The following is a 68,164-nucleotide window of genomic DNA, read 5'->3' as shown; positions in this document are numbered from 1 at the left end:
AATGTAGCCTAATTGTTAAAGCGTTCGCTCGTCACGCCGAAGATACAGGTTCGATTCCCTACATGGGTACAATGCATGAAGCTCATTTCTGGTGTCCCCCGCTGTGATATTGCTGGAATATTGCTAAAAGCGGCGTAAAACCATACTCACTCACTCACTCTTATTACAGGGTGACTATCGTCATTATAAATACATATAAGCCTCACACCCCGTAGCCGTCTTGGTGTCATCTGTTTAAAATAATGGATAAAGCCAAGAAAACCCGGTTACATTGTGATGCCATTTCCTCAGAGACTAGTGTTGTGTTTCACTGTAAGAACATTTGACACTTTAATTTCAACCTTGATGATCAGTTTTGCCAAGTTTCATCTTTTTGATATGTCTCAAAGTATGTTTACAGTGTTTGGACAAATAAGGTTTCTCATATATCTATCAGTGATGACGTTTCTTTTGCGGTTCAGTATATATATCTTATATCATTTAGAGGGACCCACTAATAACGAATCTACAGGAACTGAGAGTGCATGGAGAACGGCAAAACCTTCCACAGGAATGTATCAAACGTCTCACTGTAGGCAAGCTTCATGGCCAAAATATCCTAACCTATTTCCAGGATATACATATGAACAGACGTATAGCATAAACAATAGTGGTGAAATACATCAATGAGATAATTAAAATAGTTTACTGAGTAATGTGTGGTTAATAATATATTATCTACATGTGTATATTACTTTAAAAAGTCAGTCGTGATGTTGTTGAACGAGAAAGCGAGTGACTTTAACATGACGAGTATTCTAGCATACAAATGTGGGAGGGTATCCCTAACGCAGGCCACCATGCAGTTTGCTACTCGTCGTTGGGATCAGTTTCTTCTTACATCTAGATGTGCCATTCAAAGACGTGACACATGTAGTCTAATGGCCGAAGACCCCACTGAGCAAAATTATCGTAGCTGTATGGATCCGCCTATTCTAGGTTTGATTCACCCTTATCAGTATCATAATATATACCCGAATTTGAAAACGAAGATGTGCATAGACGACACAATATATGCTGGTTACATAAACCGCTATCAAAAGTATTTACATTCCATGTGGTATTCATACAACTAAGGGGCGGCGGGTAGCCTAGTGAGTAAAGCGTTCGCTCATCCCAAGTTCGATTTCTCAAATGGGTACAATGTGTGAAACCAATTTCTGGTGCTCCCCGCCCAGATATTTGCTTGACTATTGCTAAAAGCGGCGGAAACCATACTCACCCACTCACTCACTCAATCATATAACCAAACTAGCAGCAACATTCCAGTACTATACAATGCCTTAACTTAACTAATCTCTGAAAATCTTCCTGTTCACCATTGTACATATCATGCCATCTATAATCCGCTTCTGATGAAAATATCAAATTGCGTTATTTTAAGGTAAAAGCAATAAGTAAGAAGTAACTGCAATATTCTCCATCAGGAATGTCTATCCAATTATGTCTGATACCGCGAGTCATGTTGTGGAAGGTACCTTTTACTTCTAGCTAAGCTTTTCAATCAAGCGCCATTGTTTTCAGGCCGATACCGTATTGCAGGAGTGCTGCTGTGGAGCTCAGGCTACAAACAAACGAATACCTATTCGATTTTTTTGTGAGTGCTACGCCCTACATGGGGGCATTACATGCTTAACGTTTTCGCAAACAGCTGGTGTCTTTGATAATTCCATAACTATTTTACCTTTTACGTCCTACGGAATCTGTTTCCGCAGATAGTCGCAACTCGGTTGACATTTTGTAGTACAACGTCCGTCGTTTTGTCGACCTTGTGCATTGCTCTCTAAGTGCATTTTCCTGATACATATTGAGGTTGGCTATTCATGGTTCATTTCATTATAGCTTTCTATCTGTTTTGTAAATGCAGTGCATATCATATCTCAGTAATATGAAATCATTATGTAAGTAAACACCCAACTCGCCAGCAAACCTTTGACATGCAACTCATTCAGGAATCGTGTCATTAAAATGATTATTATTTTGAGTCTTCAACAAATACTCCTCACGAGTCTTCAACAAATACTCCTCACTCAGACCCTATTTAGCATCGAGAATTTTCGTCACGTTGAGTTGATGTTGCTGAGTTGGTAAATTGATTTTAAATGGTAGTGCTTTGTGTGTATGTTTTTTTCTAACCCCAATGCCCATGTACATTGCTCAAAAGTTCAAACAAAGAAATATTGACTGGAATGTAAGTGAAGGCGTTGGAACGGTGTGCATACCGTCATGTTCTCTATTTGATCAGTGAGGTTTGTGAACACAGTTTTCTATTATCATTATTTTCATTTGAATCAATAATAATGAGCAACATTTGGACCTCATAGAGGCTTGTCCTCCGAATATCTTTATTCCCGCTGCTACTACTGTCTATTCCGATTACTGTCACTTCCACAACGTTCAGAGTTCACGTTGCATGTAACATTTTACAGATGATCATGGCATTCTAAAAACATGAATTATACATTGAGGTCATTACTAACCAATATCGTGTGATCTCTAATCTCATTGTTGTTGATTGTATTGACTTTCTGTGGATGAGATCTTCTCTTAGAAATTAAAATATCGAAATTCCAATTCAAATGAAATTGAACAATCCCCGCGTCACAGTATCTCAGTAAACTAACAATGTAATAAATGCTTGAGACTTAGATTTCTAAAATATATCTAATTCTAGTACAGGGCTTCGCGGCAAATCAGTATCGTATCGGTTCAGTTGAAGAGAATCCTGTGACGCATTAAATGTTGGGAAACGTTGGTTTTTAACCTTGTTTTAAACTTTTACATCATCTAAGCGCCATAAGAGACAATGTGTATAAGAACAAATGGATAAAATAAATATCAATATTTGTTGAGTGTTATCATTCTGCACAAGAGATACAAGCATTTCAGAAGAGGAGAGGTTAGCGGGGTCCACACTCTGTAATAGCGTGTAGCGGAGACAGGTATACACGACAGTAAGTTAATAAGTGAACCTCGTTTACTATTCTATTACAGAAGAAACATGACGTTTATCTAGTGGTGAAGTGGGTTTTGTGTGGCGACTAGTTTCAACTGATACAGGTAACGTTCTGCATCTCAATATTCTCAGTTTAGATAGCAGGTTGGGTCTTTATATTGGTCTTAATAAAAAAGATTCTGGTAATACGTCTTTTTAAATGTTCTATAGGTTCTATTTATTTCCATTTGGCAAATTCTTGTCATTCCACAGTTTAGAGAACCAAGTTTCATTTTCAAGAATACACAGCCTTTTTTCGGATTCCATGTATATAGCTGATGAGTGCATATCTATCTGTGATAGATCTTTATCAACTTTAATGGCTAGAGCTAATTCTGCCCACCCAAGATTTTCTTCTTATTTTTGCCCAATTATAAACTGATTTCAATAATGTCCTGTTTTGTTTCATGAGCTTGGAATAAAACCTGAAAATTTCCATCTGTTTAGTCACAGAATTTTCCAGCTCATTTCCCCTCTGACTGTACAGCTGGAGGTATTATGCGACACTCCTAGAAAGAATATGCCGATGCTCATGATATTAATCACTGAATTGTCTGGTCCAGACACGATTATTTACAGACCGCCGTCATATAGCTGTAATATTGCTTAGTGCGGCGTAAAACAACAAACCAACAAACCAGTCTTTCGAGAAGTTTCTTCTATCACGTTTCTGCACAATTTCATTTAGTCTTCTTGTTTGTGTTATGTAGTTGATGACGGCGTTTATATATCTTGTGATATTAATCACCTGAGACGCTGCGTCATACAACTTGAACCCTAGGGTTTGATTCCAACATTGCTTTGTATCACAATAGCACTGATGGGCTATTTACAGACTGGTTTACTGGACTCTATTATCCAACCTCAGGAATTCGTTGTAAGCACTGTCTATTTCATTTAAGGTTTCCACATATTGTTCCATCTTGTAAATTGTGTTAATAAAGTTGTTTTGATTCCATTATCACACAGTAATTCTTGTGGGAAGTTATCTAGGTTAAAGCCATTCTTAGATGGTCTCAGTCCACCAATATTGTAAGGTTTCTCGTCACTGTGAAAAAATCCGGATAGACACATCTATATTTTAGAAATAATTGTCCAGGTATAGTTGAGGGCACTACAATATCATGTATGTTGATAGCTTCATCAATTGCCTGCACACTAATTTATTTTAAAACAGGGAAAAATCGTTGTATCTATAACGTCCATTCAACATGCATAGTACCAACAATTTCATACAATCTCTTTCATGTATGTCATTGTTGTTACTGTTAATTCTCCACCTACCATATACATTCTGAACCATGTTCATTATCCAGCCTTGCTTGACCACAGTATAAGAATCTTTACCAAAACGTCGCCATTACAGTATAATACAAAAGTTGTTATCCATGAATTGTGTCTTCTTTGTCAATATGGTTTTCTTACAAACAATAAGGTTTTCTACTGAGGAATAGTAAGCATGTCAATTCATGTTGTTTTTTGCAGTTATACTGGTAGGGGGTCGTTCCCAACATAACACTCTCAATATGCTACACGTCTCCATGGACCAATACAAGCTGGATGAATTGATAAAACAAAGTTCGTAAATTGTAAATTGCTTGTTTTAAAATTTGGTGTGATGCTGTGTTCAACTGACATTATTGAAGGCTCTGTCCAGGAGGTTAAAGTAGCGTAAACTGATTGTCCCCCTGTGTGACACGTAATCCTATCATAATCAATGTAACTATCATGAACCAGTGTTTTTAAGCCAACTCATTGCTAAGTATTTTTTAATATTGGCTAGTATTATGCACAGCCACCTGTAGCTAAAGTGATGACGTAAATCCTGCTGGGGTATCATGCAGGAAGCAGAGGTACTGTAAGTCCCTAGATCCCCAGCGAGGTGGCCCAGCTTTCGTAACTGGTGGCCTGTAGGCCGTGTTTTAAAACTGAATACTGATTTGTTCAAATATGCTTCATAAATTGTCTGTAAATATTACTTTGCATAAATGACTAAATTGTGAATATAGTAATTTGGTCTCGCAAGAAACGCAAAAGATATTTTAGTTGTATAATTTACATATCACATAAAAAATCAACAGATGGTAATCGATTGTTCAAAATTTGCACATTGACCCAGGTCATTCTCATTGGCCAAGGTTCCATATGGCACAATGGAAACAGTACATTTTCAGTGTGAAGGTAATCTGTGCCCAATATATTGTATGGCCACCATTAGAGGTCCCAAACTGACTGGAATCGTCATTTCATGGACGCAATTGTGGCCTGGGAAACGTTCACCAACTCCTCCTGAGGTGCTTCCGCCAAGATTCTGTGGTTGTTGCTGACGTGTTTGGAGTCGTCGACTCAATGACATAAATGTTCGATTGGGTATTCAGATTGGAGACCTGGAGGATCATGACAGGACCTGGATGTTGTGATCCCTGAAAAAGGCTGTTGTCAGTCTTGCCGTGTGAGGTCGGGCGTTGACTTGTTTGAAAATGACTTTCGCTTGTTGCATAATTGGAAGGACGTGTGGCCGCAGAATCTCATTCGATTAACGTTGTGCCGTTAAATTCCCTCGAACTTGCACCATGTCTGTTCTACCAGTGTATGAGATGGTTGCCCACATCATTACACTACCAACGCCAAGTCTGTCCACTTCCTGTATGCAGTTTCGGGCATAATATTCCCCACGACGCCTGTAAACACGACATCTCCCACGACTGCGAAGCATAAAACGTTACTCAATCGCAGTTGTGGCCATACTCTGTGACCTTCGTACCATTGACGTCGCAGCCGACGATGCATATCCGCCAAAATTACCCCTCGAACTGGTCGTCTAGCGCCAATACCTTCAGCGAGTAAACGGTTCTTCACTGTCTGGGCTGATATCCTGCGCAATCCTGGTATTGCAATAGTTGTTGATGTGGCCGTGGTGGTTCTTTCACGTTTGTGTCGTAGCCGAATGTATCTGTCTTCTGATCTAGTAATGAAACGTGATCGACCGATTCTGGGAAGGTGACGTGATGTCCCGTGTGTCTCGATGACGGTTCCACAGTTCTACGTGGAAAAACCTGGCTCCTGGCGAAGATGATTCGCCTGTGTGCAGTCCGCCGATTGTAGTGTTGCGTTGGGCTTCCATCAGTCGTGGCATGTTTTCGCTGTTCACTTGTTTTAAGATTGTGAGGGCATGCAAATGAAAACCCAACGATTTTTATAGACCGACAAGTGATGTTGCACGTGCATGTCATGTTGTTGTTCGGTGCGAGGCTCGCACGTGGTGGTGTTTTTGTGATTTTCCCATCTTGTCAACACATTTCTGCAGTACCTCATTTTTTCCAATCCATGCAGAAATGACGAATTCATTTTCGATGTTAATTTTGTATGGATATAGGCAACACTGTCAGATATTTACGTTTTTACTATTGTTGCGTTTCTTTTTTGCGGAGTACAGTATTTGATTTTTTGTCAGATTCTTAAATTTGGTGAGAGAAAGGTCTATTTCAGGCCTGATTAATAGCCAAGGAGGAGTAGATAGGAACCTGTATGAAGATGTTATATCATCTATATTACGGGACTTCATCCGAATCCCAAGTGGCGGTACAAGCTTGGATTTGTTTTGAAACAGTTCCTCATTAAGAGAATGAAAGACGCACTTATAGCCTTGATTGGATGGTTTTGCACATAATTTAATTCCATGCTGAAGGGATAATTCTAAGTTATTTTTAGAAGCTCCGTAATACACGTTGTGTTCGTTTTGCGTTTCGTTTTTTACAGAGTATGGTTTAGTATGTACCTGCGTGGAATGTATAAATGACTGACACGTCTTTAAAATAGTGCGGCTTGGCAGGCCCAGTCGTCTAAATACTTTCCATAACCATAAGAATTCTCTACTAAAAGTCAACTGTACTCTGCCGACAATAGCATTATTATGATATGAAATCGGACATAATAAAATATCACGTGATAAACCCATACTCAGTGTGTATGCCGACTCCTGCAGTATTTGACTATGGATATGGAAATGAGTATTGTCGCTTATGCTCTTACTTTATGAACTCACTTTAATCAATATAAACATAAACTCCTCGGCAGCAAAGCAGATACCTCTATTGTAAGGACCCTGTGTCCATACTTTCTGTACATAATGTCAAATCAATCCTTCTTTCAAAAACTCAAACCTCTTAAATGAGTAAATAGTCAACTTAAAACGACCCACGAGTAAATATCCGCAGAACCATCGATCGGTGGGTGCGCATGATTCTTGAAATGCAAGATCTCTCATGTGATTTACACAAAATATGGGAGTGTGTAGACGTTTCTGGTATTTCGTCTCAACTCTTATTCTGATTCTGTTTCAGAAAGGTAAGTACAATGTTCATTTGTGACTTAAATAGTTCCTTATATATTTCGATGTATAACCTGACGTATCCGCAAACGTTGACTTGTTGCCATATCTAGTTTCAAGTGTGTCTAAAGATATTTATGTTCTTATGAATCTGGAATATTTGAGTTGTTTATGTTAGTAAACCTTTTTAACGTCATCAACACAGGACAGCTGAAAAAAGTCAACAACAAAAATATGTTGAAGAAAGTCAAGTGTACAGTTGAATTATTTTCGAATTGTGATTTACATATTATGATTACCTACCGCTATAATTGTTTGCTAACCACAGCTAATAAATATGCAGTCAAACCTAGTGTCGAAATCGTTGGGACCTAGAAACAAATGTTTGAGTTATCCGGGGTTCGAGATATCCAGGAAAGTGAATTTGTGAAAATCAAACATCATGTTATGAGAAATTATTGCATGTAATCTTGTGGTTGAAACATATTTTTATTCAAGAGGAATATGGATTAGTAAACAAGCCGTAATGAAATTGCTAAAGTATAACTAAATCATAAGCAAGCAGATTTAAATATATCTGAACTATTTATATGGACAGATTTTAGGATATTGGAAATAACAGTGCAAGTTTCGTTGGCATTACCACTAAGAACTGAATTTATATCAAACCCTTTAATATAAAAAAACAGTCGACTTTTCAATTCATTATATTTTTGATACATGAAAAAGACCGATTATCGTTAATTGAAATGTGTCGTTCATAGTCATGAGCCTTCAAGTTGCTTCATCCCAGTCGTAGTCGGGAGTGCATTAATTGTCTGAATCTTGTTTATTTATACCAGTCGTTTAAATGCCTCTATATTTTTCGAACCGCCTCCGTGGTCTAGTGGCAGAGCGTCCGCCCGGAGAACGGAAAGTCCGGGGTTCGATCCCCGGCCACTTCATACCAAAATAGTTTAAAGATGGTACTCGTTGTTACCCTGTCTGGCGCTTGGCATTAAGGAGCTAAAACAAGGACTGGTCGGCTCGGAGTCAGTATACTGTGTCTGAGTGGGGTATTCATGTTAAACTTGTTTGTTTGTTGTTTAACGCAGCACTCAGTAATATTCCAGATATATGACTGCGGTCTGTGAATAATGGAATGTGGACCAGACAACCCAGTGATTGACATCATGAACATCGATCGTTTGGGAAACGATGACATGCATCAACCAAGCCCCGAAGATAGTTTATTATCAGACTTCGTTACGAGTTCATTAGTATGTAACTTCCAGCTACAATCTTGCTGTAAGCATAATCCTAAAAGATTATGAGTATCGACTTCAGCAACATCAACACCTTTCATTTTTTATTACCGGTGCACCACATCGATTTACCTTACGCTAGAATATTACGGCGTCAGACTTCTCTGAAATTTACTTGCCATTTTTCGACACAATGCGAGATTTTATCTGTCAACAAATATTGTATGAGGAGTGGTATCTGGATCATCTACAATAAAATATGCAGAGGTGTCGTCTTCAAAGAGACGAAGGTTTCAGTCGACACCATCGATATTATCACTTATGTAAACTGTAAGGGCCCTAAGACGGATCCTTTGGGATCATGTTTTGGATCTGAAGTATGACCATCAACAACCACTTTCTGTACCCTATTTTCAAGACAAAACCATGCAAGTTAACCTAAATAGTATCCCTTATACCATACTTTATCAAAGGCTTAACTGATGTGTCATAAGACAGCTTCGACCCCCTGTTTTCTATTGCGTAAGAAATGGATTACTTTGCTTTGTGCGTGGATAAGCAAGTGTAATCTCCAGGCATGAAGCCAGATTGCAAGTTCGTTAATACGTCAATATCCCCGAAGAAATTGAATAATTGTTCAATTGCACCTTTTTCAAAAAAGCAATTTGTATGTGCTACTGGTCTATAATTTTAAAATTCGTTTACACTGCCCTTTTTGTGTATTGTAATCACTGAAGTGTCTTTCCAGATATTAGAATATATTTTTGCTCGTGACAAATTAAATAAGAGTTACAAGAGAAGAGGACAGGTGGTTGCAATTAATCTGATAAATCTGTTACTGACGTAAGAATATCTTTAATGATTACGGTATACTTTAATATATGTTGGGTTATTTCAGAACGTTTTAAGGCATGCTAGAAGGGTAGGTGTATCTCCTGCGCATATTCTTCCATAATGTACTTGCTTTCACAGATAATTTACAAATCTAGAATTTGAAATTCAGCGAGTGATGATGTTTTAAGCTCAACATGCAATGCACAGTCAATACCTCACGGGTTGTTTATCACTATGTTGCTCCATTACCCATCACAGAGCTGGCATATTGCAGAGTGTGGCGTTAAACAACAAACAAAAACAAAACATCAGCCCTGAATACATGACGGCCAATATGCGGTGAAGACGCGTGTCTATTTTAAGTCAAGTAATAAAATGAGGCTATAAATATTTCATGGAAATATAAAACGTCAACGCCGGGGTATCATACAGTCTCGATTATCTGGTAAAGCAGATACCGTCAGGTGTAAAAGGCAAAATAGTGGTGAAAATTTTGTGAAAGGATCACTGAAAGTCAGTGATGACACCAGGTGTTCGCGAAATGGGTAAGCATGTTTTGCCCTACCGGTAGCATCCGCCACCCACACAATTTGCATGAAAAGGTACGTGTTTGTTTGTTGCCTGGTGCAGTATTCCTGCAAAACGACGGCGGCCTGGAAACAATCGAGTGAGTGAGTGAGTGAGTGAGTATGATTTTACGCCGCTTTTAGCAATATTCCAGCAATATCACGGCCGGGGACACCAGAAATGGGCTTTACACATTGTACCCATGTGTCGAATCAAACCCGGGTCTTCGGCGTAACGAGCGACCACTTTATCCACCAGGCTACCCCACCGCTCTGGAAACAATCGAACCTAGATCAGACAATCAAGTGACGGTTCAGACAATCCAGTGGGGCGATAGCGCAGGTACTGATTGTTTGAAACTACAAACGACATGTCAAGTTTGAATTACGTCTACTGTAAATCACGGACAAACGTGTTGTGCTCCATTTCAAAGTATTGTGTAGAGCAGAATGTTTGATCACAGCACATTCTGGGTTTCATCTTGCTGGACCAAGCCCTTACATGATTCATTGGTTAAATATAGCGACCTCTCCGCAAAGCAGCCATGTTTTTTCACGGGTGACGGAGGACCGTAGTATGCACATCCCCGTGAAAGATTCACGATGCATACGAGATACTAAGAATTGCATATTCCAAGATGGAATATTTTTGTACTTGTGACAGGAGATTAAAAAATAACTTTGAGAATGTATGTGTTGTGCAAAATGAGTTAATTTCTCGATTCTGGCTGTTGAGGACTAAAAGTTGAAAGTTTAAATTAAATAATATAAAACAGCAGAAACGACATGAGACTTTCCAAAAGGAGACTCATGGTCCTGTTCCATTCGTCGGAATAATTATTTGTAACACTTGTGTCTTTGTCACTTCAACGAAGTTTGTAGGCTTCTTTTAGAACCGCCTCTGGTGGTTCGATGCCCTGCCCGCGTCATTCCAAAATTAGTATCAAGATGCTACTTGTTGTTACCCAGCCTGGCGCTCGGCATTAAGGGGATAGCCAAGGACTGGCCGGTTTGGAGACAGTATAATGTGTCAGAGTGGGTGTCCGTGTTAAACTGCGGCTTAGAATATCAGTGGATGAGCACCCACGTAACCCCGGACCAGTACAAACAAACACACACACACACACACACACACACACGCACGCACGCACGCACGCACACACACACACACACACACACACACACACACGCACACACACACACACACACACACATACATGCACGTAACAGCGTGAGTCAAATAATCTTGAATGCGAAGATTAACCCGTTTCACCTCACCTTGTCTTTTTCAGGTTTTTGTGAATCATTCGAAAATGCAGGAATATGTTATTGGATATCAACCGAGGCAAAGCCATTTGAGAACGCAAAGCAATCATGCGCTGACATGGGAGGGATGCTGGTCCAACTGCACTCCGCAGACAGATTTCAATTCGTGACACGAAAAGTGGTGGATAGAGGTGTTTTTTGGGTTGGTCTGACTCGCACTGATCAAGGTGAGACATGGTTTTCGGGCTATATGTCTTCATTTTAAGGGGACTTTACCGATGATTGGTCACCCAATATGATTCTACATTGACTTTTGTCCTCAAACAGTATGGCTATTAGAGCACACAGGGGTATCTACTATTTCATTACTCAATATACTTGGTACTTGGACAAACCTAAAAATATAATCGGTGCAAACAGAAAAACGAACCCACGATCATAGGTTTCTGGCGTGCCCAAGTGACGCAACTCTGCACGGCGAATCGCGGCGCCTTAGACGAATGGGCCAACCGAGCCCCGTTGCCGCTAATTATTTGAGAACACTTAAAAATTAATAATCCTCGGCCATCCGAAAATTTAGTCGTTTTGATTTTAAAACGTTTTTGAGAGCGTTGCCAAACGAAAATATTTTTAATTTTGTAGCCCATGTGGGAAAGGAAAATTCCTAGTGCATACTGCGGCTTTTTATTGGGAAACCATCCAAACGCAAGGGCATACCGCATTGATGCGAAATAACAATAAATGTGTTTAAAGTCAGATACGCTTGTGTAATTCGCTACTTACTATATACTATATTATTTCGGCTGGTATACACATATATTAATACCCACAGGTTTTGTATGGAACAATACCAAAGAGCCACTAGAAGAGCATTGGATACCAGGCGAACCAAATTATACTGGATCTTGCACAAGACTCGTCCAAGTTTACGGTGGAAAGGATTACAGGAAACAATACCTGGCTGATTATGACTGTACATCTGATTTCAATTACATCTGCCAAAAGAAGTATACTTTCGGTAAGACGATTTGTGTATAAGTGAGTGAGTATGCTTTGACGCCGCTTTTACAAAGATTCTAGCAACATCACGGGAGACCAGAAATGAGCTCCAGACATTGGACCCATGTGGAGAATTGTACTCCGGCCTTAGGCGTCATAAACGAAAGCGTTAACCATACTAGGCTTCTCATCGTTGGTTGGTTGGTTGGTTTGTTGTTTAACGCCGCACTCAGCAATATTCCAGCTATATGACGGCGCTCTGTAAAAAATCGAGTCTGGACCAGACAATCCAGTGAATAATATCATGAGCATCGATCCACGCAATTGGGATCAATGACATGCATCAACCAAGTCAAGCGAGCCTGACCACCCGATCTCGTTAGTCGCATTTAAGACAAGCATAGTCTCCTTTTACGGCAAGCATGGGTTGCTGAAGACCTATTCTACCCAGGAATCTTCACGGGTCTTTCCCATCGCCCTATAGGTTTAATGATAACGGACTGTCTATATTAAGAGTATAATAAGGTGAGATTACTTATGGACAATTTTTTGTCGCTTTCATTGTTTCACTCGTGAAGGGATTTGAATCCGCTAAATGTCAGGTTCCAATCTCTATTTAGTGCTTAAAGAAATGACTGAATAACTGGTGGAGATAGATACATAATTCAGTCGATGCAGACATGTAACAGGCCCGTGATATTGTATTTGGAAACCTCTGACGGTAGAATAGTAGTTATGGGTGAATATGCGTTTTATGTTTTGATACTTACAGGTAATTTAAATTTCCCTTTCTTCTGCTAGGGGAATACAACATTGGAAAAGGCACATCCCAAAATGCTATCAACTTTGGGCACTGTCCAGTGAACTCACATCCAGATGTTGGGAGTCTTTCTTGCGCGAGGGAGTGTACTGTCCTACCGACATGTGTGAGTTTCAGCTACAACAGGACTTTGTCGAGGTGTACGTTGTTTCAGATGTCGTTCAACTGCAACGTTGATGTTTCAAATACATTAGTCAGTGCTGTACAAAGACAGTGTAGCTGGACATAAATAACTCTTTATATATCTACATGTACAGTACATAGTCATTAACGTAGCAGGTGTACATCTGTACGTGCGAGTATTGTGGTTGTGGCCCCAATTATGTGTCCTTAGTGTAATACATAGAACAATCGAAGTATTGTGAACATTCCTTTGTATATACCATTTCTAAAGTGATTTCAAAACAATCAACAAAACAGACTTCAGCTGTCTGCAATTATATATAGTTTTACTAGATATGGATCCCTACTTTATGATTGTAAATGTTTGCCCAATGTAACTGGCTCGAGTGTTGTGTTTCTGTTTCCCGTGTCTCTCTGTCCGAGCTGATACATATGTCTCGACCTTCCTCGTTGTAACGCGTTTGTCTTGACACATAGAACTTTAAATAAACATTATCTATGAATTTCGTTCAACCTAACGTAAGATACCAGATTCGTACTGATATTTTTCTACGTTTGTGAGCACCATGCCCGCGCTCCTGGGTTTCACCAAAGCGGTAAACGTTTGAGATCTGAATCACTTTGTACGTTCCTCTCACATCAATCGGATACGCCGTGACATAACTGAACGTCTGTTCAAAGCGTCTCTAAATCAAACGTATCCATTGAAGTAAGAAAATGCGCCATTAAACAATCTCTTATTGTTACATTTTTTTAATTTTAATTTTCGGTGATTGGGCGATTGATTGTTCCTATTAGTAGTATTGAACGTCTATCGTTGTTAGCAAATGAATTTGAACTTGGTGTCAATGGTATGAGCAACAGCAAACCATCCAATGGACGATGCCACACTAAACACTCTCTAGTTATATTGAAAGACAAGTAACCATTCGTTTTTATTTATATATCATTATATTTATTGCTAAAATCCCTTAAAACAAATCCATCATCAATACAATTTCAAATCTTGTTTCTACGATATTTGAAGATATACAGCGTGTGTTTTAAATAATACATACGATCCAATGTTTCACAAAATTTCTACTATTTTGCTGCACTAGGCACATGCATTTACATGTTCTTTTTTGACATGATTTGTTCAAAGGATAGGCTTATGTGTTCCTTCTTTCACTGACTGTAAATTCATGTACTGGCATACACAAAGTATAATCAAAATAGTCGGAATCGTACAATCGACTTTGCATTTAGCATATATATTTCGTGTGGCTTTTTTTCAATTTTCGATCTTTGTAAAGCTTTAACATTTTAATCCTGAAGTACAAATTAATTCATCAATAACTTCTTTGATAGGCATTCAGAAGTTGGAGTACTAATTAGGATAATTTAATTAAGAGCGTAAGAATTTATGGATGAACAACTTCTTTATAACAGTTAAGAGCGTCACAAGCTCTTAATTGTAATAAAAAAAAGTTGTTCATCCATAAATTCTTATCCTGACTTATTCATCAATGTTGAGTTTGTTGTACGAACAGATGTTTTCACACATTTATGTTTTCAAAGAGTTCAGTTCAGTCAATAATATGGTTATTATTGATAACACACAACACATAGCGCATTATAAGTCATTTACAATGTAATTTCGTACATAATGATTCAAACATTTTTTTGCGATGTCAAAATATTCAGAACACATTTTTCATTATGTAATCTGCAAATCATCTCTTTCTCATTGTACATGTGCTGACACACAAGACGTATGCCCATTTACATAGATGACAGTCTGTTCATGTCTGCCGTTTGTGTCCTGTCATATTTATTCATAAAAGAAATATACGATTTGAAAGTTGTGAATGTTTAGGTGCATTACAACAGAAAAAAAGATTTATAACAAGACATGTAGGGATTCATGTACCATTACAGTACTTTAGTATCATAACTAGGTGCTTAATATTAACATATGTGCTGATCTGTAGATTAACATACATGGGTACAGTCGGCCCTGACAATGTTGAGAATATGTTGAAGTTGTTGTCCGCCTGACTGTTCTAAACTCTATACTCTAATCGAATTTGAGAACACTCAATGGGTAAGGTACATATTTGTCTTGTTGTGAATATATGATGCACGATTTAATGTTGACCCACTCCTTCAAAAATGCCTCCGTTCTGATAAACATACCCAGGCTTCAGAATAATAAATATCAGATATTCCAAATGATTTTAGGAAAGAGCATCATTGTTTCTGTTATTTAGAAGCATATGTAAATAATATTTTAGTACAATAAATACACTGAATAATTAATACTTTTCCACTTCGTTGTTTATTAGCTTCAAAGAAAAGCTCTCATCGTCGACTTGTCACAATACTGTGCTTTATCGTTCTACAAAGACCCATTCGATTTATTATAAGAGCAAACACTCAAACAGGAACAAATACGTCTTCGATCTATAAATCTCACAATGATATTTGATCAAAGGAAGGTCCTTTTGTTTGAATCAGACAACGCAAATCCATATATACACGTCTTCATTCTGGTAAAAATGTCAAGCATGTTCGAAAATTAACCATTGTGACGACGTCACGCTATTGCTGTTGAAGTTGCTTTTGAGCCAGAAATTCATTAGCCATTCTGAAGATTTAAAATGTAAGCATATATAGGTCTATGCAAAATACAAGACATGCTATATGTCGTCTTTTTCTTCATAGTGTTATCTTTGTCAACATATATATATATATATATATATATATATATATATATGTTGACAAAGATAACACTATGAAGAAAAAGACATGATGACTTTACGTTCAGTCATATCAATCAATATTTCTAATTATGGAACATTCCGTTTACAGATCATAGTTACATTGGTAGATTAAGAAAATAAAGATACGAAATAATTAACAAATAATAAAAAACGCCTGACTTTAAATTGGATAGGTGCCCGGCAACGCTACAAAATATTATTACTATGGTCTGTGGAACAGCGTGCACTCAGCTCCCTGGGGTGTACACGTCAAGCTGCCTATGAGGCGCCAGAAGTATAAAAGTAACATCATCATCTCAGCCTACCGGGTACCCATTCGCTGCTGGGTGAACAGAGGCATACTTCGAACAGATTCACTTGGCTAAGGCGACACCACATGTAACAGTGTAGGGCAGGTATTAAATGAAGTACTTGTTTACAAATTGTTACTCGTCTATCGAGTAACTGTGACACATACTGTCATGATATATGACAAAATAAGAAAAAGTGCCAAGGCACTGCTGCTCAGTACTTGAACGTTCAAAGTCAGCTGAATGTGAAAGCTGAAATGTGAAAGCTGTCATCTAGAGCAATGAAATAGGTTGAGTGGGTTATCTCGGGGTTTGTTCTTGTCTGAACTGAGAGCTATAAGTCCACAGTGCAAGAGTTACCTCAGTTCGTGTTATGTGGTAAGTGACAATTTATATTTATATGAATTTGATTTTGAACTGTATTGTGTCAGAGAGCGATATGTTACCGTTGTAGTAAATTTAACAGTAAGAAGAACGTGATGTTAACAAATCGAAAGACGTCATTTAACTACCAGGGGGCACGGGTGGCCCAGTCGTCTAAGGCGCTGCGATTCGCTCTGCAGAGTTGCGTCCCTTGGACACGCCAGAAACCTATGATTGTGGGTTCGAATCCCGGTTCGCCCCGATTATGTTCTAGGTTTGTCAGCACCATACCCGTGCTCGTGGGTTTCACCGAAGTGGTAAACGTCTGAGACCTGCATCACTTCGGGCTTTCCTCCCACATTAAGCCGACACGCCGTGATATAACTGGAATACTGTTAAAAGCGGCGTTAAACCCAACTCACTCACTCACTCATTTAAATACCAAATTACCAATTAACTATCCCACTAAATTGTTGACTGCCAGGGTCTTTCACTGTATGAGAAGATTAAGCGCTAGTATTTTCCATAATTGAAAATATTTTTTTTCCAATATTAAATAAACTCCATTCCTACAGGTCCTACATATCTTCATAAAGTATCAGTTCTGTTGACGTATGTTTTATGAGGAGAACGATATCAAAGTACGAAGAGGATTATGTGTGTTGTCGTAAGTCATAAAATAATCAGAGAGTAAGGTGTGCACATTTAAGATATTATGGTGTGAACGCCGGAGTGTAGTAAATCTCGATCGCTAGGCGAAAGAAATTCCGTTGAGGCAAAAATTATATGAAAGGATCGCTGATCATCTGGGATAACACCAGAGTTTCGCGAAAAGTGTGAGCATGTCCTGTCCCACTGATAACTCCCATCACTCACACAATGTGTATAAAAAAGTAAGCGTTTGTTTTTTGCTTGACGCTGCACAGCAGTATCCCTGCCATACAAGGGCCTGTCATAAGAAGTAAGAAATAAGAATTAATAAGAATACTAAAAAAAACAAATAGGTCAAACGTTTTGCCACTCCCCGAGTCCAGTTTCCACCCTTGCTTTATAATAGTCGGAATTGTACAATCGACTCTGCTTTATGTAGATATTTCTATTGGATATGGAAAGGGGTTTGTCGCTTTATTTACGTCGCTTTTAGCTATATTCGACAAATATCATGGCGGAGGACACCAGCTATAGGCTTCCTTATTGTACACATTGAAGGTAATCGAACCCCCACCGCCCCAATTTGATATGGTGACATTTACTTCAGCATTTGAAAATACATGCAATGTCATAGATTCCTGTTTCTAGTGTGTACAGTAAAGACGTATACACACATCGATGTATCCTCTGTGCATACTGTAGTTCTGGAGCTTACTACCTAAAAGTAAAGTAGGTCATGAGTCATTGGTACTTACATTGCATGGCAACACCACGGAGACGACATCAGGTTGATGGTGTAAACAAACGTGAATGGACAGGTGATGGTGTGTGAAGTATATAGATAAGTCGATTTCCATAATCATAAGAAATAGCAGAGTCCAATGTGTGATTCTGACATCATCCTAAGCATGTGTTTACGAATCACTATTTCCATATATTTCCAATAAACATCAATTCGGAATTACATCGGACATTATTTATGTCACTGATGCGTCAAATTTTGAATTGTCCTCCAAAGGTGCACATAACACTTTTTGAAAGCAGCCCTGGAGTAATGAAGGTTGTAACTCATATCAGTCAGCTGATTCTCAACTGACTGAGTCGCCTGACGCTCGATTGTACATCAAAAGTTTTGTCATGTAGACACCAGAAAGCTGCTGGGATATTGCTCGACATATAGTGAGTGAGTGGGTATGGTTTTACGCCGCTTTTAGCAATATTCCATCCATATCACGGCGGGGGACACCAGAAATGGGCATTACACATTGTACCCATGTCGAGAATCGAACCCGGGTCTTCGGCGTGACGAGCGGACGCTTTAACCACTAGGCTACCCGACCGCCCCTGCTCGACATATTGTAAAAGGTGACTTTTGAAACCTATGAAGTCATGCAGTCTTGATGATAGTCACTCTGGATCTTTTATGCATATATCTAAAATATGAAACAGATTTGTTTTAATTTCAGTTGGGTAAATCAGTTGAAGGGAATTACCTATTTGACCAATATTGGACCTTATCAGATTTTATCATCCAAAACTGGCTCCCACAGGAGATATGGCTTGGATGAGATCAAGCAATATCTACACTGTAGATATCGCTTCAATGAAATTACATCACAATGCTTTGCAGACCATTGTAACGTCACTGGTTACCGTGACGTCACAATCAAATGACATCACTGATGGCTCTGCTACTGAAGCTGTTAGCATTCCTTTTTACACTGAAGACACTGCTAATTACTGTCTACAAATTGAAAAAGTTGGAAGAATGATGTTGGATGATAAATAAAATCTTTCCCTCGTGTCTTTTGATATCAAATATATCAACACTCATTGATAAAAGTGGCAAAAATCCTCGGCAAGCCTCGGAATTTTTCCACTTTTATCAACTCGTGTTGATATATTTGATATCAAAAGACACTCGGGTGAGATTTTCTATATCAATAAACTTGAAGTACCTTTCTTGGCCAATTCACAATTCAAGAAATTTAAATTGATATGCACAAAGAAACAGATCATCAAGGAGAACACACTTGGTGCACATGTGCATGGGGATGGTGACTGTTATAAATGTCCTGTCCCCCATGAATACACATGCGTAGATCACGTTTCACGAAATAATTCACATAATATATTTCAGTTGCCGTTGCCGTTTTGTCAAAATGATTTTGATATTCCCCACCAATCTGTTGACTAACTACAAAAAAGTATGAAGGCAGACTTCCACTCTTTATTTGCATAACTTATTGAGACGTTTCAGTACAGCTACATATACCTTTATCAACAAAACAGAACATGAAATACAGACATTGTAGAAGATAGATTGTGAGGAATAGTCATGTCTTCAGTCAGTGAGTGAGTTTGGTTTAACGCCGCTTTTGACAGTATTCCAGTTATATCACGGCGTGTCAGCTTAATATTGGAGGAAAGCCCGAAGTGATGCAGGTCTCAGACGTTTACCACTTCGGTGAAACCCACGAACACGGGTATGGTGAAACCTAGAAACATAATCGGGACGAACCGGGATTCGAACCCACAATAATAGGTTTCTGGCGTGCCCAAGGGACGCAACTCTGCACAGCGAATCGCGGCGCCTTAGACGACTGGGCCACCCAGGTATAACTGTTTGACAAACAGCACAGTACAATAGTCCAATGATGAGCTGTATAATTTACTCATCCTGTTGAACATAGTATGACGTCATTGTGCAATCGAAATATTGTGACGTCACAGTAAGACGCATAATGTTGTGTGGGGTGTGCGTAGCACTCATACAGAGATACAGTAATATACGGTTATGACGAACACAAAGGGGCAATTAAGTTTAGTTCGTTATAACCGTAGTTCGTTATAAGCTTGAATACAGCAAATGGACGGGTACAACAGCTCGTTACATCAGTCAGTTCATTATAAGCATGTATACACGTAGTTTACTGTATAGAAATACATGTAAGTATTATTGAGGCAGGATTACGTACAATAATCGTAAATAAAATAATTCAATCATTTGAGGTCACTTAAGTTTGGTTGAAAATAATAATAAAATAGTTTTCTGTCATCTTTCCCAATGCATCATTTTCACATTGAGAAACCAGGAATACCAAAAAAATGTGGTACTTTATGCCCGGCACATTGATCGATGTGTTGAATGAGTGGGATGCTGTTATGGATCAGATCGGATCGGATGGAAGACGGGACATCCTGAACACCATAGAAGACGTTTTACAAATACCACTGAACACAAGAGAAGATGAGTTCATAACACTATAATGTGACACACAATATTTTCACGAAACAACCAATTGAGACATTAATGAATATACTTAAACATAGCTTACAATCTATTCAAAAATGCAAACTTTTATGGAGCAATGACATATTCACTTGGTCATTTCATCATTATGGGTCATAACAATAGGTTATTTAATATAACTTTCGATGCGGTCCGAAACAGCGCCTAAAGAAATAACAGAGATTAAGCTATTTCAGCATGTTGAATTATCTTTGCGCTGCGCCAGGATTTTATTGGAATGTACATTTTAGTGGTGGAATTTGATCTATTGGTGTTTTCTTTTCTGGAGCTTCCATTACTAAAATCTGAGTCCTGAAAGCTGAGGTTGATGAAAGGGGCATTTGAGGCTCCTCTTGAGAGTAGGGTGGTGGTAAGGAAGCTACGGACACACGATGATGGAACATCTTGTAGAACGATCCTGCTGTAGATGGTCTAGATGAACTGAAAGTAGACATATAGCCTGATAATATATCCGTAAGTTACTAGACAGAAAGTTTATTAAAGTTCTCATATGTCTATTAAAGACATGTATATTTATTTTACAATTAATGATGAAGAAACGTATTTTGAAGAACAACCTTCATATAAGACCATGCCTAAACATCGGATTTCGCTGTCAAATCTTTACACTCACGTAACCATTGGGACCATTGCTTCACAAACTCTTATTGGTCTTTCCTCTGATACAAAGGTCTAACTGAAATACTGTAAAATACAGTTGCTCGACTAACGTCTTTACTCCTCGTTATGTTACCTTACATCGTTCAGCTCCTGCATGTCTACATGTGTTAATGTACCTACATATACTACACATTTGAAGACAAGAGATCTGTACGAGGATTAGAAAATGTGTTTATTTGGTTGTTGTTTAAGGCCACACCAGACAATATTCCAGACGGCGCTCTGTGAATAATCGAGTCTGGACAAGACTTGTTCTCTACCCGGATCATCACGGGTCAGGATTACAAGAGATGCACAGAACTTTATATAAGTATAGCTAAATAAACATAATGAAAATGACAAGATGAAATAATACACACCAAATATGTTTCTTACCTTTTCTGAATTTTGCAATAGCCCTTCTTTTTCACCACAATGATAACAGCAACTGCGATAAAGCATGCCCCACCGAGACACGACAAGCCAATAGCAATGATCTTCCATTGGGGTTCTATAAACAAAAACAAATAGTGCACAGGTACAAGGTTTGTAAGAATCATCGGCCCAGTGGCGAACAACTTTAACCGTTCACTTGATTTGGCTGTGCACTAATGTGTCATGGGGATGTAGGAACTAAACTGCGACTATCGCCCCAACAAATATATTTAGAACAGGACGTAAAAAACAGATGTACAAACGTACAACTGTTACGGGAACTAGTGTGACATGCAGCAGTGAGAATTTCTGCGCCACGGAGGTGATTAGTTCAAAACATCCCTATCTACATTTTTCAAGAAATTAAATCAAATTATTTGATGCTGAATTATTGTATGTATCAAACAAAAATACTTTAACCTAAGCATGAAGTAATGTTAGTCACGATGTTATGCAGTGACCTCACTACGTATGGGGTTGTAATTTTTTAATTAATTATGGGTCGGTTATAACTTATTACCATCAATAAATTACTGATAACATCTAAAATCTTATTCACAAATCAAAATCAAAGCCGAAGGGCAATTTAAAGTCCGAGTTCAGAAAATGAGTTCTGATAAAACATTAATATAATTGGAGTAAACGGCACCACATTTGTTCCAAGTATGTGTGAGGTATTCTTTAGATATTAGTGGTACCTAATGACATGATGATGGACATGGCTTTTCCTATGTGTTGCAACGTAAGATGAGTGTCATTGAACTATTGCGAGGAATCCCCAAGACCAGGAGGAAGTGATGGAAAGTTACTTGAAGTTCGTGATGACCCCAAATAGACAAAAGAACCAGATGAGACAAGACCTCCAGAGAAAGAACACAAACGTATATTTCACCTCGTTTCATTAGCACGCCCATCTGGTGGATGAAGTCAACAAATATTGTCCTTCAACCATTGAAGGCGATTCCGATGCCCATAAGGATGTTGTATTACTTGAAATGCGCGAAAACCGTTGAAGGCACCAAGACAAATGAAATGAACAGCTGGTGAGATAAAGACACGCGAGAAAGAATACACACATTCAGCTCACCTCGTGCAATTGGCGCCCATCCGGTGAATGATTATGACAAGTGGAAGCTTAAGCGATTGGTCGTTTTGTGATGACTTTTAGTTTTATTAAGATTAGAGTAAGTCTCCAAATTATTAAGATCAAATGTCATGACCATCTCATAAGCCTTCAGCTACATAATCCTGAAGAACCCAAAAGGTACTTCGGTACAGCTTTCTAGTCACACGGACAAAGACGAAACTAATTTTGGTGCGAGGAAAATTGACTTCTCTCAAAGTTGAATACACAAAGAATTATCGAATCACGTTTAATAATACACAATCGTCGATGTGAATCTGATGAGACCAAAATGAATACAAATATCTCTGATGAATATGTTTTATTTGGATTTCCATGTTTCCATACAAACATAACTGCCTTTGTATTCTGCTTCCATGTGATCAAATGCAAAGAAAGCCTCAAAAAGATCTGGAAGTGAAACATGAAAAGTACGAAAACAACAGGGGGAAGGGTATTTCAAAAATGGCTAAACAGTGATGATCATATATAGTTTAGATATGACATGTTATGGGCACTTTTCAATCTTGTTGCTGCTATTTTCCATACCTTCCATATACTTTACTAGTTGTACCCAAGAACAAGGTCACGATAATGATTACTGTTACAGAGATGACAGGAAAAGTAGAAAAATAGCCATTTTTGTTAATTAATTGAGATTAATATAGGGTTTAGCAGCACGGTGTTTGTCTCAATTTTATTTTGAAATACACCATCAGAATATGGACCATTATAATTCTTCAATCAGTCTTTACCTGAATTCGTTTACTCATATATATCAATATTACAGATTTCGTAGTTTGTTAAAGCAATAACATCGCTATTCATATTACAATATATATGTAAATATAAAACGTCAACGCCTAGAAAATAAACAATTATCTCGATAATCTGCCGACTCAAATTCCATTAAACGCATATAAATTGATATAAACGCGTTAGGTTCAAACCGAATGTACTACAACATGAAATCAAAATTGTAAATTTTTTCTATACAAGATTTTTATATGACTTATCTCCCAGAAGCCAAGCAAATTCAAATTATTGTTAGCAGCTTTTAATTTGAACCTTCTTTCTTGCAACTTACCATGATCACGTTCAGAGTCCGCCTCCTCATCTGAAACTGTTTCGAAATTAAAATAATTACTGCTGATGGTTTAAATGGTATACATATAATGAAAAATCGATATTGATATTCGTTGCATTTATCTATGAAAATGGTTTGATAATTTAACATAATCCGATCCAAGTTATAGATACATGATTTGTGTTACACTCATCAAAACATGAATTTTGAAATAGAGGATCGATGATTACATTAATTTTATGACTGATTTATGTCAAGATGACAAGTAGTAGAATAATAGATTATATTAACAGTTTCGGTTAAATTGGTGTTTTCTGAGCCACATGTGATGATAAAATAGATGAGTGAGGGAGTGAGTGTAACGCTGCTTTAAACAATATTTCAGTTATATCATGTTGGAGGAAAGTTAGAGGTGATGCTGGTCGAGCACTGCGAAGGATCATAATGCAAGCGAACCTGAGCGAATAATCATCAGAACCTGACAAGCCTAGGGGAATCAATTTAGAATATAGCAAAACGGTGCAAGCACCAATAACTGGACTCTGTTTTTTATATATCTAATACTTATACACCTGATGAAATCACTTGTTTATTTAAGAATTGACTTTCACTTTGTGTGAGTTCATTGGAGTATGAACCTTCATAGAGTGAGGGCCAAACTGTATGAACGTCGGAGCATACATATATGTCCATTGTGCTCATTCACTATTTACTTAATATCTGCAAAAGTTCAAAATATATAAAAATATTAGAATTATGAAAATGTTTACGCAAAGCATTTGATATTAGCATGTAGATGAGGGGCATGAGATGGATAGCACATGCAGGCTTTGTTAACGTTGAGACATGTGTTCATACAGCATCACAGTCATTCGTTCCTTCAGTCACTCCACCATACATGGGAGATACAAGCAATGATATGATGGGTACATTTACACACAGAAGCTGAGATGCTGGGAAACGTCGCTGTATTATGATGATGAATTACAACGTGAAAACAGGAATATATGGAATATAACCCTATCCACACACATGGAATCCTGGAATTATGTAATAGTTCGAATGACATAATTCCCACTGATTTTTCATCAACTACGGAAGTTGTTTCAACACACTTGCCCAATTACTGAAGCAGTGCACATGGTAAATCTCATTCATACCCTTAATTTTCAAATGGTAATGATGCTATGATGTTTAATATTTACTCCGTAAGGACTCGTTTTGAAATCCATATATGGTGTCATCGTCGTGATATCGCTATGATATTGCCACAATTTTGTTACCATAGATAAAGCATGATTCACCAGTAACTATATTTGTTTTCAAATCCTTATGAATCACATGAGGGCTTGTCTAAATTAAGAAAAAAGTCATTTCTGACCCACTTAAAGTGACGTTATATTATCAGGTGAGGTGGAATGGGGTTAAACGTCCCGTCCAAGATTATTGCACTTATATAGCGAGGTGCATGCACCCCCAAGACCGCGGAGGTGGTCTGTTATATTATTAAATCACATCACTGACTCATGGCCATTTTTTAACTAAAAGTGAGTCATCAAATGGTGTACAACCTACCTGTACACTGACTGACATCATCCGCTCCCACACCAGGAGTTGTCGTACTTGACGGACACATTCGGCATGACGCGCTGGCTGCTTCATGTTGATAAGTGCCTTTCTCGCACAACACGCACTTGCCGCTCACCTCCTTTGTTCCCGGGGGGCATTGTCCTGAACAGATGGAAGAAAAAAGCAACGTTCGACAATTCCAGGGTTCTAAGCATAACCTTTCAGCATGGCGTTTTGTATGTGGAAAGAGGTGGTTATACGAAAATGTTGCATACGAAATGCCATTTATATTTTTAAATTAATATAAGCTTCAAACAAAAGAAGGAAATAAACTAAAAGCAAATTAATAGTGGAACTCAATGAAAGTAACTGGACTGACCACAGACACCCTCTGTGGGCGTGGTTCCAGATGGACAGATGGCCAATGACGTCGTCGACATTGAATTTGTATCGACCTGGTAGGTGGCGCCATCTATGGTCAGTAGCAACAATGTGTTGCTGCTGTTAACGAGTGTTTGGACAGAAAGTTCGGTCTTCATGAGTTTGTTCAGGTAGTTGGTAAGGCCTGTAGTAACTGCAAGACAGGGAGTTACATGACTTGAAAAGACAATTTGTTGCAAAAAATGTTGGAACGTAGTATCACTGTTTTTGGGATTTGTATATATTTGTGTTAAACAAATTGAAGCAGGAACTATTCTACAGATTAACATTCGAATTATATAGATTCAATACTATTTAAGCAACAATTTGTGATATTTACCTATGTTATTTTCGACGAATTCTGTGAGATCAAGAGAGTCCGAGTCGCCCATGATGGTGGAAATAATTATTGACACAACAGTGGACGTTGTCGACCTCTTACTGACTCCATTGTTATTGCAATTGTTGATTGAAACTGACGTTGTGCAAATGCTCTCCTGGACACATGGCAAGACATCAGTATTTCCCGAAACTTGGGATTTGATTTCATCGGATCGAGAATTATCAGACGAACATGGTAGGTCTTGGTATGTGACGGTGTGGGTTACGTCATACCGGGTGGCCCCCATAGCAGCTAAATATGAGATGAAAAAATGAACAATCATGACATGGATTAACTCGTCTAAAGGTCACAAGATGAAATTACCAAAAAATTACAGGACGTATTGCTTTAAAGTTGGATGAGGGGCGGTGGTGAAGACAATGGTTACAGGGTTTGATTGTGACGCCCAAGCCCGGCATTGATTTCACTACATGAACAGAATGTGTGATGCCAATTACTGCGTCTCCCGTCGTGATATTTGATGGAATATTACTAAAATCGGGGCAAATATGAATTTCATGCGTCAACACCAAAGAATAACCAGTTTCTGTTCTTCGACAAAATTGAAAATTTTATTATAAATTGTCTATTTATATACTTATCCTAACTCACACTATGCACTATGCATTTCTCTTTCTTCTTTCAATTCTGAGTGGAAACGTATCTGAAATAAAAGTTTCCAGCTTCTTAAGTTAATTAACCCTGTCATACCTCACATCGCCACGGTCACCTCCCAGATCTGGGTCATGCGCGCTATGCATGCTGGTTGACCTTCTTGCACTGATCATGTGTCTATCCCAGTCAACTCATTCTCTTTTTCAATAGCATATAGACGAAGGAATTGCGATGTGGGGATGGACGGGTGGGCATATAAAGTGTGAGATAGGATAAGTATATAAATATACAATTTATAATAAAATTTTCAAATTTTTAAACTTATCCTATCACACACTATGCATTTTATCCCACGGTCGGATGGTGGGGCGCAACTCCCTCGTCAATTGATCACAACCGTAGGATATTTACGAGGAAGCTGGAACTTAACAGTGGTACAGTACTTAATACAGTAACACAGTTAAGTGCTGTAAGACAAACAAAAACAAAAACAACAAAAAAACAACAACTCGTAGACAGGATAAGAAGAACACTCTCAAAGAATGTTGAGATCCTGATACGCGAACAATTGAAACACAATAAGTCGGGTACAACATGTTCAAACGTAATCAAGCGTAATCGCATGTCTAAAACGAACGAGTACGACTTATATTCGACAGAGTATACATCCAGTCGTCGAATCTACAAGGCGGGGTATTCCTATATCCAGAGGACGATAGGTTGGACCCGCTGGGCATCTCTTTTATCGCTTCGTCAAACCCTCAATGATGTCAGTGATTGAATCGATGGGTAAAAAACGAGAAGAGGAAACGATCAACAATATCCACAAAAGGATCATCGATCCGTTACTCTACACACATACCTAAAGTAGAGGTGCTTGAAATAAGGGATCGGGACACCGAAATCGGCCGCATCCAATGACGACTTCAAGTTGAAGACCAAGGTCTCTACAGACGAGTGATTATACCCTCCAACCGGATACTCAGTCTGGGAAGCCCGAATGAATACAATTAACACCAATAATCATGACAAATGTTTATTATGAATAGAGATGGATGTAATGTAATAAAAATCTTGTTATACATCTCCCTATCTGCGCAGGTGTGTCTTGGAGATCTGTTGTGCGAGTACCAAGGGTCCAAACCGGTGAAGGCCTTGAACGTCCGTCACTGAGATGTCTCGGAGGTAATGGGATGCGAACATGGTATCGGATATCCAAAAACATCCCTCCATAATGGCGGTCAAAGAGCAATTACTGTGAAGTGCCATGGTTGAATCGACAGCACGGGTTTCGTGAGGATTAGATGCGACTGGAGCAGGTAGGCCAGCGAAGTAAGCTCGAAGGATCACTGAGCGTATCCAAAACGAGATTGTGGTACGGGATACTTCCGTAGTAGCTGCTGCAGAGAGCGGGATGAATAACCTCTTACGTAATCGACGAAGTGGTTTCGCCGCTTCCAGATAGATTCGAAGTGCACGTACCGGACACAACGATATGTCTTCGTCAGGGTTTAAGAGGGCAGTCAATGGTGGGATACTGAATAGTCGATCGGGTTGACCAGGGAGTTGATTTTTGGCGATGAAATCCAATCGTAGTCCCAAAAATACTTTCCCATGTACAGTTCGTTCGAAACGCACTCTGTTGACGTCTAAAGCGTGAATTTCACTCACTCGAGCCGACGTTGCAAGGGCCAGAAGGAAAACTGTCTTCAAAGACATGTGTTCGAAATCTTTCTCGGCGAGAGGTTCGTACTCGGCCGAAGTTAGATGGCGAAGTATGATGTTTAGATCCCAAGTTGGTGGTCAAAAACGTGATGTTTGGTCCGCCAACTTGTACGATCTGATCAATGATTGTGATTCGGCGATTGTAGAAATCTTAGTGCCCGTTGTAGTTGCGATGACAGAATTGATCGCAGCTAAATAGGTAGCTAGAGTCGAACCTTTTAGTTTACGAGATGATCGAAGATAGTGAAGTATTCAGCAATTTGCGGGGATGCCATGGCAGGTGTGGAAATGTCATGTGAATGACAATACGATTCAAATGCCTTCCATTTATGGTCAAATAGTGCTTTAGTAGATGACCTGTGCGCCCCCGCAATGGTCTTAGCCACTCGTTCAGAATAACCCTTAGTTATCAATGATTTCTGTAAATGCGCCAAACGCATAGATTGAGGGTTGTTGGTGATGGATGACGGAGCTGAGAGTGTGGTTGATGCCAAAGATCGTCCCTAAGAGGTAGATGGTAAAACTTTCTGTCTGCGAGACGAATGAGCGTTATGAACCAACTGCTTGTTGGCCAGTAGAGTGAGGCGATTGGTCGTTGATATCTTCTGTAGAACCCGATGTAGAATGCCGGTTGGGGGAAAGGCTTAAGCATGTAGTCCTTCCCATGGGATTGCTAACGCATCGTGGTTCCAGGCTAGGGGGTCTGGGATAGGAGATACAAACCAGAATAGCTGAGTATTGAAGCGGGTTGCGAAGAGGTCGACGTCTGGGTGAGGAAATAACTGGCAAACCCACTGAAAAATCACGGGATGTAGACGCCATTCCGTGGGAGATGGTTTGTCGGATTGGGACAGGGAGTCGGCTATGACGCTGGCGATGCCGGGAATATGTCTTGCTCTAACTTGAATGTTGAGTGAGGTGATCAGTTTGAAGAAGTCGAATGCTAGAGATAGAAGTGACGTTGACTTGGTGGATCCCATCTTGTTTATGTACCACACGACCGATAGGTTGTGTGACTGAATCATTAATGTGGAGGACTGAAGGAGTGTTGACCAATGAGACACTGCCAGAATCACTGCTTTGAATTATAGATCGTTGATGTGAAGCTGGCTTTCTTCTAATGACCACCGCCCTGCCACTTGTAGGTCTTGGCAATGAGCTCCCCATCCTATGGTTGCAAGGAGATTCCTTCGCAGACATTTGATGGAGTTAACCACCATTTGAGGTAGGGTGTAGATGGTTTGGAAGAGATATTAGAACCTGACAATCGTCGTCCTGAAGGAAGGGCTTGAGGAAGCACTGGATTGGCTGTAAGTGAAGTTGACCTCTCTTGGTGAGGGCTTGTGCTGATGTTAGGAGACCGAGAAGTTGTTGCCATTGACGTAAGGAAAGTGGCTGTTTGAGTGCCAATGGAACGAGGAGTTGGATTTTCTCCCAACGATCTTGGGGTACAAACATCTTGCCCAGACTCGTCTCGAAGATGGCTCTGATGAACTGGAGACGTTGTGTTGGAATAGTTTCTGACTTTTTTTGTGTTGATGATCCAACCTAGTTGATGAAGTAGGCATTGAGAGAAATCGAGGTGATGAAGTAGAGTGTTTGAATCCTTGTTGGTTTGAATGCAGTCGTCGATGTACGATTTACGGTAGAGGATAACCTGTTTGTAGGAGACGAGACACATATGGGTCGTCTAGGATGGTCCAGTTTAAAGCGAACGTGCCTAGTCTTCCGCCTATGGGAGACGAGAAAATCGAAATAGCTGGAGTCGGAATGTCCCAGTCGTTCTGCGGTTGTAGTGAGTCATTTGGGGTTAGTGTCTCCTGACTTAGGAGAGTTAGTGTTTCCTTTAGTCCCTGAAAAGGAGACAGTGCGTCCGCCTGATTTCCCTCCTCGCTGATGTTGGTGTGCTCGGCCACGGCCACGAAAAGAAGCAGACCTATTACTCAAAACTTCTCTAAGGTCTTGTTGAGAAGGAGTAAAGGATGGTCGTCTTCGGTCTTTCCTTTGTTCTTCCAGTTGATTTCTCTGGAGACGAAGTAAGTCAACAGTCACTTGCAGAGAAGTGTGTCTTTGGACTTCATGGGCGACCTCCTGTATGCGCCCAGCAAAAAGGGAGGTTGTTGACCATGGCATTTGGTACAGCCTGTTCTTAAATTGATCATCCTATGAGCAATGTTGTAATTCCCCCCGTCTACGAAGAGAAGTGATAGATCCCGCATGGTGGGCAAGGAGGTCTAGTACAGCTGTCCTTTTATCCTGGGTGAGGGTCACAGCGATTCGAATACAGGATTCTTCCGAGGAAGATGCATGAGCTAGAGCTGATGTAAGTGCTTCAGTTGCTGATAAAATAGTGGAGTCCATCGAACAGTGGTGTCGAGGTGAACGAGGTCCCTGTCATCCACTGAAGAAGCTGAGTACGGACGCTTAGGAGCTAATGTTGCGATGTCACCATCTAGTTCGGGAGCAATCGTAGACAAGCCATGAGTCCCTGCATCCGCCAATACAAAGCGTGGAGATTGGAGCCGATCATGGAGACGGCGAAAGGATCCAAATGCTTTGTCTAAATTGGTGGCCATATCCTGTAGGACTGGTCTCGGAGGGAGTGTGATGTTCAGCGACGAGGCTGAAGGCACAACAAATGATGATAAAGTGTCCTCCGTTGAAGTGCTTTTTAACAGTTGTAACTTATCTGCTATCCATGATTCATGATTCTGGTGGTTGGTCCACTGAAAGGGATGTAGTGGGTGTCGATGCAGATGGAGGTACCGTAGTTGGTACAGCAGGTGCCGTTTGGGGAAGACATGCTGCTGTTACAGCCTGTAACAGAGAACGAATCTGTTCTGCTGGAATAGCAGAAAGTTGGCTAGGGATCCATGATGTAGGGATAGCTTGAGTTTGAGCTTCTGATGTTGCTGGAGTCTGAGGAAACAGGGGGGCGTCGAACCGGAGGTGGCCATGCGGAGCCGGTACGACGAGTAGGTGAAGTTGAACTCTTCCTATCTTTAGGTGAAGGACATCTACTAACGGTAGCTGAATCTGAGTGGTCTGTCTCCATGTCGCCGAGGAGAATCCTCATGACGAGAAGAGGAAATGTGGCTTGACCGATAAGGTCTGTAATCTGGATCATGAGGATACCCATGCCATGGAGGGTGGGGATCCCTGTAGTGTGGGTATCGTTCCAACTCATGTGCGTAGGCACTATATGAAGTAGAGTTCCAAGGGTAATCACCACATTGATGAAAATCAAAAGTGTGAGTGTAATCTCTTGGTCGAAACTCCGGATGGATGAGTGAAGGAGAAGATCGAGACATGTAGGATGAATGGCTAATAGACTCGTTGTAGCGTTCATCCTCCGAGCCTAGACGTGATGGGTCCGAAAAGTCTCTGTGTGAGACATGATAAGGGGATGAGCGATAATCCGCTCGCCTGTCATAAGACGAGTAACGATCTGTAGGTGAACGTGGCATATTAGGGAAGTGTCTCGAATGTCTCCCATCCTTGGAGGTTTTATGAACTCTCGTGTCCCGTTGAACCTCCTTTGAAGTGTGTCGATACTTAGGAGTCCGTATGTCCTTCGAAGTTTGGTTCGATGATGTTCGTTGAACCTCAGAGGTTCGACGAGGCTCGAATCTCTTGTGTTTGTCCGAAGATGTACGATTCGAACGTGACTGTCGCACCTCGGGAGTACAGCGATGTTCGGACGTTCGACGAGGGTCTGATGTTTGATGAGGTTCTGAGGGTCGGTGATGTTCGGAGGTGCGATGAGGTTCAGAGGGTCGGGGTTCGAGGTTCGGAGGTTCGGAGGTTCGGAGGTTCGGGGGTCCAAGTTCGGAGGTTCGGTGTTCGGAGGTTCGAGGTTGGGAAGTACGAGGAACCTTCGATGGTGGGATGTTCGGTGAATCATCTTGGTGTCGAGAGTGAGAAGTCCGTTGGTCCCAGTCTGAATGCCAATCCCCCGATGATTGCAGTGAATAAAGTGCACTGACTGTCGATGCTAGTCGATCCCGGGACGAATGTCTATCGTCTTGTGAATCCTCTCGGGAATAGGAGGTTCGTGAGCCTTGATCCGATGAGTCGTCATACTACTCCTGGTCTTGAGAGGATCGATCCTGCGAAGATCGTCGTATGGAAGATTTCGAACGACGGACCGAACTTTTAGGGTTGACCGAGGTACCAATACTATGTGTACCCTCCGAAGGTAAAACAGGAGGGAGCTCCATGTTAGCTCCATGAGTCGAAAGTACGAACCTCGGTCGGGTTCGGTACGTTGGCTGACGTAAGTCCGTCATCCACACTCGTGTGTCGAATGTCCGAGTCTCGAGATGTGGACGGTAGGTTCCGCTTTGAAGGTGGCTTCGTGGATACCCTAGACATGTCGTCTATGAGAAAAGAGTCAGAGACTCCCTCATCATCTAACGAGATTATGGGACCAGTTTGATCCCTAGTATTCTGGCCTGCCGGTGAGGGTGATCGGGCCGATCTCTCTTTCTTGACCGGTGTTTTCTTGGCTTTCGTGGATTTTTCTGCAGTCTTAGAGAGACGATCTGACACCCGACGCCGACATTTATGCAGGTACAGTTTGAAGGATTCATCTGGTAGATCGGAGCAGAACCCGCAACGCTCTAAAAAACTGCATAATCCACGACAATTCGAACATTGGGCATGAGGGTCAGACGGAGAGAAAACACGTCGGCACAAAGTGCAGACAGGTCTCCGTGTGAACTTCTCGTCCATTATGAAGAATAACTATCCCAAACAGGGATATAAGTAAATGTGCAGGCAATTAGACAACAAATATATGAAGATCGCTTGCAAGTGAAAAAGAAAAACCCAAAATGGATTCCTGTAATAACAACACGTCACCACTGCGTGGCGATTTGAAAGAGAATGAGTTGACTGGGATACACACGTGATCAGTGCAAGAAGGTCAACCAGCATGCATAGCACGCATGACCCAGATCTGGGAGGTGACCGTGTCGATGTGAGGTATGACAGGGTTAAGTAACTTTAGAAGCTGGAAACTTTTATTTCAGATACGTTTCCACTCAGAATCGAAAGAAGAAAGAGAAATGCATAGTGCATAGTTTTAGATAGGATAAGTTTAAAAATTACATTTCATTGGGCATAAAAGGCAAAGTAGCAAAGAAATTTATAGGAATGGATCCTGCAAACACTGTAACGCACTCACCTACTCAGCGTCATAGAATGAAAAGAAGTGTGGGGATTGACGGTTTGCAATTGCAGAAAGCTTTTGAACCTCCTGGTCTTGTTCATTGAATCCGGTATACACTCTTAGGTGCAGTGGAAAAATGGTTTACTTATTTCAAGACATTTTCTTACTGACATAGACTATATCATGCTTATCTTAATAAGTTAAGTGTTCAAGAATGGACTTCAGGAATCACATATGTATATTACTATGGAGACCATTTAAGAAGTAGCAAAGGTACTAGGTTGACTGCTGTGAACTGTTGCACTATTAAATTGTTTACGCTTCTTCTACATCTTCTTGTATGTAACAATTAGGAGTAAGTGATTTTGCTTTACGCCGTTTTAGCAATATTCTGGCAATATCACGTCGGGGATAATAATTATGATAAGATATGACAAGAGAAGATATCAATATGTTCTACCTCAGGGCAATCGTGACATATATGACATATGGAATCAACTCACTTCGACATGCGGGAGGCCTGGCATTACTCTTGTGTTCCTGGTGGTTCCACACGTAGTCGCTGCCTGCACCACACTCGTACACAGGTAGGGGTTTCTCGTAGAACACCATGTCCCCCCGGCATGTGATGGTGCATCTAGTGTAGCCATCGGATTCTGTACAGTTCTTCAAATTTCCAGAGGACAGGCGAAGGATAGGACACTCTGAAGTTGAAATAAACTTTAACAACATGTATGGCAAAACAAGTTGAGTTATTAACTTGTTACTTTTTAGGAAACCATTGTGATATATCATTCGCAGACTCATTAAAGCTCAAAACAAATGATAGCATTCAGCAAACACCCAGAAATATGACTTTGAATTATTATCGTTTCTGTCACTGTTGTTCTTGATATAATTGTATCTGTATCTGCCTGTCAATAACATCTAGAGTGCACACTGACACCGTACCCGGACAAGCGTCTGTATTACATTGTTCCGTCTCTACAGAAACCCCATCACATGTGTCACCATCCACGTCAGGGGGCGGGCTGTCACATTGACGACTTCGTGACCTGGTTCCTCCTCCACAAGATGCTGAACACTCCGTCTTCTTTGACCAATCTCCCCAGTTACCATTGACTTCAAGAAGAGATTTGAGTACTTTTACAAAGGCATGTGTGAATATGTATCATTCTCATTCTTGTATACGGTATTTGCAGGCTTGCATAACTCTGGTTCTGGTTCCAAGTGCATATTCTTTTGTTGGTTACATGATCTTAATGGTTACAAAATACATTTCATGACATATGCTTGTACTCATTTCAGACGTACTGTAGCAGGTATTCCTGTACTTGTTGTATTAGAACATGAAATCTGTATATATCAATGTCAATGATGTAACGCTTATTACGAAATTTATTTACAAACCTACAAGTTCCTGGCACAATTCACCCTTGAAACCCTTCAGGCACTGGCATGTGTAGTTTCCGTTTCCGTTCTCACAGATGGCGTTGTTCTGACACTCGTGATGTGCGCAGTGGTCTGGTGGGACGTTACACGTGACCCCAGTCCAGCTATCTTGACAGTCACATGTGAACCCTTCCAACTCATCCTTGCAGGGATGGGAGCCACAAGGGTTGTCAACGCAGCCATCAACAGCTGCAAGAGATGGCCATTTCCTTGTAAACATCTCACAAGAAATTTATGCAAGACATTAGGTTGTGAATAACATATTTTTCAAAGCAACCCTTAAATGTAAAACTAAACTATATGCACCACAGAAGACAGAAGTGGAAGTACAGTTCACCATACAATAATAGGGCGAGACCACCACTGCTCTTGTGGTGAATAGTTACTCGGATACGATACATATAGCTTTTAAAAATAGACCTTTTTATTGATAACGTTCAATTTGTTATTTTATACCTCTATCTGACTGTGCATAGAATGCGTAGAATAAATTAAATTTCTCACCATCACACTGACTTGGTACAATAAGATTTGTACCATTCTTTATGAACGTCAACACTGATTCTTGTAGCGTGGATACACAGGATGAAGACTGGGCTTGTATGTCATCAAGGGATGCAACTCTCTCAATAATGTTGATACCGCTCTGAGTGACGTCTGAATTGAAAATGTATTCTTTTACAATGAGAGTATCAATAAAAGAAGAACACACTATTTGAGATATGGCGGGTTGCTGTCGGCGCGTGACATATACACATTGCAGGAACATAAGATCTTATTATAAGACTACACAAAGTAGTACATGTAAATACCTCCATTTCCTGATACGATGGCAACACTGCTGTCACGTGGAACAATAGGGGTCGTTAGGGACGCCACATTATCTGAGTAAACAGCGTTTCCATTCAGATAGAGAGCGATGTTCTTGCTGCTGCCATCTAAGGTCAAGGTCAGGTGTTGCCAGCGGTTTGTTGGAGGGGTCACACCTGTATCTACAGAGTTCCTATTTTGAAAATAAATCTACAGTGAGCAACCAAGTCTTTGTTTAAACATCTGTGTTTTCTGCTATCACATATGTAAATGTAAACAGTACCAACTGAATATATTTTCTTGACCATGTCACTCATTTCCTGTACATTTATGAAATTCATAGTCTCATGGGTAATAAAACATATTTTAAATATTGACAATGATATTGATATATAATACCCTTGTATATTCAGGAAAACATTGTTGGTGATTGAAAGTTCCATGACAGTGTTCCGGTCAGTGTCGGTGATGCGTGCCAGGGTGTGTCCCAGGCTTGTGTCCAGACGGTACCAGAAATACATGGTCAGGGCGCTCAGGTCCGAGGTGATATTACCGAACACAGTATCCGTGTTAGCATGAACCGTCAGGTCAAAAGCTGAATAAGAAATTAAAGAGAATTTCATCGCATTTTGACGTACACTCTAAACAGAACAATAACAATTCCCAGTAACCTTCTATCTGCCTATATGCCACTTTGTAGCCCTTTACTACCTCTTTGAGTAGCTTACCTCAGTGAGGATACGCTGATCGTGGGTTAAACCCTGACCAGCATCCCTGGTTTACCAGCACAATATTTAGTGGGGATTTCTGGTTTATTATAACTGTTCCCCATCAACCTATGTTTGTCATTCACAGTAACGTCTATCTGCCGCTGTGCCCTTGTGTTAAATTTAGTCACGTATGTTGAATCGCGTCTCTAAATCGTGCCAGGATCCGCTGATAGTTGGTGTAGTTGAAAGATTCTCCAGGATTATGATCCTCGGTTTACCGGCACCAAACCCCATGGGTTTCCCTGAACGTCTTTCTTCGACATTCAACTGATGCACCTGATGTAACTTGTGTTTCTTATGCGTTAACGGCTATTGATAGCTCATAGCATTCTACATCTGCTGCCAACACAACCTTACCAACACAGGAGCTAGCGTTGTGAGACCCCTGTGGTGATGTAGTGCCGGTCGGACATGACGTGCACAACGTCATCGCAACAGCATCTTGATACGTCCCAGGAGAACATGGGGTGCAGGGCGCCATGCCGTCCATCGAGAAGGAACCTTCAGTACAGGTATCTGCAAACAGAAGTATATTTTTAATCATTACCATAGTTTAATGTAATATCATAATCATTTGTATTTGATGAACTGCCTTCGGCCCATAGACATCTCCATAACATCATTAAAATTGTTATGAATGCGATGCATATTTATTAACCAATCGTCATTGGTTTTCTGCACAACCTGCACAGATTAATCGTAAACACACATGAGCGAATTTAAACATGATTATATTGTATGATAATGTCACCTGTATAGTCGTATAACTCACCAATACAATCGTTCACAGATCTGGATTCGGTTGATCGTGTTGACTTTCCCTCGCCACACAGTTTACAGGCATCAGAAAATCCTTCATCAGTATAGGTGCCAACAGGACAAGACACGCAGTTTCCCGAGCCTGCTTCTACATACGTCCCGGTGGAGCAGCCAGCTGAATAAGATGTAGGATTTCTATTAATGAGTGAATGAACCTACTGTTGCTAATGTCACGCACATTAATAAACAGGGTTCCACTATAAGCAAAAAGGACACATTTTCCGATTGCACAAATGTTGCGCAAAGGATAAGACTATTACGTTCTCGTATAAAAATGAATATATTTCTTGTGAAAAGTGGATTAATTATAACCATAGAACATAAAGAACATCATTTTGCGAAGGTTTTATACATGTATATGTCTGTGAGTATGATTAATAATATGAATACAGAGGGTCTTTGTGCGTATAATAATAATATGAATACAGAGTGCCTCTTACAACATGAGACCCAGATAAGAATAGGTCTTCAACAACCCTTGTTTGCCGTAACATGCAAGTATGCTTGTCGTAAGAGCCGACGAACGGGATCGGGTGGTCAGACTCGCAGACTTGGTTGATGCATGTCATCGTATTCCATTTGCTTAGATCGATGCTCATGATATCATTTACTGAACTGTCTGGTCAGACTCGATTATTAACAGACCGCCGCCATATATACCTGGTATTTTTGCTGAGTGCGGCGTTAAACAACAAACAAACAAAGAAACAAATCTTACAGCATGAGACGTGTTTGTAGTTTTCAGCAGTTCCAAAAGGACATGAAAAAGCTGCATATCCTGGATAAAAGGAGTCGGCTTGTGTGTTTAGCCCATACTCAGCCATACTGAGGCCTCCACCGTCAAGCATCTGGTCAATGGCTTTATTGACATTGTCTAGCTCGCCCTCCACCCTTGTTCTTGCAGCCTCTGCATCTTCTTTGGAACCTATATTGAAGGGCACTATAACTTCGAAAATTATGACAGTCGGAACTGTTGATCTTTTGACTTTCGTGAGGAAAATCTCTGAGGCTGATCTCTTGACAGAGCGCTTTCTTCTGCCGGTTTCTCCACATTGTATATTCACAAATTCCACACGGCATTCAGGCACTGCGGCTCCACATACATCAGTGAAGGTATTGCTTGAGTTGAGAATATGGATGAACTTCTGTGCGATTTCCAGCTGAGTGTTGTTGTCATGGCAGGATCCAGAGTAGTAGAAAAAATCACTGCGAAGTTTCATGCTTCCAGGTCTTAGTTTCCCTAAAGATAATGCAGTAACACATTTACTCAAATATCCACCATCAACACATTTAATGATGAGGACAGTGCATGGATCGGATGGGCGTTGTACAACTCATTTTTATTGGGGATATGAACGAGAGTCAACATGAATTAATTGAAAACATATTTTTTATATACTGACGGAAACAAGTAACTTTGCTTCGTCTGAAAGTCAATTAATATATCTACATTCTGAATTTGAATAATTCATCTCTCAATACATATATATCCTTGATTTTAAGGTGGTGATTCAATATTTGCATGGGGACCAATTTGGATGCTTGATTGTTTGTTCGGAGCATGATACTCACAAACGTGGTTTTTGTAATGTGACCAGCAAACAATGATTCTATAGCTACCAGGTGCTCGTGAAATACTTTGTTATGCTATATAATGCTTACGCAATGCAATGGCAACCTGTAAATGAACATCTACACGCCGTGGGTATGTTGCAAACGGAAATGGCGCAAATAGCCAGATATTTTAATGCTCATCGAACCACAATATCCTCTCTTTGGAGACGTTATCTGCAGCAGGGAACATTCATGTCAACGTCACTGCAACAAGACAACCATATTCGGTTTGTTCATTTGCGGAATCGGACACATTAATCGGGTTAATTCCTGTGTTGAGGCAGAATCGTACGTCACCGGTTGGGAGAGCACAACATCCGGCCCGACGTCTTAATTAATGTAGGCAAATATCAATATACTCGGGAAACGAATGAAAAGTCAGTTCAGTGAAATCAGAGTGAGAGTGTAGTTGCGCGTGACGAAGGGCAAGACGAAGCCCTGAAACAAACAGTAAAGAAGTTTCAACTTCTAAATGCCTACCAAAGACAATAACAGAACAAATATAAATCGCAAAAATGTCTGTACGAGTATACTCACTATCACAGTCCAGGATGTTGTCGCTTGGAAACCAATTTCCAGATTGTTGTCCACAAGTGTATATGTCCGGTACGTCCCTTGCTACATCATAATCCTCGTTACACAGCATGGAACACATGCTACCACCACTTCCCCAGCCGTCACATGCGAGGGCTCCATTCTTTGGTACCGCCAGGTCGGGACAACTAGTATCTAACAACAAAAGTATAACAACAATGACCAGAAACTCTTCATGTCTATTTAACAAAGAAATAACAGTTCACTACAGTTTAACAGTTTACAGTACTTTAAACATTATTTCAGCTATAACAAGAGAGTGGGTGAATGTGTTTCAGGCCGCTTTAAGCAATTTTCCAGCAATATCAGGGCGCAATATCACGCAGTGGGCAGTTGTGACAGAAAATATCCGACAGATGAGGTAAGTAAACGGCCGCTGTGGATCCGTGAAAAAGGAGTAGGGATGTGTGCACAGTGCCCATGTCACGAAGTGAACACAAGAAGGCTGAGTGACACGCAAGATTGCGAAAATGGTGGATGCCTCCATCACCAGCATCTTCCCTTTGGATGTGCCAGAAGGTGTTGAAAACAAAGCTGATGATTCCAGAGCCAATTCTGCAGCCAATCCCAGATGACACCCTACCCACGTGTGGGAACACATTACAGGAAATGTGAGGTCCACAACATCAACCCATTGTTAATGAAATCCTTACTTTTACAAAATGGTTTAAAGGCATCCACGGCCCACGTCCACGAGGCTGTTGCGGGGAAGACATTGGGGTCTTTCTGACAGAGGATGGAGTCAGGTCCCTGCAAGGGGAAGCCGGAGTGGCAGGAGAGGGAGCAGGAAAAGCCGTAGCTGTAGCCGTCGGGGCAGTCGTACCTCAGCTTGTCGATGGGATCCTGGAGGTCCGGCTCTGGACAGTACAGACCTAAACGAAACAATGGCTATTTAACCCCCACAAATAAACGTCATTCCTCGATGTGTTACCATTAACTTGTGAACCAGCCAAACTGGAAGGAATAACAATTCCAGGCCCGGAAAGAACATGGAGAGAATGATCTGCCAGCCTTTCCATAACTGATCTTATCACAATTTCCAAAAGTAAAGGGTTGCAAACGTTTTTGTTCATGTTTCCAAGACATTCGTCCCTTCTACAAAAATCTGCATAACTCGTTTCCACAACATTCCAAGTGCATTCATTTTGGTAATATTATCTTTCCCTGGTTTGGAAATCCCAAAGTGTGGACATTTTGGAAAAGTTTGGGTAGAGAGCTACTAATTCCAGTGCAAGGACACGTGTATCAAGACGTCTTTTGTTTACAGAAGCATTTAAACAAGTGAAAATCATAACATTGGAAACCGCACGAACATGTTTGGAGTCTTCGCTCAAAATCTCTAAATTGAAATTCCATCCCCAAGAACGTTCGATTGCATTCCCTCCTGCATTATAGTTGTTCATCTGGGTAAACTTACCATTGATGGTCACTCTAAATGAACACTGATCTGTATTCCCTTCCGCATCTGTTGCTGTCAGCCTAACCTTCGTTTCGCCCAATTCAAAGGCTGCCCCTGACTGGTGGCTTCCTGTGATTGTGACCCCTGGTCCCGAATTGTCACTTACAGCCGGGTCATCCCACGTGACTACCTTACTTCCGCCTTTCTTTTCAGCGTAATCGTCTACGTCATCGGGGCAGCCGTTAGTGAATGATGGTGGAGTGACATCTGAAACAAGGATGAAGGTACAGGGTTCGTACCTGATGCTCTACCTTTGATATCAATTTGTCAAAATGTACGTTTTGTATTTATAGTGTTCATTTAACAATAATATAATGTGAAGAAGTTTGAAACAACTAGTATAAAAATCCCATTTTCTTTCACAAAAATATTTTTTTTCTGGATAAGCAATCTCCTACACCTTACACCACACCCAACTCTCTACACTACACCCAAACCAAACACCACATCCCACAACCTACACTACACCAACACTCACTACCCATCCCCGGATTATTGTGCGGCTCCTGTATCTACGTGTGATCTACAGTGTGTTCGCGGATATTGCCGACACGGTACAACAGAACAGATACAAGAGTCCTCCGTTGTATTGAAGACCTACGAATATGACCGTGAAACAACGAAATAAGTCCGTGATCATCATTCTTTTCCGGTTGGGAGAGAGTGGGTAAGGGAAATTGGTCAAATGTCTATCTAAACATTGATGCAGTTCTATGGCAGTGTGGCAGGTCGTAGAAAAGGGTAACCCACGATCGTAGGTTTTTGTGCTGGTACAATCATGATGTGGACGAATCTAAGATCTGAACCTTTCATCCTGAGGATCCTTGCATGGCTCTAGTCAGCAACAATGCCCCCAGTGAATGCAGCTAATACTTAATCACACATACCAGCACAGGTACCAGGCGGAGTCCAGTGCCCTGCTGCCAGGCATGTGCTCATCATCATCCCTCGTGGTTCAAAGCCCCTGTTGCAGCTCATTAAGCAGTATGTGCCGTACACGACGTCCCCGAGACACGTCAGTTGGCCGTTAGTCACACTAGGCGGGGTACCACAGGACACAGCTGTGAACAGCGGAAAGGTAGATAACACTTGTAATTAGACGCTTCACCTTAGTCAACAGTATGTCAAAGCCACATATATGGGATACTCACTGTGCCATGATCAAAAGCAAAGACAATCTTGATGAAGTTTACGCAGCTGCTTTTGCAACGCTAAATGTAGTCTGAAAACCCTTCAGAAAATTCAACAAATCACGTTATTCATGAAATATATAACGGCAACGCCAGAGACGAAACAAAATCCATTGGGCGTTAAAGGCAAAATAGCGTTGAAAATTAAATGAGTGCACCATTGAATATCAGTAAAAACACCATGAGTTCGCGAAAACGGTATGCATGTCCTGCCCTCCCGGTAGCACTGCCACTCACACAATTTGCATAGTGTGTATATGTTTGTTGCTAGTACCGCTCAGTAGCTCTTCTGCCATGGCATCAAGTGATGGACCCCAAATTCATTCACGTGCCAGCAAACATTTGACGGTCCGAACTGAACTTGCCCCACCTCAAGATCTAGGTAAATTCTAAGGGAAATCATTTCAGTATAGAAAGCTAGGTACGATGTTGGAAAAGCGCCGATTGCAAAATCTTCATCCAACAGGACTGCCAGTCAACTTGTATGGGTTTACAAGGCGGTACCTGGCCAATCAATGACAATGATATAGTTTACAGAAATACTACAGTACCCCTACCTTTACACCTTGGCTCAACACCCGACCAGGTCCCTTCTACACACGTGATGGAGCTAGCACCGTCCACGTTGTGGCCGTCGTCACAGTCGAAGGTGCACACAGATCCTGATATGTCCCTGTTGGTACAGTGGAGGCGTCCATTGCGAGGGTACATCAACGGGGAGCAGTGGATCGCTGCAACAGAAGGGATTAACAGTTGGTCGCCACTCTACCTGATATTAACATGAGTGGTGTAGGAGCTTGACGGGTTTGCACAAACCAGGACTGAAGGTCGTTGGATGTGCAAGAAAGTTCAGCTCGTACAATCGCGTACACATGCAGCGAATTTGTCGGTTTCACGTTCACACGTTAAAAGGACATATTTTCGTTGACGTATTTGTGTGTGACAATTAAATCTTGTGACCGACTTCTGATCCTCACAGGCCGGTCAGTGGACTTGTAAAGGTTTTTTCCAAGACGGGGACTGGCAACGTCATGATAATAGTGAAATGAATATATATCCTTTATTGGCTTCGGCAGGGATTTCCAGGGGCATAGCCTATGTGAAACAATGCACCTTGAACAGTCTTCCTGGTCCAGTAGATAGAGTGTCCGTCCGGAGAGCGCAAGTTCGGTGGTTCGATCCCCGGCCGCGTCATACCAAAATACATTTTGAAGATGGTACATGTCACCCTGCAGGGCGTTCGGCATTAAAGAGATAAAACAAGAACTGGTTGGCTTGGAGACAGTATACTGTGCCATGCTTCAGAATGGTGCCTAAGTGGGCTAGCTCCATAAACTAAATCCTGACTATTACACACACACACACACACACACACACACACACACACACACACACACACACACACACACACACACACACACACACAAAAAAAAAACACACACACAAAACACACACAAACACACACAAACACACACACACATCGTAACTTACTGTGCACTGAGAAGACAATTTCACAGTCAGCTGACAGTCCACCACTGTCCACAACTCTGTACTTGATGAAGTGTGTGGACGCAATGAACTCACTACCTGGAGCCAACCCAGATCTCTTAGGGCTGCAACATGTTTCATACGTGTGTTAGCAGTAACATAGTTATACTTGGTTCAAATGATACTTGGTTAAATGATCAGGATTCTTTTCTCTGCCGTGTCTGTTGGTCCATTTCAGCAAGGAGATGAGTGGGTTCGCGTGTTAATGCACATCTGCGAGGCTTGGAACGTAATTATGAAATAAACGACTGGTCGTTGTTTATCGTACAAAAAAACACTGCAGGGAGAATAAACCATGAGGGGCGCACGTGGTTAGTTCTCCCTGCAGTGTTTTATTGTACGATAAACAACTACACTGAGTCGTACATTTCTTATATGAGATATCAACATTATGTACCGCCCCTTTAAGGGTGTTGATAAAATGCACAAGCTTTAAAAATATTTACCCAAATTTTAATAATGATGGGTCCCTGAATATAATCCGACCTCGGGAATGTCGGACAAGTCCATTTTTCGAACAGGTTGGTTAGGTTTGGTATTTCGAATCTCTAGACATGACGTCTTAAAAAAACAATGTTTTATCGTGAAATAAACCACGCTTTGCTCTTCATTGTTCTTTGCGATTTATCGCGTAGCTGTGTTATAAACTGAGGGCCAAAAGAACCGTTACCAACATTAACTGATTTGCCACTTTGAAACAAAGATGCCAACCTGTTAAAAACAGTAAAGCACACATCTCACGAATACAGCCTTTATGTTCTCTGTCGTTCTTTGCACGTGCTTTGCGGATTTTGGGAGATATTGGTGTTTTTCAGCAATTTTTTAAAACATTCCTTCCCAAATTATCGTGCAATTTCCGGGTATACATTACGCACGGATCTGTTCCCTATCATTGGTTGCGATGATTAACACCAACGAACATGCCAAGACTGGCCGCTGTCCAGAGGGAGAGAGCCAAAGGTATGCTGCAGATGGGAGCGACACAGAGAGTGGTTGCCATTAACATGAACTGCTCCAAGATGACCATTACCAGACTGGTCGCACGTCTCCGACAGACTGGCAGAACCGCAGACAGACCACGGAGTGGCAGAGCAAAGGTCACGACCCCGCAGGATGACCGCTTTTTACGGGTACTTCATCTGAGGAACAGATTTCTTACTGTGACGTCATCAGCTGCCAACAGCTTAGGACATCCGGTCAGCAGACAAACAGTGACCAGACGACTACGACATTATGGTCTCCGGGCTTATCGCCCTTTCAAGGGCATGACTTTGACCCGTCAACATCGACGTGCCAGATTGACGTGGTGCAGGCAAACTCAGCGATGGCAACAAAGGGAATGGCGGCGAGTGCTGTTTAGTGATGAGAGCAGGTTCCAACTCTTTAAACCTGATGGGCGTACGCGAGTTTATCGACGACGTTGTGAACGCACGGCTCCTTGTTGTGTCCAGGAGGTGGAACCTTACGGGGGCGGAAGTGTGATGGTCTGGGGCGGCATTTGCGGGGACGAGAAGACGGAACTTGTCAGCATCGAAGGCAATCTGACAGCACAACGCTACATTGACAATATCTTACGGCCAGTGGTTCCTCCTTTCCTCCAGCGTCAACAACGGACGGTGTTCCAACAAGATAACGCCACACCCCATAAAGCCCGTATTACTAGAGACTTCCTCAACGCCAACAACGTGACTGTCCTGCCGTGCCAGCTCGATCACCAGATCTGTCACCCATAGAACATCTCTGGGACCAGCTGGGGCGTCGTCTTCGGAAACGTCAACATCCTCCCTTCACGAGACAAGCGTTGATCTTTGCCCACCGTGAGGAATGGAATCGGATACCTGCAGTCGATGTGAGGACGCTTGTCTACTCAGTTCGACGCCGCATTCGAAGATGCATTGCCGCTCATGGAGGTCATATCCCGTATTGAACGGTCCGGGCCGTCGTCACCTTAAAGTTGTAACCAATGTTGTTGATCGAATACTGGACGAATGACCCCTTGTCAAGAAATGTCCCTGTTGGAGGTCAAGGACGTTGTTGTTGAATTAGTAAATTCGCATTTTACTGTTCTGAATGATGAATTTCTACAATACAATTGTTATTGCTGTTTCAAATTGTGTTGGTCATATTTTATCCTAGAAGTATATTTTGGCCGTCAGTTTATATAGTATTCAGGACTGTTACCGTTACTAACTGTTTCCGGAAGGTTTTCCCTTGGTATTTGTAAAACGTTTCATGTATTAACTTTTCAGCCAAACCTCTTTTTAACATCCATTTAAAAAACTATTATTCTGCAATATCATTTTCATTCATAATTATTCTGGGTGTTTTAAAAGATCCGTAAATCATGTAATGCAAATATGAACGACATTGAGTGGTAAATGCGTAGATTTACGGATCAAGGAGATTTACAGTAAAATACAAAGATTTTGTATCAAATACCTTTAGATCAAAGTCTAAACATTCATGTGAATAGTGTTTCATCAAATGATGAGGCGTAGGAAGAATATGTAATTAAACATATATTTGATCGGAATGTCATTTTGGCGCTGAAAAATTGTTTGCTAAGTTGTTAATACAGTTGTAAAACGTCTCGAGTGTTGAGACACTAAGAATGTTACACGAAGGAAAAACCTTAGACTGCCATCCTCCTTATCCGTTCCTTCCGGTTCTGTCCAAGTAACCACCATAGTGTCTCCCGTCTTGGCGTATTGAGGCCCAACATTCGGACAGTCAATCTGGGGGAACGTGTTTGGACTTCCCCCTCCTCCTCCTCCTCCTCCTCCTGATGGATAAATACCAGAACCATGTGATCAAAGGCCCAAGAAACTCCTGTCATATTTCAATTGTCCCAATTAAGATGTGTGTGTGAATGCTTAATCAGAAGAAGGACACCATAATCTTTCTTATGATGTTCAATCTTGTTAGATTACAAGTTTCTAATGTCAAATAATTTCTGTCTTGTAATTTTTCATGCTTTTTCAATTCCCATCAATATCTAACTGCCTATTACGAAATGTGTTTGGCGCAGATATTCATTGACGTTTTACATTTAATTTACATAAGTTATGGTCATCAGGAAATGTCTGTCATTGAGATTGGAATAAGTTTGAAAGGGAAAGAAACTTTGACCTAGTCTGATAAGTCTAGATAAGTGAATATTAAAACTCTAGAGGAGAGACCAATCTGTACAGCAAGTTTATAGAGTACAAAAAACACGTAAAGTTTCTTTCTTTTTATCGCAACTCGACTTTACGACAAACGTACGTCACACAAAGTACCGTAATGCATATATACGTGGATGAATAGTTACAGCCCCATTTGACTCTAGAGCTTGATGATGATGATGATGATGATAATGATGATGATGATGATGCATATGTGTGGTTACAGGTTGCACTTTTCTCATCCCACTATTTATTTCGGATAAGTCGATATATAGGAGAAGACGAAGTATTTTACAGTTTGCATCGGTCAAAATTTATTTTTGACCCCTTCAGACTGAAGTAGTCAACATCCTCAGTTGTGGAAACGCAGACATACATAATAAATCCTAATTAATAAGTAAGGCTAGATAAATAAATCGTGTATGACTCGGCGCTGCTTTGAACATTATGTCACGTTTGTTTCGTCCTGTTCAGCTTTGTATGTGAGGACAACCATGGATGATGCCAGTCAGATAATTTAACCACTTTGATGAATATCCCCAGAACGAATTTACGCCAACAATTAGTGGATCCTGACACGTCTATGAACAGAAAGCGCGATTCTTAGACGACTGGGCCCATTCGTGACCAATTCATGTTATTCCGGGACAAGCCGAATAGCGACCCGTGCCCCTCTCGTGGCCATTTTTGCGACTGGGTTTCGTGTAAGCGCAAACGGGCATAGCTAAAAGACTTGTCAACTCGAAGCGTAATGATTCACACATATAACATTACTTTAAGTACGATTGAACACATTTAAGTGTATCTTTGGTGTATTTTTAAATGCAAGACATATGTAAAATCAAAAAAAATATTTCTGATGGATTCTTTGATCGAAGTACTTGAAGTCATACGCGCATACTGATTGGTTTCTTATTTTCGCACATAACATTAATCGATAGGGGGACGAGTCTTGTTGCAGGTTACGGAAAGAGGCGAGTTGTGACGAATGGACTGGGACAAGAAGCATTGACCTTGAGTGTAACTTAACCCGTACACGTGTCATTATTGTAACAGGTTATTACTCGTTAAACAATTTGGCGTGACATAGGTTAACACCACTGCTTTAGAGGCACAATAAAATCAAACGGATACACCAACGACAAGCCATATGTATAAAGGAGAAAATGAACTCATTTGAATGATGATCACCTGCCCAAAATTCGAACTGGTCTTTGCAAGGCATATTCCTGGTTTCAAAACCAGGGATGTCCGTCTATATTCGTCTCATGCCATACATTGAAAATATACATACCGTTGTCACACACAAACGTGCAGACGATGCTGACAACTCCACTTATAGCGCCAATTACGTTTGAAACGAGCCCCCAAAATCGCTTTTCTCTGTGATGTTGATTCTCCCGACGTTTTAACGAGCGAGCAAAAGATACCGGTACTGAAATTAGAACTGGATGAAGTGAGCGAGTGCGTGAATTGGGTTTGACGTCAATTTTAACAGTATTCCAGTTAAATTGCGGCGTGTCAGCTTAATGTGGGAGGAAAGCCCGAAGTGATGCAGGTCTCAGACGTTTACCTCTTCGGTGAAACCCACGAGCACGGGCATGGTGCTGAAAAACCTAGAAACATAGTCGGGGCGAACCGGGATTCGAACCTCATTGGTCTCTGGCGTGCCCAAGGGACGGTGCGTCTATTAACAGAACTGGCCTCGGTTACACAGGTCAGCAACCATCCGTCGCAAAGCGTGAGCACGTTTGTTTTGTGGGTCGTGGTGAGTTTATCCTTTGTTGGGACATAGACATCTCACCCGAGTATCTTTTGATATCAATTATATCAACGAGTGTTTTATATATCAACCACCATCATTTTTCCAACTTTTTCATTTTGTAGACAGTAATAAGCAGTGTCTTAAGTGTAAAAAGTACTGCTGACAGCTTCAGTAGCAGAGCCATTAGTGATGTCATTTGATTGTGGCGATATGGTAATCAATGACAATCAGTCACAATGGTCTGCAAAGCATTGTGATGCAATTACAGTGTATCGATATCTACAATACAGTTATTGCTTGAACTCACCCAAGCGATATCTCCTGTTGGAGCCAGTTTGGGATGATAAAGGCATGAAAACGGTTTGTGATATATTTTATTGCTGGGATTCCAGACTCGGATATAACGATACTCTTAATTGAGAATTATATCTTTTCCAGCTTTTTTTTATTTTACAGCCGGATGATCCGTAAACCAATTAATAGAATAGAACCGCCTTAGTAGATATCTTGTGATTGTCTATGGCAACAAGGATTGAAGCACTGGTAAAATGTCGAGTGCGGTCCTGGCCAATTTTGAGCGGCATGATGCAGTGAGAGTAATAAATTACGTTAATGGTGGAATCAATGGTTAATGGTTTTCAGTAACCCATGCTTGTCGTAAGAGGCGACACATAGGATCGGGTGGGAAGGCCCACCGACTTGGGTGATGTACATGTATGTCATCGTATCCCAGTTGCGTAGATAGATGCTCATGATATCAATCACTGGATTGTCTGGTCCAGATTTCATTGTTTACAGACCGCTGTCATACAGCTGGAATTTGCTGAGTACGGAGTAAAACAACAAACAAACAAACTGGTTTCACGTCCTATCACGTAAAAATGATAGATACAAAATTATTACCTTGGACCCAAAGCCCTCCTTTACAAGCAAAAAAGTCCAAAGTAATTCCAGCCCGACACACAGTCCCCGTGTCAGCCATGGTCATAACCTGTCCAGCTACAGAAAATACGTCGTGGACATTTCCTTTGCACTGCACATCGGAGTCAAACCTGTCCAGCATTGCACAGCCATCTCGAGACTCAAAATACTGGATCTGGAAACATTGTGAGTTAGTGAAAAAAATCAGTTATACTCGTATCATGGCTTGTTATCTTCGATGTGGGACTAAATCCCGAAGTGAGGCAGGTCTTAGAAGCACGGGTATGATGCTGTAAAACAGAAACAAAACAGGGCTATCCGATATTCAAACCCACGATAACAGGATTCTGGCACAACTAAGGGCAGCAACTCTGCCCCGAGTTGATGCGAGTTGTTACGTGTCCCGGAGTATTACGGGAAACATTTCAAGAATTTATATCATAAGTGCAGTCGATTATATACGTAGAGTTATGTCCTTTGGGCAGGGCAGAAACGTTTGATTGTGGGATCGATTCCGGATTGGCCACGATAATGTATCTTTGTTTGTCAGCACCATGTCCGTGCCCTTCGGGTGCATTAAAGTTGCAAATGCCTGAGACCTGCACCTCTTTGAGCATTCCTCCCAAATTAAGTTGACACGCCGTGATACTTGAATACTGTTAAAAACGGCGTTAAACCCAGTTCACGCACTCATTCACAAATAAACAGAAGCCGATGTTAAACTACACGTATGGTACTTTTTATACATTATACACAGTATAATAATCTAAATTGAACAGTTACATAAATGCAGTTAAAATATTGTAAGGCATTAAGATATTTCACAAACAGTTCATGACACGTATAATTGCACACGGGCAAACGGTACCTACCCTGTGCAAGTCTTTAGTCAGTATTCCACTGTCGGCGACAGCGACATACAGGATCAAGCATAACAATATTGAACGAGCCATGGATCTGCGCTGCAATGTAAAAGGGGTGAAAAATACAGTGTAAATAATCACAGTAGTGTTGTACAAGCCGAGAGACCTTAAACAAGTGAACAGATGGTCACACAGAGCAGACAAATGTTTAGAAATTGGAAAAGAACACTCAGAGAGGCCCGAGATAAATGTTACGAGCTTCTGTGTTTAAAGGAGATCTAGTTTCCAACAGAATAGTTCAAGGGAAGAAATAGTTAAGTATTGTATATTTTATCACAGTATCTAGCACCGGTGCGGTGTCCTGTAAAACCTGATTGTCAAATTAAGATATGCCTGTATTATAGAGATTGACTTCTTTTAAATATCCTAAAATCAATACATGTTCTAAAAACTTAAGAACTAAAAAACTACAATTTATAGTAATTTATAAGCACCTGCTCATGATATAGTCTGAACCGTACACTCGACTCTGCTTTTCCCAGATATTCCTTACTCGAGGTATCAGAATTTGTATTTTGCTAAGAAAGTGTTATCCCCAAATATAACATTTGCTACAGTTGACCACATTCTAAAAGCACATTGTGTATTCAAAAAGTACTATGTTTTAACGTCCTCGGTATGATGCGGGCGGGTATCGGGTAACTTCCGCTCTCAGGACACTCTATCTACAAGACAGCGCAGGCGCTTAAAGTCACAACAGATAGACTTCCAAATTAACATGTGGGCCTCCAGTACAAAAGTTCGGATTTCAGAAAAAAAGAAAGGAAATATATGTCTGCAGCGACCGTATCAGGTCGGCAGAACAACAAAGAGTGTTTCAATAGTACGGCATGGGCCAGATGGGGTACCCGCTGTTACTTTGTAATGTTGAATACCTATTTTCAGTCTGACACTATATTTCTTGTCGCAAGAGTTGACTTAAATGGTTGGGTTGTTCGGTTGATTGTGTGCGATCATTTTCTGTCGACGTTGGATGTTTCTCATTATACTGACAGGCTACCGTCATACAGCTGAATATTTACTGTCTGCGCAATGACGGTTTCATCGGTTCAATGTGTTTTTTTGTGTGATTGATTGGAGGAGGCCCGGTTCAACCTTTATGATCAACTGAGGTTTTAAAATAACACGCACATCAATATAGTACAAACAGATACATGACAGTCACCTTTGGAAAAATGGCATTAAAAATAAAATACATGTAATTCTATGAGGTGACTATGGGTGACTCCACGAGACAATACACGCAGACCATGAGATAACACCTGGATACAACAAGATAGTACCTGGAGGCCATTAGAGAATACCTAGAGGCCACGATTTAATACATACAGGTCCCAGGATAATACAGGCAGGTCAAGAGATGATACCCGGAGGCCACTAGATAATACCTGCAGACCATGAGATAACATCTCGAGGCCACGAGAAAATCCCTTGAGGCCACTAGAAAATCCCTGGAGGCCACTAGATAACACCCGCAGTCCATGAGATAAAACCTGGAGGCCACGATATAATACATGGAAGCAGCGAGATAATACCTGGAGGCCACTAGAAAATACCCGCAGTCCATGAGATAAAAACTGGAGGCCACGATATAATACATGGAAGCAGTGAGGTATTACCTGGAGGCATCTAGAACCACCCGCACACCACGAGATAACACCTGGAGGCCACTAGAAACACCTGCAGACCGTGAGATAAAACCTGGAGGCAAGCGGGATAGTACCTTGAGGCCACTGGATAATACCTGGAGGCCACGATATAATACATACAGATCCCCAGATAATACCGGTAGGTCAAGAGATGATACCCGGATGGCTCGAGATAATACCTGGAGGCCACTAGATAATACCTGTAGACCACGAGACAATACCTGGAGGCCAGTTGTAATTGCATGTAGGCCACAGGATAATTCCTGCAAGCCACTACAACCACCCGCAGACCGTGAGATAAGACCTGGAGGCCACGAGATAATACCTGGAGGCCACTACAACCACCCGCAGACCGGGAGAGAAAACCTGGAGACCACAAGACAATATCTGGAGGCCAGTTGTAATTGCATGTAGGCCACAGGATAATTCCTGGAAGCCACTACAACCACCTGCAGACCGTGAGATAAAACCTGGAGATCACGAGATAATACTTTGAGGTCACTAGAAACACCCGCAGACTGTAAGATAAAACCTGGAGGCCACGAGATAATACCTGGAGGCCACTAGAACCATCCGCAGACCGTGAGATAAGACCTGGAGACCACGAGGTAACACCCGGAGGCCACTAGAATCACCCGCAGACCGTGAGATAAGACCTGGAGGCCACGAGATAATACCCGGAGGCCACTAGAAACACCTGCAGACCGTGAGATAAATCCTGGAGACCACGAGGTAATACCCGGAGGCCACTAGAAACACCCGCAGACCGTGAGATAAATCCTGGAGACCACGAGGTAATTCCCGGAGGCCACTAGAATCACCCGCAGACCGTGAGATAAGACCTGGAGGCCACGAGGTAATACCCGGAGGCCACTAGAAACACCCGCAGACCGTGAGATAAATCCTGGAGACCACGAGGTAACACCCGGAGGCCACTAGAATCACCCGCAGACCGTGAGATAAGACCTGGAGGCCACGAGATAATACCCGGAGGCCACTAGAAACACCTGCAGACCGTGAGATAAATCCTGGAGACCACGAGGTAATACCCGGAGGCCACTAGAAACACCCGCAGACCGTGAGATAAATCCTGGAGACCACGAGGTAATTCCCGGAGGCCACTAGAACCACCCGCAAACCGTGAGATAAAACCTGGAGACCACAAGACAATATCTGGAGGCCAGTTGTAATTGCATGTAGGCCACAGGAAAATTCCTGGAAGCCACTACAACCACCGTAAGATAAAACCTGGAGAACACGAGATAATACTTGGAGACCACGAGATAATACCCGGCGGCCACTAGAAACACCCGCAGACCGTGAGATAAATCCTGGAGACCACGAGGTAATACCCGGAGGCCACTAGAACCACCCGCAGACCGTGAGATAAGACCTGGAGGCCACGAGATAATACTTGGAGGCCACTAGAACCACCCGCAGACCGTGAGATAAAACCTGGAGACCACAAGACAATATCTGGAGGCCAGTTGTAATTGCATGTAGGCCACAGGAAAATTCCTGGAAGCCACTACAACCACCGTAAGATAAAACCTGGAAAACACGAGATAATACTTGGAGACCACGAGATAATACCCGGAGGCCACTAGAAACACCCGCAGACCGTGAGATAAATCCTGGAGACCACGAGGTAATACCCGGAGGCCACTAGAACCACCCGCAGACCGTGAGATAAGACCTGGAGGCCACGAGATAATACTTGGAGGTCCCTAGAAACACCCGCAGACCATCAGATACAACCTGCAGACCACGAGAAAATACCTGGAGGCCACAAGAACCACCCGCAGACCGTAAGATAAACCTTGGAGAACCCGAGATAATACTTGGAGACCACGAGTTAATACCCGGAGGCCACTAGAAACACCCGCAGACCGTGAGATAAATCCTGGAGACCTCGAGGTAATACCCGGAGGCCACTAGAACCACCCGCAGACCGTGAGATAAGACCTGGAGGCCACGAGATAATACCTGGAGGCCACTAGAGCCATCCGCAGACCGTGAGATAAGACCTGGAGACCACGAGGTAATACCCGGAGACCGGGAGATAAAACATGGAAGCCACGAGATAATACATATAATACCGACAGGTCATGAGATGATACCTGATGGCCTACAGACCATGATATAATTCCTTAAGGTCACAAAATAAAATTTGGAGGCAAGTAGAGAAAGCTTGGAAAGCACAATATAATACCTGGAGGCAATGAGATAAAACTCAGAGATCACGTGACGATACCAGGAAGCCATGCGATAATGCCTGGATGCCACAGGATAATACTTGGAGACCACGAGATAATACCTGTTGGCAATGAATAACCAACCGAGGCCACAAAATAAATCCTTGAAGCCACGAGAACAAACCAGGAGGCCACAAGATAATACATATATCTCCCAGGTACTAGTACTAGTAATATCGACAGGCCATGCGATAATACCTCGAGACCTCCTTATAATACCTGAGGATCACCAGATAACACCGAGATATCAAAATATAATACCTAGAGGCCACAAGATGATACCCGGAGGCCAGTTGTAATTGCATGTAGGCCACAGGATAATTCCAGAAGACAACGAGGTAGTACCTGGAGGCCACGCCGTTATTAAAAAGGCCATGAGATAACACGGCTTTATATCACGAAATTAAGACGAGTCTTTAGGAACCACGATTTTTGTTACATTTTCGGTCACTGGAAAGTTTATATTTTTCAAAACATTTTTTCCATGAAATCCTGCATGTGTAGCGAACAATTAGTGTTTTTGATTGAAACATGATTATTGTAAGTTATTGCTTTAAAAAGATCAGCCCCTCTAGAATTGTCGGTCTTTTTTACCTTGAGAAATTAAGTCGTGACCTCGAGATATGATCTTGCAGCTTCTACTTGTAACATAGCCGGTACATTTCTATTTGTTTTCACCATATCTTCCAAAGTTCAATAGGACAATGAATAAGTATAAATATGATTATTAAATATTTTCATATCAAACTCAACATGTTACAATTTGCTTTTTGATAGCCCTAGGGTAGAGTGAGTGAGTGAGTTGAGTTTAACGCAGCTTTTAACAGTATTCCAGTTATATCACGGCATGTCAGCTTAATGTGGGAGGAAAGCCCGAAGTGGTGCAGGTCTCACGTTTACCACTTCGGTGAAACCCACGAGCACGGGCATGGTGCTGACAAACCTAGAAACATAATCGGGGCGAACCGGGATTCAAACCCACAATCATAGGTTTTTGTTGTGTCCAATTGACGCAACTCTGCACAGCGAATCGCGGCGCCTTAGACGACTGGGCCACCCGTAGCCCCCAGGAACAATGAATTATCTAGGGTGTATACAATAATCATGATAAAGATCCAACCTGGAAGGAGTATGTCATACATCTTTATACAAATTTCCAGACAGTCAGACAATAAATACTTACTTTTTTTTACGCAAATTGAATGAATGGCGGGTGCTTCCGGTAGGGCAGGACATGCTTACCCTTTTTTACCTCTTGCGACTCCCCGGAAAATATGTTTATGAGATTGCAATATTGTTTTCATGTCAATATATTTTTGCATGATCAATACTTGAATTTTACCTCGATGCCAGCGACCTGAGTGTAGATACAGTTGCATATAGCAACGTTACAGTGTAGATTCTTACACCCTCATCAAGCTGGGGTAACAACGACCAGGTGATGAGAGGTATGCTTGCATGACGTTTTGTGATAGCCGCAGATTAACATAGACATCAACAGGTAATAGATAACAAGTAGCATACAGATAATTGGAGTAAGCCAAATGTACAGTAAGAATATTAGCACACAGGTATAAGTAGCATACAGATAATTCGATGAAGCCAGTCCTATAAACAGTACCATAGCATTATCAGCAGCACAGTAATCTACTTACCACTGCGCGTTGCGTCGTTTGAGGTCTGTGCTCCTATAACGGTAGAGCCTGTCACGGTTGTAGATCATGTGAAGAAGGTGTATTGGTTTACTTCTAATCGCGTGACGCCTGTATTATGTATAGCCACTGTGGGTAGGCGGTCTCAAATCTACCCAATAGTCTTATTGCAGCTGACGTCTTGGCCCAGTGATTCAGGAAGTAACCCAAGCCCTGTTTTCCGACTCGTGCCTCTTTTCTAAGAAAGTCAACGCAGTGTATTTGAAATAGGGATTTTATCCCGTTCGTCTATATCCAGAAAAGAGTGTACACCGACACAATGTGTTTATGTATGGTGTATCTGTTTGCTCTGTTCATGCTACATGCAACATGGAGTCAGAGAGCTCCAACATGGGATGCGTGCCGATGCAGGTGGGTAGCATGGCAAGGATGGTCCACCTGTTCAAGACTCTGCTACGGGAGGCAGGTCAGAGAGAGACAGGTGTCGGTGGCTGACAGTTGTGGGACTTTTGAGCACTGTGATGGTGGCGCCGGCGCCTACGACTACAGGGACTGCAACACTCGCTGTACCTACGGTTCGTACGACTCCTCCTACGGCGGATGCAGGTGCCCGGCTGGGAGATATGGAACATGCTGTGATAATGGTAATGGTGCCAATCATCTGTCTTTGTATCAACCACCGTGCACCCATTGTCTACGGGCCCCTGAGTAGCATCCATGTGTATTTGATTGTTTCTTCCGTATCTGAAAAAGTGAATTTTATTTGATTCAATTGTTACCCGTTTGGAGAATGTTATGACGTATTTCAAAATTAACATACCTTTTTTTATTAGTTTAAAAAAATCAGTAATGGTACCCTAGGGTCACTTGATTTTCTGCTTACTCGGTCACTTGATTGTCTGGTTTTACCATCCTGTCGCATGGCACGAGTACTGCTGTGCTGCGTCAGACAATAAATCCTTACTTTTTTTACGCAAATTGAATTAATGACGGGTGCTTCCGGTAGGGCAGGACATGCTTACCCTTTTTGGAACACCTGGTGTCATGACTGATTTTGCCTTTTGCCACTGAAGTGGAATCTGTTTCGACAGAGAATCTAGGTTGGTTATTCTCTTGCATTGACTATTCAATTTGCCAATTACAGTGAAGTTATCGAAATGGTATATTGTTACTATGTGTTTTGTTTTCTTTATATGTCCATGCTGGGATGCAATTATACATGTATGCATGCTTTCATGCAGCGTGAGTGTCTGCATATTATAACTTTACCTCTTGCAGACAATGCGTTCGTGGCATTGCTACTTATCCATGTATTATTGACCTTTTTTATCAATTATTCACAGAAAGGGGCAGTTATAATCATAAATCTGTTTTTAATGTTTCATTTCAATATTCAGTTCATTCAATTGATATATTATGGAAAATATTTAACTTATGCAGCACATTATTCATATCATAATCAATTGTCCTTTCCCTTTATCGAATTTCTTACTCCAAGGAACGTCCGGATTAAGAGCCAGTATTGTGTCTCATATACGTCCTTGATTATGAATGCGTGCATGTTCCTATTGTTCAAATGAGCATGCGGATTGTCACGGTACCTTTTGATGCACGAACCTATCTTGTCATATCCATTACCTTTTCTGCACAATGGGACATATGTTAGTTTAGAATAAAACATAAGGGACCGACCATTAGTTACAAAATATCTGGTATTGAAGATGTAGCTGGAAAACATTACCCTCTATTCACCCCCAAACACGTACAGATACTTGGTGGGCTCGTTAAGCCTATCATTTCAAACCATTGTATATTTCTGTTTGTGTAAATATTAGCATAATACGATTCTCATTTCTGTAAAGTTATAACCTGTGGTACGCCACAAACAACGTCAAACGGTGCCGTCACAGTCAGCAACGGCAACAACTACGGCAGCGTGGCCACGTACACATGCACCAAAGGGTACAACATGACAGGGACTGCCACAATGACATGTTCCACCTCCAGCAGCTACTCCACGTATGGATTCTGGACGGGGTCTACGCCAAGGTGCCTGTGTAAGTCATCACTCGTTAATGATCATCTTCATGGTTTTGCGATCCTGGTTATTGGTATATTGCAGTTGTAATAAAGCATTGCTTGGCCACATGACACCTGTCCTTCAATATCTGAAAAAATGAATCTGATTTTATGCAATTGTTACTCGTTTGGGGAATGTTATGACGTAATTCAACATTAACATACCGTTTATATTAGTTTCAACAAAATCAGTAATAGTACTCTCGTGTCACATGATTTTCTGGTTACTAGATCACTTGATAGTCTGGTTTTACAGGCTGATGTCGAATGGCAGGAGTACTGCTCTGCTGCGAAATACTTAACTTTTTAAGAAAATTGTATGAATGGCTTACATGCTTACCCTTTTCGCGAACACCTGATGTCATCACTGATTTTCAGTGGTCCATTCATATAATTTCTACAGCTATTTGCCAAGTGGAATCTGTTTCGGCAGAGAATCTAGGTTGGTTATTCTCTTGCATTGACAATTTATATTTGGTCATTACATTGTAGTTATCGAAATGGTATATTGTTGCTATGTGTTTTGTTTTCTATATGTGTCCATGCTGGGATGTAATTATACATGTATGCATGATTTCATTGAGCGTGGGTGTCTGCATCTTATGACTTTAACTCTTGCAGTCTTTAACGTTCACGTCATAGCTAATGACACTTATCCATATATTATTGACCTTTTACAACAATTATCAACAGAAAGGGGCAGTTATAATCATAAATCTGTTTTTAATGTTTCATTTCAATATTCAGTTCATTCAATTGATATGTTATAGGCAATTGTACATATCCATATATTTTTGACCTTTCACAACAATTATCAACAGAAAGGAGTAGTTATAATCATAAATCTGATTTTAATGTTTCATTTCAATATTCAGTTCATTCAATTGATACATCATAGACAATTGTACATATCCATATATTATTGACCTTTTACAACAATTATCAACAGGAAGGAGTAGTTATAATCATAAATCTGATTTTAATGTTTCATTTCAATATTCAGTTCATTCAATTGATATATTATAGAAAAAGATTAACTTATCCAGGATATTGATCATATCATAATAAAACATGTCCTTAAACTTAACACATTTGTGGCTCACATTTTCCTTCATCGAATTTCTTACATCAAGGAAAGTCTGGACTCAGAGCCAGTATTGTGTAATATACGTCATATCCATTACCTTTTCTGCACAGTAGGATATTATTTTTATTCGATGATCGACCCTGAACAGGTTGTCCTAACATATTATCGATTAGTTAGAAACCAGGCCCAAACAGCCAATCAAACCGCTGCCCACTTGCACCAGGCCATAGAAGCTTAAGTTACTGACCAGGCGATAGGAAATCGTAAGAATGCAGTTAATCTGCATGCTCGACGATCACGTCTTGTACCACCGTTAACAAGTCGGCACATTCTAGCAAGACGCCAATTGGGGGTGGTTTTGTAATGATATGGGGGCGGGATCACTTTGACCACTATGATGAGAGCCAGAACGCCTCTGCATATTGCATATTGAAGGTTCACTGGACAGTACGACCGAGACAGCATACTGGCGCCAATAGATTTGCCGTTCGGCGCCAAGCTGGTCCACGTTTTGTCTTTCAACACGATAATCCACGTGCCCACCGTGCACGTATCGTTACTGACTACTTCCAGTAGCAAGTGAATGAACGAGTATGTCTGTACGCCGCTTTTAGCAATATTCCAGCAATATCACGGCGGGGCACACCAGAAACTGGCTTCACATATTGTGCCAATGTAGGGAATCGAACCCGGATCCTCAGCGTGACGAGTGAACGCTTTAACCACGAGGCTAACCAACCGCCCCTCCAGTAGCAAGACATCAACGACCCTCACAAGCCATGCGTCCTGACCGAGAGGACGTCTCGGTGTGATCGGGAGACATGTACGCCGTCGTCAAAGGTCACCCGTTCCTTCAGCTCAACTGGGTCAGGCGCTGCACGTCAAGTGGAAAAGTCTCCCTCAAATTGTCATTGGGAGATGTCCTTTATTGATCAAGTCTAAAACGTTTATTTTTTAACTACACACCCCTGTCGTCTTTTTTGATTGTTTGGCACCTTTACAATACACTGTCAACATGCTGTGTTTCTTGTCATGGGTTACACATCGTCCTCACCTTATTCTTATCCCTACAGACAGGCTCCCTGGTCTAGTGGTAGAACGTCCGCCCGGAGAACGGAAGGTCCAGGGTTCGATCCCCGGCCGCGTCATACCAAAAGACGTTAAAAGATGATACTTGTTGTTACCCTGCCTGGATAGACTTTAGGGGTTAAAACAAGGACTGGTCGGCTCGGAGTCAGTATACTGTGTCTGAGTGGGGTATCCATGTTAAACTGCGGTATCTCAGTGTGCTAGCACTATAAATTGGCATCAGTCCGGATTAGTACAAGCAGCCACACACACTCACGTGCACGTCGCTATAGTGCAAACTTGGACGCGACGTTAAACCCCATTCCACATCAGTTCCACATCATCCACCCATTACCATCATATCAGAATATGCCCTACTTTTTTGGAGAGTACATTTTGAAGCAGATGGATGCAGTCTTGACTTGCACTCGTTGAGGGGTCATGTCACGTCATGCAATAATCACTGTCACTGGTATGGTTAAGTGATAATAATTTAAGGTGTTTGTTTGTTTGACGGTCACATTTGTTTCTCCATCCAGTCGCTGAGTCCTGTAACAGCAGCCCCTGCCAGAACGGAGGCGCGTGTGTGAACGGTCTGGAGATGTACACGTGTGTGTGTTCGCCTGGGTGGTCGGGGGTCAACTGTGAAGCAGGTAGGAAAACCACCATGGCTGATCAAGCTAACAAATATACGGCCATCAAAAGCTGATAGCACCTCTAATCTGAAAATGCATGTTTATATCCTAAGTATACTCTTTAACAACACAATTGATGTAATTAGCAACGAAGATTGAGTACTTAGAGCTGTATCACCTGTAAATAATTTCTGACTTTTATATACCCCACAAACAGTTATCATACACACATTATTGGCTCATGGTTCCCCAGATGTGCAGCCCCCTATTATGAGTGGTTGCGAAGACAACGACACTCTCCACACAGCTGACCATGAGCTGACCCACAAGTGGACAGTGCCAGCCTTCACGGATCCCTTTGGTAACAACGTCGTCACGACGCCGAACTACGTCACCAACTCCTACCGCTTCCCCTGGGGCGACTTCTTCGTCCAATACGTGGCCACCAAACCAAACAACGGTTTACAGACGGAGTGCAAGTTTCAACTCAGCATTAGACGTAAGCAATACACAACCATACACCCGTACACACACACACACACACACACACACACACACACACACACACACACACACACACACGCACGCACGCACACACACACACGCACGCACACGCACGCACGCACACACATGCATACACATTCATACACACACACGCATTCACACGCGCGCGTGCACACAGACACACACACACACACACACACACACACACACACACACACACACACACACACACACACACACACACACACACCAAGGGTAACCACAGTTGGGAACTCGGCCGTCTATGGTGCCGAGTCTCGCTGTGCAGAGTGACGTCCTTTAGTCGTGCCAGGATTCGATGGTCGGAGTTTCGAATCCCAGATTCGCCCTGACTATGATCGTTTCTTTGGATTGTCAGCACTATATTCGTGCCTTTTGGTTTCAAACGTGATACCCATCTCAGACCAGCGAAATTTGGTATTTCCCGACACTGTAAGCTGACATGCTGTGATATTACAGAAACGCATAGTGGCATTAAACCCAGGACTATGTGTATGTAAATAATCATCAAGTGACGGCATTGCAGCTGACTTGGCAGACACAATCATGCAATGATGAGCAAGAATGAATGAGATCATTAGCAGGAGTCTAGGACATACTTACTCCTCGATACTCAGCTATCTGTTCTCATTTGTGTGCGACGGTTCATCGGCAGTATGCCAAAATAATATAAAGGACATGACGAATGCAGCAATAATTTATTTCATGTCCGTGAGGTCTTCAATTACACTACTGAACACCTTTCAATCTATCCTGACAGTTTATTGTTGTCAGTTGTATGGACATTATGATAATATTTATGGGTCTCACAATAACATGACGGCAGGGTTAGTCTAAATTGATATTCACGAAGCCATGTACCAGCTATATGACGCCGACTTGTAATTAGTCGTGTGTCTGGACAGTGATTTATTTTGTAAGCAGAGATCCACGTCGTATGTTGCCACTCGATTCATTCAGACGCCTGAATAGGTTGTTTGGGAACCTATTCTAACCTCACTACAGGTGCATTTTTTGTAATACTGCTACATAATAGCGTAGACAGACCCCAACAAATCTTACGGAACCCTATGGACTTAGAGTAAGGTGTTGCGGTAATATATGCATGGATAGTAAGGTGGTGCGGGAATATATGCATGGATAGTAAGGTGTTGCGGGAAGATATGCACGGATAGTAAGGTGTTGTGGGAACATATGCATGGATGGTGAGGTGACTTGGGAAATATATGCATGGATGGTAAAGTGCTGTGGGAAGATATGCACGGATAGTAAGGTGTTTTGGGAATATATGCATGGATAGTAAGGTGTTGCGGGAAGATATGCACGGATAGTAAGGTGTTGTGGGAATATATGCATGGATTGTGAGGTGACTTGGGAATATATGCATGGATGGTAAAGTGCTGTGGGAAGATATGCACGGACAGTAAGGTGCTGTGGGAATATATGCATGGATGATAAGGTGTTGTGGGAAGATCTGCAAGGATGGTGTTGTGACTTGAGAATATATGCACGGATAGTAAGGTGTTACGGGAACATATGAAGGGATGGTAAGGTGACGTTGGAAGATCTGCAAGGATGGTAAGGTGACTTGGAAATATATGCACGGATGGTAAGGTTATGTCGCAACTTTTAAAGACAGTCATCTTGGTATAAGCTGGGCACTGAGGAAGTGATGGGACAGATAATGTATCCAAATACCCTAAGTGGGATGATAAGTTAAAACATATATTGAAACCTTACAGGACCTTTTTCTGCAATAATTATACTATGCACACCCAATGCCAATTACTACATTTATATGAAAAAGATACGTTATGTCCCTCGCGGCATCATATCCGTGACGATTCCGTAAGAGGATTCCGTCTGTAAGGATTCCAACCCCAGCAACCTAAGCCTGTCGTATGAGGCCCTACATGGATTGGGTCAGGCTCGAAGCGCGATTTATGATGTCAACCACTGGATTGTCTAGTCCAGACTCTATTATTTTCAGCACGCATCCTGCGCTGTAATTTTGCTAAGTGCGCCGTTAAAAAACAAGTAAAAGTATCTAAACTACAGTTTCATTTTTACACCCATTTATATCATTGTTTTACGCAAATAATACATATTATGCTGATTAACGTGTATTTAAGTGAGAGAATATATCTTTAATTTCATATTTCTCCTATACAGCTTACCCATGTGATAACTTATCAGTGCCTGAGTTTGGGTACGTGGCTTGCAACGGTTGGCGACAAGACTTTGGACAGTATTGTTTGATTGGCTGCCTGGCTAACCGAACCCTACCACGTGACATCGATGGGAGCCAATGGTATGCGTGCGGAGCAGGTGGAACTTGGTCTTCAAACCCAGGAACGATCCAGTGTGAAGGTAATTGTTTTTTATGTTTTGAAAAACATGATACTTAAATGAGTGTTGATATATTTATGCATCCGCTCGTCACGCCGAAGACCTTGATATTGCTAGAACATTGCTTAAAGCGGCGTAAAACATACTCACACACTCAATGATGATATATTTTATTGTATTTTAACACTGGTGTGGCAAGTTCAGACAAAAATATTTTATATTTTTCCTTATACGTAACGTATCATCCATAATATATATCATTATTCAAAGAGATGTAGGGAGTTCAAAGAGTTCACATGTCACCACGAAACCCCGCGTTCGATTCCTAACGCGTACACACTTTGTGAAACCCATTTTTTGGTGATATCATATCATTATATAGTATTGCCAAAAGCGGCGTTAAGTCGTATTCACTCACTCAGCATATTTAATCATGTCTTCAGATCTGTATAAGGTTTGTGTTTGTTTTGTTCTGTTTTACGCCGACGTCGGCCTTTACATGATGACCAGAACAAATATAATACGTCAACGCCAGAGAATAACCAGTCTCGACTATCCGCCGAAACAGATTTCTTAAGGCGTAAAGGGCAAAATAGTGGGGAACATATGCTTGCATCACGGAGAGTCAATGATGACGCCAGGTGTCCGTGAAAAGGGCAAGCATGTCCTGCCCTACCGGCAGAACCCGCCACTCACACAATTTGTATAAAAAAACAGTGGTGGATATTATGAGCCCCACACCGTCGGGGCAAGCTACCACGCAGTCAAGTGTTGGGATCCCAGGAAATACCTGTACGATTATATAGGTTTAATGTTATGACGGTTATGATGTCTGTCTGTACCTGTGAACTCAAACTATTGTTGTGTTTGTAATGGATGTTGTAAAAAACTCAAAGCATGCATTTCTACGTAGATGAGGCTGACCCCATCGGTGCATCTAGTGGCATCCTCAGCAGTCCGGGTTCTTGTGATGACGTCAGTGCCATAAAAGAACAGTATATAGCAGCACTGAAGAAATCGGACTTTAACACCGCATGTCTCAAACATACTGACATGTGTGTACCTACTAACGTCAACATTCGATGTTGACGTCAATGGGACTTTCTAATGGTATGAGTTGCCGAAAGACTTGGCTACTTGCCCATATGTGGCAATGATGTGATATTAAATCCAATGTTCTTTAACATGTACTTTAAAGACCTCGATAATGAGTGAAGATTACATGATAGATACTGGGCTTGCTTTGATATTTTATCATAGCAAATATGCCGGTTTATCAGTTTCAACGATCGAAGTGTACATAAGCTCATGTTAAAACAGATCGGTCGTGATGATACACTATTAACAGACACTGATCATGTTCATTTCCAATCAATTTAAATCTCTGCTCTACCTTACAACATAATACAAAAACTGTTCTCACAAACACATGCTTAGTAGGTAGTCGAAAGCGGACTCTCTTGTAGCTGAGATCTCTTTAGGGAAATGGTTGTGTCGCTTTTATATTCATATCTATGATTATGATTATGATGATTATCATGTCAGAAGATCCTTGTGTTGCTATCATTGACACGAATGTATCTCATAACGTAATAAAAATGTCCAATACAAATCGACGTTTTTTATCACGTTGGCTCCAGTGTTACATCTGCCTCTGGTCATCCTCTTGCATGACCTAGTGAGGTGAGGTGAAATTGGGTTTAACGTCGCGTCCAAGATTATTGCACTTATATAGCGACGTGCATGCACGTGTATGTGTGTGTGTGGCTGCTTGTACTAGTCCGGACTGATGCCGATTTATAGTGCTAGCTCAATGAGATACCATGCCGCAGTTTAACATGAATACCCCACTCAGACACAGTATACTGACTCTGAGCCGACCAGTCCTTGTTTTAGCCCCTTAATGCCGAGCGCCAGACAGGGTAACAACAAGTTTAATCTTTTAACGTCTTCTTGTATGACGCGGCCCGGGATCGAACCCTGGACCTTCCGCTCTCCGGGCGGACGCTCTACCACAAGACCACGGAGGCGGTCTGCATGACCTAGTAGCCACGTGTGTTGGCATCATTCGTTTTAGTTTTGATGCATATAAACTGAAGGGCAAAATGAATCTTACCGAGTTTGTTCTTCATGTAGTTGTGAATTTAAAGAACATTTTTGCTGAATATGATTATGTCTATTTATCCATCACTCATTCCTGCAACGGATAGTTCATGCTATGCAATACACTAATTGCGTGTACGTATTTCCTCTACATGTGGCATATTCATTACGCGATATTTGAGACATGCCAACTCACCAACCCTCACACTTGAATGAACAAAACACTAATCTCGAGTTCATGAATAAGCTAATCATAAGCGTCACATGGTAAAAACTCAGAGCTTGACGACCAAATATTCCCCAGGGAGTAACCTCTTCCAGTCGGACAAAGAAACTTGTTATATTGGTGTAAGCAGGCAGCCAATCAGAACATCGCATTCTTCTTGGGATTCCCAACACGTCATGTAATAAGTGTTTGACATATATCATCAAGGACAATACTTTTCGGGTAATTGTGGCGGATAACATGGGCGAGTGAGCAGCCAATGACAGTCAATGACAGACTTGTATATAATCATCAAAATAACCATAGGTAACCCTTGACGTATCAATTTCTCTTGTCTGGCGTTCGTGTTTACCTTTGGAGCGGTCTATTGTTGTTCGCTCTAGACGTCTCTTTGTGGGTTTACATATATTTTATTTCTATTGTTTGTAATGTCAACAATTGACTCTTTAAGGAGGTACACGCGGATGCATTACAGTTAGAATAATATAACTCCCTCCGTCCAAACCCTTAAACCTGCTAATGGAAATAACCAATGTCTGTGCCAGGGGATATACATGTGTATTGTCAGCAGTATGATAATGTAAATGATAACATGAAGATCGCTATACACCATCTTCGTCATGTGACGATTGCAGATACCCAAGATATTTTACAGCAATATGATATGACTTCGACCGCCATAGCTTGGCCACAACTGTTTGTGTAGACACAAGTCAAGTCAAAGCGTTTCATTACGTCTTGGGCATCTACGTCATACTCAAGATCACACACACACACACACACACACACACACACACACACACACACACACACACACACACACACACACACACACACACACTCACACACACACTCACACACTCACACTCTCACACACTCACACACACACACTCTCACACACTCACACACACACACTCACACACACACTCTCACACACATACACACACTCACACACACACACACACTCACACACACACACACACACACACACACACTCTCACACACACACACACACACTCACTCACTCACACACACACACACACACACTCACACACACACACACTTACTCACTCACTATCTTAGAAGTGTGATTATTCTTCTTCGGAATAACGGCATCAGTGTTAAGAATACAAAGAGTTCACAAGAACAACGCTTATGAATACTGATCATATGTCTGAACCGTATTGGTTTATCTGTTTCAGCAACGTTTAAAACTCGTATATGAACCATGGTTTCGGCTATTTAGATTTGATTTCGTAATCGACATAATTAATCTTTCACCTTGTAGTAAGTTTATACTACTTTACGCCGTAGCCAGTATTACAGCTATTGAAGCGCGGACTGTAACTACTTGAGTCCAGGCAGACAATCACACAAGAAACGTTCAGTGGAATATCTCACAATCTAAGCATACATATGCGAGAAGTGAGTTTACCAGGGTATTGCGGACAAGGTGACATTGAACAGTGTATAAAATGGAGTGTCTTTGGCTTGTTTAAAGAGCATAGTACAAGGTCTCAAAACACATATACCAGCGATAAGGTGCACATTAAACTTGTTTGTCAGGAGAAAGCTCCTCAGAGACTGTTATAAACAAAGGCAACAGACAGTAAACAGTCCAACCAGGAAGTTCTGCTGAAGGGGGATTATTTGAAGTTCCCAGAACTCACGTGAGGTCTTCCAGGAAACTCAAAACCCTAAACAATATCTATGAATATGTTCA

At 41.4% G+C, this 68,164-nt stretch overlaps 2 protein-coding genes across 4 annotated transcripts; one reads left to right on the top strand and one right to left on the bottom strand.

The window, feature by feature from the left end:
* Window positions 1–20,535: 20,535 nt before the first annotated feature.
* Window positions 20,536–56,438, bottom strand: LOC124151676 (sushi, von Willebrand factor type A, EGF and pentraxin domain-containing protein 1-like). 3 transcript variants are annotated; one of them, XM_048385863.1, is made up of 26 exons: window positions 56,355–56,438; window positions 50,745–50,834; window positions 49,855–50,047; window positions 48,481–48,621; window positions 46,654–46,804; window positions 43,966–44,087; window positions 43,032–43,205; window positions 42,172–42,345; window positions 41,243–41,491; window positions 40,479–40,697; window positions 39,769–39,960; window positions 38,336–38,857; window positions 37,571–37,732; window positions 37,156–37,314; window positions 36,428–36,623; window positions 36,031–36,221; window positions 35,723–35,875; window positions 35,177–35,407; window positions 34,718–34,888; window positions 34,270–34,470; window positions 26,212–26,505; window positions 25,831–26,025; window positions 25,458–25,613; window positions 23,883–23,918; window positions 21,634–21,748; window positions 20,536–21,018 (listed from the first exon to the last, which is right to left on the bottom strand). In XM_048385863.1, the coding sequence occupies exons 2-26, from the start codon at window positions 50,823–50,825 to the stop codon at window positions 20,808–20,810; spliced, it is 4,689 nt and encodes a 1,562-aa protein (XP_048241820.1). In that variant the 5' UTR covers window positions 50,826–50,834; window positions 56,355–56,438; the 3' UTR covers window positions 20,536–20,807. The 3 variants fall into 3 exon arrangements, with proteins under 3 accessions (XP_048241820.1, XP_048241822.1, XP_048241821.1); XM_048385865.1 differs by having other exon boundaries at window positions 23,883–23,912; XM_048385864.1 differs by having other exon boundaries at window positions 46,654–46,801.
* Window positions 56,439–56,524: 86 nt separating this feature from the next.
* Window positions 56,525–65,724, top strand: LOC124151678 (sushi, nidogen and EGF-like domain-containing protein 1). Its single transcript, XM_046524268.2, has 6 exons — window positions 56,525–56,995; window positions 58,214–58,408; window positions 61,125–61,238; window positions 61,474–61,719; window positions 63,936–64,133; window positions 65,026–65,724. The coding sequence occupies exons 1-6, from the start codon at window positions 56,671–56,673 to the stop codon at window positions 65,199–65,201; spliced, it is 1,254 nt and encodes a 417-aa protein (XP_046380224.2). The 5' UTR covers window positions 56,525–56,670; the 3' UTR covers window positions 65,202–65,724.
* Window positions 65,725–68,164: the final 2,440 nt, after the last annotated feature.

The sequence above is a fragment of the Haliotis rufescens genome, unplaced genomic scaffold (genome assembly GCF_023055435.1).
Source record: "Haliotis rufescens isolate VD_foot unplaced genomic scaffold, xgHalRufe1.0.p SCAF_6, whole genome shotgun sequence".
NCBI classification, from domain to species: Eukaryota; Metazoa; Mollusca; class Gastropoda; order Lepetellida; family Haliotidae; genus Haliotis; species Haliotis rufescens.
This window is presented reverse-complemented; position numbering and strand designations above follow the sequence as displayed.

Bases quoted from the DNA above. Each gene is read 5' to 3' on its own strand.
- LOC124151678 (XM_046524268.2), top strand. From the start codon at position 56,671: ATGTGTTTATGTATGGTGTATCTGTTTGCTCTGTTCATGCTACATGCA. The intron at 56,996-58,213 runs GTAATGGTGCCA...ATTTCTGTAAAG, and splicing joins TGGAACATGCTGTGATAATG to TTATAACCTGTGGTACGCCA. The intron at 61,239-61,473 runs GTAGGAAAACCA...ATGGTTCCCCAG, and splicing joins GGGGGTCAACTGTGAAGCAG to ATGTGCAGCCCCCTATTATG.
- LOC124151676 (XM_048385863.1), bottom strand. From the start codon at position 50,825: ATGGCTCGTTCAATATTGTTATGCTTGATCCTGTATGTCGCTGTCGCC. The intron at 35,876-36,030 runs GTATTTACATGT...TTTTCAATTCAG, and splicing joins CATCGTATCAGGAAATGGAG to ACGTCACTCAGAGCGGTATC. The intron at 25,614-25,830 runs GTCAGTCCAGTT...CCATCTGTTCAG, and splicing joins GCCCACAGAGGGTGTCTGTG to GACAATGCCCCCCGGGAACA.